The sequence below is a fragment of the Gavia stellata genome, chromosome 16 (assembly GCF_030936135.1).
Source record: "Gavia stellata isolate bGavSte3 chromosome 16, bGavSte3.hap2, whole genome shotgun sequence".
NCBI classification, from domain to species: Eukaryota; Metazoa; Chordata; class Aves; order Gaviiformes; family Gaviidae; genus Gavia; species Gavia stellata.
The window spans coordinates 8,088,404-8,156,706 of record NC_082609.1 but is presented as its reverse complement, the minus strand read 5'-3'; the positions used below and the strand labels follow the sequence as shown (position 1 = coordinate 8,156,706).

The 68,303-nt window shown below is 49.3% G+C and overlaps 2 protein-coding genes across 2 annotated transcripts; one reads left to right on the top strand and one right to left on the bottom strand.

The window, feature by feature from the left end:
- Positions 1-32,166: 32,166 nt before the first annotated feature.
- On the bottom strand, positions 32,167-38,140 carry MFAP3 (microfibril associated protein 3). The gene is made up of 2 exons (XM_009819558.2): positions 37,685-38,140; positions 32,167-36,285 (listed from the first exon to the last, which is right to left on the bottom strand). The coding sequence occupies exons 1-2, from the start codon at positions 37,962-37,964 to the stop codon at positions 35,543-35,545; spliced, it is 1,023 nt and encodes a 340-aa protein (XP_009817860.1). The 5' UTR covers positions 37,965-38,140; the 3' UTR covers positions 32,167-35,542.
- Positions 38,141-42,714: 4,574 nt separating this feature from the next.
- FAM114A2 (family with sequence similarity 114 member A2) lies at positions 42,715-53,824 on the top strand. Its single transcript, XM_059825266.1, has 14 exons — positions 42,715-42,740; positions 44,085-44,296; positions 44,514-44,613; positions 45,087-45,182; positions 45,469-45,581; positions 46,546-46,680; positions 46,846-47,004; positions 47,616-47,739; positions 48,715-48,791; positions 49,502-49,630; positions 49,850-49,989; positions 50,771-50,843; positions 51,427-51,480; positions 52,220-53,824. The coding sequence occupies exons 2-14, from the start codon at positions 44,087-44,089 to the stop codon at positions 52,319-52,321; spliced, it is 1,512 nt and encodes a 503-aa protein (XP_059681249.1). The 5' UTR covers positions 42,715-42,740; positions 44,085-44,086; the 3' UTR covers positions 52,322-53,824.
- The last annotated feature ends 14,479 nt before the right edge of the window (positions 53,825-68,303 follow it).

Below are 68,303 nucleotides of genomic sequence, written 5' to 3'. Positions count from 1 at the left end.
ATGGAGACATGGCAAAGGATTAAGTGGATTATCTTCAAAGTAATTTATTATCAAATATTTATCCTTCTGGGAAGGGAAATGCAGCTTGAGAGATTCTGTGTTATCCATTATGCTGGCCAAGGATGTGCTGTGTCCTTCATGCCTCCCTCTGCCCCTATTCCCCACCCAGCCCCTTGGTGCAGGCTTGAAATGCAGATCAGGGTCCCTTGTCCCCTGGGGCTGGTGGCTTTGAAGCTGTCACTCTATCAGGGCTTTGCCCCTGCAAGCCCATGACACTGCAGGAGGGGAGATACTGGTACCTTAGTGGTGGTCTCTGGTCTGCAAGGTGACACGGTGGGGGTAGCCAGCACCGCTCACCAGCTCCGGCAGTGGCATGGATGCTCCTGGCCCCGCTCCCTGCCAGCAGCCGGCTGCTGCCTGCATCCGCAGCACCAGGGAAGGGGCTGGGGGGCTGTGGCGGGCGGCAGCTCCATCACTGCCAGAGGAGCCAGAGAGATGCACAGTAAATCCGCTTCAGCCTGAGCTCTTTATCCGTTCGGCAGACTGTGGGTTTAGTGCTTGGATGCTTCATTAACTAATAATAATGAGTCATTGTATTTGCCTCCCGGGCATTGTAAATGATCCAGTGTCAGGAGACACCACGAGGACGTGGAATCGCAATGAGGCTGAAACAGGCTGAGCCTCGGAGTGTGGATAAAACCAACACAGATGTACCTCTGTGCTCCCCACCTGGGGACATGGCCCCCTGGGAGGGGACAGCCACACAGGGACGGGGTCTTGAGGGGGCTCGTGGCCTGCTGGGCTCACAGAACCAGGGTGCTCCCGCATGCCCTGGGACCTCCTCAGTGTTTCCACCTTCTCCTCTGCTCACGTGCCTTGAACAGAAGCTGTTCTCTCCATTCCCTTCCCATTGATAAAGGGACTTTTCTAGCCTGCACTGCCCTGCAACAGCTCTCGCAGTCCCCCCCGGTGCTGAACCTCAAGGTGATGCGCCAGCGGCATTGGGACCAGCAAGTGTACACATCTTTGTATTTTCCCGTAAGGATGATTCCTCCTCTGGAGTGAAAGCGGAGTGATGTGCAGCTTGCCAGAAATGTGCAGTCCCTGGTAAATCCCCTCCCCATGGAGGAGGTGTGTGAGCAATGCCTACCTGGTGCCCACCAGCACCCCGTGCACCTTCACACTGTGCTGGGGGTGAGGGAGCAGCCCAGCTACAGGATTAACTTTCAGGGCTGGTTACCAGATGTGCATGGCACTACTGGACGTGACACAGATGCCCGTCCCCTTTGCTGTGCCTCGTCTGCGGGTCTGTAATTTGGCTGTGTGTGTGCTGGCAGGGCAGGAAGAATGGAGGGACTGACCACTGCTTGTGGACAGACATCCTCTGCCACCAGTGCCACAGCCCTCATCCCTGCAGACAACCACCCATTTGCACCCCAGCTCTGCATGCAGAGAGGGAGCACTCCCCTCCAGCCCCCAAAATCCCCCTGCGCACCCCAGTGAGGGCGGGGAAGCATCCTTCTGGCCTCGATAAACACACAGCCCCTTCCCCTGGGACAGGCACCCGCGGTATTTAGTTCACCTCCAAAATCTGACCCCAAGAAGCTACCGGTTAATCCAAAGGGGAAAAAAGAAATCAAGGTGAAAGCAATAAGGGAATCATGAAAAAAAGAAAAAGGGGGAAAACAGCTGGTGGGGTGACAGTGCAAAGAGCAGGAGCCGAGCGGAGGTCATTTCGGCTCACACATCGTCAAGGGGGATGGCAAGTGTACCTCCTGCCAGGCGAGGCAGTTGCCAAGGGTCTTCTGCCTTAATTAGCATGCAAAACTCCAGCCCTTGAGGGCTTATGGGCTGGCAGAGCAGCTCTGGGCACCCAGCGGTCCCTGTGCGTGTCACCGGGTACATGCCACAGCCGCAGGTTGCCAGCGGGGCCAGGAGCCCGGGTGAGCCGGGGGTGTGCAGGGCGGGGGTCCCTGCGATGCTGTGAGCTGCTCGTAGCCCAGATTTCATCCCGGACACGTGCCCTTTGCTAACAGGCGTCGCACCAGTTTTGGGAGACTAGGGCATCCTCCAGTTCAGAGCCAGAGCCCCACAAAGCCTGTGCTGGTGCAGCGCATGGTCACCTCCACTAACCCAACTCGTCGCCCCATCACGGAACGAACCAGCTTTGTTTGACAAGATGTTGTTTTCCATAAACCTCATGGACTGGCATTAATTAGATTTCTATCCTTTAATTCTTTATTAATTGAATCTTACATCAGCTTCTCGTTTATTTTGCTTAGGATTAAAGCCAGGCTGAGCAGGCAGCGCCGATCTGGGTCATCCCACATCCCGTCTCCAGAAGCCGGCTCACCTTTACCCCTGCCTTTACATCCTGCAGCATCCCCGGCTCTGGGCTTCACTCCAGGACCTGTGTTCGTGGCTCAGGCAGGGCATGGAGCCGAGGCACCCCGGTCTACTGCTTTCCAGTGTTTATTCCTGGCAGATGATATTTCATAAGGCCACATCATTAATGAACTAGAAAGCGCTTCAGCAGCCTGACGTGAGACAAATATAGCTGCCTGCTCATTTCCAAATACCAAACAGAAATATTTGCTGCCTGTTTCTGCCTGTTATGTAGCATCATTAGCAATTTTGCCATCTCTATTAAGCATTTGTCTGTAATAACACAAATATAATTTTAAAAACTCCTTTCTTACTGTCCTTAGCCTTTCCAGGCATGGTTTTTCCCTGGCATTTTCATCTTGCTTTTTGCATTCTTAACATTTCACATCTTCCATACCGTAACGACCGTTATCTAGTTTTCCTTGGCTATATATACATTTTTCCATTGTAACTGCTGCTTTCATTTCACCATTGAACCACAAGAGCTTTTATCGTTTCCTTCTCTGACTCTGTAGCCAGGCTTTTTGGTCCCTTTATTTGACTCCAAAAGCTCCCTCCTAATTCCCAGCCATATATGAGTTTCTCCCCTTGCAGCCAGCCACAGAGTATGAGCCTTCCCAGGGATGCGATGGCTGTTTACACATTCTCCTCTCTCGCTCCAGGCAGGTTTATTCCCCGCCATGGCAACGAGGTCTGCTGCAGGGAGGCACCCCGCTGCGCCGGAGCCCCGGTTCGGAGGGGGCTCCTCTGGTCACGTAGCCCCAGTTGAGCCGGGCTTTCTCACTGGCCTCCCTTGTCCCCCTTCAGCAAAGTGGGAGGATGTACCCTGATCCCCCATGCCATGACTCAGTTTCCCTTCCCGAGGGCACCCGTTACACAACATCCCACCTTTGCTTGACTGTGGGAGGTGAAGCAGCAAGAAAACTCCCACTGTGCTGCTGAGGATGGAAAAAATAAGGAAGAGGGAGAATGTGTCAGCACGGTTTCTCCGAGCAGCAACATGAAGACACTCGTGTGACTCCGTCTGTATTTTCTCCCATGCGCAGATGCTCCACAGCCTACCTGTGACCCTGCGTGGGGTGGGATGCTGCCGGCACAGGTGGGCTGTGGGGTCCTGGTCCCTGTAAGGGGAGGCAGAAGCTGTTGCAAGGAGTCAAAAGCAGCAGAGACCTGGAGGAAACACCCGGTGGGACCTCATGTCTGCTGCGGATGCTGCCTGTGTTGCACCCAGGAGGTGTCAGGCTGGGAAAGGGGATAGTGCTGCTCTGCTGGGGCTGGGGCAGGTGTGTTGGGATGTGGGAGAGTGATAGACGTGGTGATGTCCCACAGGGTCCCCATGGTGGGAGCCCCGTATCAGCTCTCCTCCCACAGGGATGCCCCAGCACATGCTGGCTGCTCCATTGTGTTTCATCACCCAGAGCCATGCTGCGGACAGGAATCCCTTCCCTGGGAATGGCACATTGCAATGCGAATGCTCACCCATCCCTCTCGCTGCCACGATGCATCCACAGGCCAGCCCTGCAAAACTCCCCTCGGGGCTAGGGGGCTGCCGCCCTGCTTTAAAGCCCGTCCAGGGCTCCCCAAACCCATATGGATGTTGAGGCAAAAATACCAGCCAGGCAGGGTTGATGATAGGGAAATGGGGATGTTTGCACGCTGGCACACCTGGCTGGGTCCCTCGCAGAGCTGCAGCCAGCGAGGTGCTGGGATTAAACATTCTGAACACAGTCCTGTGGCAGGGTAGGTTTGCATCCCCAGTGTGCCATACTGTCGCATCACCCCCAAAAGCCCTACTGCAGCTGGCAGCGGTGGCCAGCACTCCTGCTGTTAAAGCAGAGAAAATTAATTGCAACAGGCAAAGCATTACACACACATCCCTCCCTGCCTGAGCTCATTACCTGGGCTGATCTCCCAACCCCACCTCCCGCTGCACTAATTAAACCATAGTGCCCCAAAACTTGGGTTTTGGGGGCTCAGAGGCATTGCCACGTGAACCTGAGGACCGCAGCTCGGTTCAGCCAGGTGATGGCAGTGCCGATGGCCCCGGGGGCTGCTACCGGTTGGGACCAATTTACCAATCAAGAAGAAAGTGAGTTTTGACGCCGTGGCAGTGTGGCGAGGGAGCAGGTCCCATGCGACCGACCCGGCGAGCCGGAGCTAATTGCTCATGAAGCCCTCGCGCCCCACTCCCGGCATTGCCCTGGAGCTGGTTTCAGGGCTTGCTGCTGGAGTCTCCGTTTTTGAAATGGCTGTTTCCACCCATCTGCTGAGTGGGGCTTACGTCCGCCTCCCCGCGATGATGAGAGGGGAACAGGCAGCGAGTGATTGCCACTTTGAACCTCCCTCTCTGACACGGTGGCTGCTTGCACAGCTCACCAGCCCTTTCGCTCTCCCTCCCCTTGCCCTTCATCACCGGCTTCGGCGCTGGGAAACAGCCTTTTCTCATCAGATGGGCTGCAGTCTGTGAGCCCTGCGCCAGATAATTGGCAGCAGTAGATGCCACACAAAGAGAATTGCAGGAATCAGCTTAGGAATAAAAATCGAGACAGAGGAAGTGATCCCAGCAGAAGCTGGTCCTGCCTCTGGGATGTTTCCTTGTGTATGGATTAAAAGAGAAACAAAGTGGATTAAGGTCCCTGTACCTCCAGCTGGAGACATCTGCACCCGTGCAGAGCACTTGTGCTGGTGCTCGAGGAGCCCTTTGGGGAGGCAGGAGAGGAAAGACTCGTGTGGGATGAAGTTTTTTGGGAACAGAGGAGCTGATGGGGCTGGACTTTCCAAAAGCAACATCCACAGTTGCCAGGGAGGAGATAGCCCAGCACTGCCCCAACGAAGCAAGGCAGAGCATCTTGTCTCCTCTCTCAGACCCAAACCAAACAGATCATGAGTTTCTATGTTTTAATCACATTTTCTGTGATCTCAGTATTTGCTTTCGGGTTTCTGAGCTTTTGGGCTTGTTTGCATCATGATTTCCAGGCCTTCTCCTCAAGTGTGAAACGTAGAAAGGTGCTCCCTTTCCGAAGGAAAGCCGTGAGCCGGGGATAACTAGCGCTGGAGGAAGGTGGCAAACACCGCAAGGCTGGTGGGAATTAGCAATTTCACAAAATATGACTTGTGAGCAAATTCACTGCTGGAAGGCAGCTGCAGCTCGCCCTGAGCCAGGCAAGCACACACACACACATACAAGCACACTTGGGTGAAGCAGGACTTGGATTTGAGTCCCGTTTGGGCACTGCAGGAGCTGGCTGCCGAAATGTTGCAAAGTCAGCCCAGCGAGGAGCCTCTCCCCAGCCAAACCCCAGCAGTGCCTGCCTTGATGCTGTGGGTGTTTCACCAGCAAAACCCCGTCATTAAGCTCCTGCCCCATGCAGGGTGTTGCAAGTTTGGGTTGACAATCCTGTGGCTATCAGGAGGAGCCCTGGAAGCACACAGCTGTCCGTCTGTCCCATGAGACTGTGTTAGTCTTGTTTACTTGCAGCCAAGTGAGTGGATCAACAGGAAAATATCAAGCTGCAATGATGGAGTGGCTGGGACTTGAATTTGAGTCAATGTGCCCCTTCCCAGTTTGCTGGACTTCCTAAACTGGGGAAGGGCCACAGCGGGATGGGGTGTCCCCAGGCAGGGGCACCCCCCCTTTGCCCCTGGGATGAAGGTGGGAAAGCCTGTCCCTGGGCACACAGACACTGTCACAGTAATGGGAACAGGGTCCACATCTCGGGGGGGGACAGACCATCCTTCCTTGGATGGCAAAATATCATCCAGGGACCAAAGCAGGCAGCCCCCAAGGCAGTCACAGGGTGGGCGGATGCACAGGGCTCAGGAGCTTGGGAGCAGGTGGGGAGAAAGGGGCAGAAGAGGGAATTGAGACCCTAAAATGAAGCAGAAATGCATAGGAAATTTTTTCTTCTGTCATTTAGATGGCAGAAGGTGACACTGGGCCTGTCACCCCCTTTCATTACGTCTCCAAGGCTTTTCATGCAAATTCAGACAAACAATTTCTTGGTTCCCTTTTAGCGCTCCGGGAGGGCCGATTTCATTTCAGGAGCAGTGGGGAACAATAATCATCTTGAAGTGTCTTCCATCCTGAGAGACACAGATAAGAGCCGCACAGTGGACTAACAGCACTAATTTGACGTTTTCAGCTGATAGCTTTGCAGATGACAAAAATCAGGCACCATAAAAGGCTGGTAAACTCCATAGCAGCAGGGTTACCCCCTCCCGTGCATCCCTCCCACTCCCCTCCTCTACCCCGAGAGAGGGATGAAACCCTGTCCCTGAGTGCACCGCTGCTCATTGCCATGGGGAGGTGGTTTCGGCGTGGATGGGGTGGGTTTAGCTGGTGACTGAGCCATGGGGGAAGGAGCAGGACGCAGCTGCGGGATGCAGGGAAATGCAGGTCAGTCTGGTAGATGCAGTCCTACCCATTGGTGCTGCTCCTCTTCTTGGGACAAAATGTCCCATGCGTCTTCTACTATCTTTTTGGAGAAGCCCTGATCATGTATCCAAAGGGAAAGTGATCACTTTAGTGCTTTAAGATACCAGTTGCAGATTCCTGATCCAGTCGATGGAGCCAAGCAAGAAAAACCTCACTTCAACAAACCCCTCCGAGGTATTTTCGAAGTCCCCTCTGCTGTCTGAGCCCATACAAAATTTTCAAGGAGATGTCCTTGTCCCCACCGGCTGCATCCAGCCACGTGCGCTGCCAGCCCCCCCTGCTCACAGCGGGATGCGCAGGTTTGCCTTGCAGCTCAGTAAATCTGGTTCCCTCCATGGGGTCCCACCTGGGTGCCCAAGCCTTCACCGGGTGCTGCTAGTGTTTGGGAAAAGCAGTGCTAAAGTGACAAAAAGTGGCTGTAAACTGATCCCCCCGGGGAGTCAGGCAGGGTCCGGCCCAGGGCTGGACCAGCCAAAAAGGGAGCAGCAGGAACCTCTGTAATGTGTCTAGGCCAGAGCCCTGCACCCAAGCAGGACCAGCTCTGCCTGCATCTCTCCAGAGAGACGCACATCTGGTCTGTTCTTCACCGTGGCAGCGCGTCTGTCTTCTCCCTGACCAACCCGTCCCACATTTCGTTGCTGTCCTTAGAGGGTTTCCCTGATGTCTAACCCCAATGTTCTTGCTGCTGTTTCAGTCCATCCCACCAGCAGACGATGAAGGACTGACACTTCCCTTCCTTGCCATTACTTTTCCCATTCTGACTTTGTTACAATCTGCTCTTTTTAAGCCTAAAGCCCAGTTTTCCCAGCCTATCTTTGTGTTTTCCACCCCTACATGGCCCTCCCGGAGCACCTCCCGGAGCACCCTGCACCCTCCTGCATCTGGTGAGGATGCTCTTCACCTCCACGAGTGCCCATGGTGGGTATTAATCCCACTCCCAAGCAGACACCAGCAGCCTGGAAAGCCATGCATCAAGGCTTGGTGGAGGATTCATTTCCCTTAGGTGCCTTTTTTCCTATTTTCCTCCTTAGATAAAAGACAAGATTGAGTGACTGAGGCAGGTATGAATCCACCTGGGGCCATTTTCTGAGTTTTAATTTCTGCCAGGCATGAAGTCTTGGGTAAAAAAGCGGGGAGAAAGGCACTGATTTCTCCCTGGTGCAAGCGGGAGTCCAGCTCGGCCAGCACAGCAGCATTTCTTCACGTGAGGTTAAGCTGAGCCGCAGGCACTGGGGATGGCAGCTAATTAAACTGGTGACACAGGGGCAGGCTGGGCAGGACATGCTGCAGAGAGCACAGGTTTTGCTGATGCAAGGTAGCTGCTGCCAGCTGGAAAATTAAATCCTATCCCATGCTTGAGAATGTGATTTTGAAGCCATTTTTTTACCTGAATTGGGGCAAAATGTAATATATTTTTTTTTTTTCACTGGAGGAGATATTCAGAGGGGGTGGAAAAAGCTTTAGGAGAGCTCAGTGGGGTTTCTCGGCTCAATGCGTGACTGCTCAACCAGTGCCCATTAATATTATTTTCTCCCTGAAGACAGAAATGGGACTAGGTGAATGTCTCCAGTTCTTCCACCCCTTCTCCCAGAGGAAACTCATAATTTTTCATCAATCTTGGAATTTTCCCAAAGGAAAAATTTCCGTTTTTATGAAAGTGGCATTATCAGCCAGCAAACTGGTCTCCTGGGAAATTCCTACCTGGTTTTAAATTCTCCTCACTCTCCTGGGCTTCGATTGCTTTCTGCCTCTTTTTGTTGTTATTATTTTGACCACAGGCTGCTGAGGACAGGCATTGTTCCTCCTGGAGCTACTATCAGTCTCCTGTGGGATGAAGGATAAAGATGCCCAGGTCAGCGTGAGTCCACCAGCAGTTTGGGAAAGATGAATGCTGAGCTGTGCCTCTGCCAAAGATTTCTTCTACCAGCGTCTGCAGCTCTGCTTTTATCCCACATCCTTTTTCTTTTGACTGCCCCCTTTTTTTTGACTTCTGAGAGCAAGCACCCCTTTGAGCATCTCATCTCTCTGCTAACTCCTCCCGTTGAGTACGCTATCTCTGCCAAAGCTGGAAATGTCATTTTCCTGATATCATTTCTCCCAGCTTAACAGATTGGGTCTAGGCTGCGTTGCACCAGCCCAGCCTGGCTCTGGTTCTGCAGCAGCTGTGTCCTGCAGACGCCTGGTGTGGGGAGGAGATGGCCTCGGCCGCGCTCCATCAGCATCCCTCGTCGCCGCCCCGCATCGCCCAGTGCCGGCAAAGCCTGGCCCCCTCCTCCTCTGACATTTATTGTGACTCTGCCAAAGAAACGAGTCCTATTTGCTTTGTCCCTTGCAGGGAAATCACACAAGATTTCTCGTCTCATTCCCAAATGTAATGGAATAATGTCTCCCTGGCCTGGTCGGTTGCAATGCTGGGGAGAGAGGCTTTGCTAATGCAGTGATAATGCCTTGTTGATGTAGGTTATGTGTCACTGGTGAATCTCGGATCAGTATCATTATTTTTATTTTCTGCAGGCAGATTTCATAGGAAGGCATCACTAGAGATCACCGCTCTCAGCTCTGGGGCAGGACCAGCTCTATCAATGCCATTTCTGATTGATATTTCTCTCCCCGGCTCTTAATCCCTTCCATCTACCCTGCCCTTGGAGCTGGGATACACATTCCAGCATCTCCCCTCAATCTCCTCTGCTCCTGCCTGAGCCCTTTTGTGTTTCCCTTGCCCAGGGGCTGTGGGCAAGTGTCTCCAGTCCTCTTGGGCCGTGTGTGTCCCCGCAGTGGTTTCTAACAGCCCTTGGCTGCTGGGAAGCCCTGGAGGTCAGCGCATGGGCGATGCTTTGCCCTGCTGCCAGCCCCGACAGCTTCCGATGACGAATGGCCACGAGCCTCCGTGGTGACCGTCCCCAGGGACCTGGGTCTATAATCTCCCCGAAGGTCCAGCTCTCTGGCGATGCAAAGATCAAGGGTCTGAACACACCGCCTTGGCCGTGCCTCCAGGGCTGGCTTCGGAGCAAAATGCCGCTCAGCCGGTCTCTTCACCCTGGCCTGTGTTCACTTCGGTTTGCTCCAGCTTGGCCCCAGCCCCGTGCGGAGCCGAGCGATTCACAGCTCGGCCGGGCTTTAGGAGCACATAAAGTGTGAAGAAACTCACCTTTTTTTTGACTTGTCCTTGAAGACTGGCAACAATTTGGCTGCATTGTTTTGCATCTGTTTTGCTTCTGCGCAAGACCCTGGGGAATTAGCGATGAGTCTGCGGGAGTGGACAGGGCACTTAAATGTGGGAGATAATGCTGCTGAAATATTTACACTGCCCAGTGAGCAATTTCTCATCCTGCCGGAGGACAGATTCAGCTCTCCCATGCCCTGGCTGCTGCGGGGAGGAGAGGAGGAGAGCTCCTGCTATAGGAAAGGCTTTCTTCGCCGAGGCAGTCAGATCCTCTAGGAAGTCCTCCTTCCTTTATTTTTTTTGAGTGGCAAGGAGGGGGGTGTTGGTGTGAGAGCAGAGCTCGGGGAAGCCCACGAGGAGGTTGGGCAAAGCTGCCCCATCCTATACAGGGTCATCCCTGCCCGCACGCTGCCTGCCAGGTGGCTGTGCCACTGGTGTAAAACCCCCAGTGATTCCTCCATAGTCTTTTCCAGGGAAGGACTTGCAAGATAATACTCTTGTAATTGCTAAGCTAAAACACTTAGATGCACCCTTGTAAGGGACACCTCCAGTCTCTGCACTTTAAGCACCATCGTGGACCACATTGCAACTGGGATTTTTCTCTTGAGGGAAAAATCCAGTATTTGGCCAAACGTGGAGGGCAATATTTGCAAAGCATCTGCAAAAGCATTGAAATGTCCTTGTCTTTGCAAACTGTCAGAGATAAGGGTGTGAAAAGGGAGCTGTCGGTCCCTATCCTTCCTTGAAAGATGCTGAAGGAGCAAGGCTGTGGTACCGGCATCCCTTCTCCCTTTGGTGCCCACTCTGTGGCTCCCGCTAAAGGAAATCATAAGACTCAAGTGTTAATGCCACAAAATCAAGGGCTAGAAGATTTTTGCTAGATCTCTATCCTCACACTCTTGCTGGGTGGGTGGGCTGGCGGGGCTTTTAATGAGTGAATCTCATTAGCCCATTTAAGGTACAATACAGTTGATTCTGTGTTTTGAGTGCCCTGCTTCTGAGATGGGGCTGGATCAGGAATCAGCCTGCAAAGGCTGCTGGCTGCCCGGCGGGGTGTTTTCCTAAATTCTCACCATGGTCTCAGCCAAAGGATGCTCTTTGCTCTCCCTTCATCACAAAACCACAGGAAGGTTCATCCCCACTGGCCTCTGGGGATTCCTCAGCCTTCATGGCCACTGGCCCTAAAATCACAGCCCCAAATTCATGGCCGGGCAGAGCCTTTATTCCTTGGCCATGGGGCAGCTCCTCCTGGAGCAGCTCGGGCACAAGCTGGGGCTGGCTCACACCTTCCCCACCTGGGTCCTGAGTTTGGCATCATTAAGAAATAACACCCCAGTTCTTTTTATCCCTTTGCCAGTTTATAGGTCCTGGCTTTGCTGCAGCTCTCAGCTGCTTTCTCAGTCCCCAGACAGTCGTTCAAGACTGCTGCATTAGTCCTTAGCCTTCCAGCTGAAGATGCTTTTTGCTGTTGTCCCCCATAAGCAGGGCTTTGCCCAAGCCAGTGTTAATGGATGACAGCAGAAATATCTCGGAAGACTTTTAAAACCCTGCTGTTCTTAAAACTTTTATTTAGCTACAGCAGCTCCTGTGTCATCACTGCTTGGGTTGCTCGAACAACAGCTGGAGACTAATGTGGGCTGCGTCTCTTGGGGACCACCAAAGCCAGAGAGAAAGGCCAGCAAGGGTAGTGACAAAAGTGATGATCTTGCTAAGAAAAGCTGTAACAGAAAACTCGGGGCTGCCCATAAATCCCATCATCTCGTTATGCCACTGGGCAAAACCCAAAACCAAGGTAAAAACCCATCACAAAAAATACCTGCTGTAAAGCCTGTATATTGTAAAACTTAGGGCATAAAAACAATAATAAAGCTGCAGGAAAATCTGGAGGTGCAAGCTCTGACCGAGCAATAACAGACCATCCAAGGCACGTTGTGGGCAGGAGAAGGCAGCCAGTGAGGTCTCACCACCAGGCTGCAGGGTCCGACCTGCAAAACTTGTTCTTCTGTATTTTCAGCTAATTAAAATTCCTTGGCCTAAGGAATAATCATGTGCATTATGAAACGTTTCCCCCCTGCTAATATTTTAATTGCCAGCCGCTCCCTGCTCAGGGTGGGGAAAGGGAATAGAAGTTGAGATGTCGAAGTGAATGATCCGAAGGAACAGATGGAGCAAGGAGGGGACCGGGAAGGGATTAGCACTCTGCACATGCCTCTGTGCACGCACGCACACACACCCGGGCACAGCAGGGCTTCTCTCTCGGCACGGTGAGAAGAAACCAGTTCAAACAACAGGTCTTGCATTAATATCTCATCCTCTATAAATAAATCAATAAAGGGAGTGCTGTTTGGCTGCTCCTCCTCTGAGTCACTTAGGAGCCCCACGATGCTTTAGGTCCTGCTTCATCCCTGCACTTCCCCTCCCCGGTTGGAGGACAGCAGGAAGGGGACATCACAGTCCCCCCCCCCTTGCATGGGCTGGCAGGGGCTGTGGGCACGACGCAGCACCCTCTGAGCCCCCCTGGAAGTCTGCGGGTGCCCCACAGTCTTTTGGGGGAGCATGATTGCAGCCCCGAGGAGCAGCCTGGCTTGGGAGGGGGTCATCCCCAAAGGAGGAGTTTCTGCCCAGAGGTTTGAGGCTGTTGCCATTTGTTTATTGCACTGGTGCTTTACGGTAACAGAGCCAAAAAGGAGAGGTTTAAGCCTGTTTCTAAGTTTCTTAGAAATAAATTACTTGGAAAAAATATTGGGGGGCTGGAGGGAAGTGCTGCTGTGTGTTTCCATAGAGGTCATAGGGGGAACTGGAACAGTCCTGTGGGAATAGGGCAGCATCATCTGGGATGCTGGGATCCTGCACCCAGGGTTGCCCCACCCCAACGTGCATGCTGCAAAACCAAAGAGGGTTTTTGGCAAATGGCAAAGGGGCTAATTAAGAGCCTCTAAAGATGAAAACATAGTTTGACAAACTGCAGCATGGGGCCAAGAGCAATTCCTGCTGCACAGCTGCAAAACAACTGGGCTTTGGATCGTTCTGCCACCAGTTGGTTTGCAAATTTAATAGGACACTCAAGAGAGCGTGGATGGGAAACCCAAAACTTGCTTTGCCTTTTCTCCATATGTGCTCACAGGCTCCCTGTCATTTTTGCGGCATTTGCTCTTTTTTCCCAATAGCTTATGTCTTATTGAGGAAACATGACCTAAAACACCGAGGCTTTGGCGGACTGGGGCTCCACACAGAGACGTGCTATGTAACGCCTCTCAGGGCAGATGCTGGCAGATAATATACCAGAACAAGAAGTTCAGACGCTTTGAGATCAATCGCATGTGCTGGGTTTTAATGGACATGTAGAGCTGCTCTCGTTTTTGACAAAGGCAAGAAACTAATGTTTCTGAGTCTGCAGCTCATAACAACAAAAATTACCTACAACAAAAATTATTAATATAACTTACAGGAAGCCGGTGCGTGCGGCTGTGCCATCAGCACGGTGTCCCACGCCGGGGGATTTCTGCTTTCTTGGAGGATAAGCTCAGGTCTCCAGAACTAAGGAGCTGCTCGAGGCAAGAGCAGTTTTGCCCAGTGATGGACCAGCCGCTGAGCTGGGTGTGAGCTTTGCCAGGAGGAGCAGTGTTAGAGGGGTGTGCTTGTCCCAGAGCGAGGAGAGCCAGCCCTCCTTGTCCTCTCCCTCATGTCTCAGCTTGCAGCAGGTCATGTGAAGGCATATCAGCTCCTGTAAAGAAACCCATCACCCCTCTCAAACCAATGGGTCTGTGCAGCAAACGTTGCAATTCCCAATACTTTCCAGGGATCTGTCCGCAAGCCCCTTGTCTCACTGGGTGTCCCTGTTCTGGCTATCCATGTTTGGCATCCTTTCGCTCCCTTGTGCACTCAAACATTGCTTGCCGTCCTTCTTCAAATCCAGATTTATCTTGCAATTAGCAGGGGGTGGCAGGGAGGTGGTGTCTTGACATGCCAGGAGGATCAATAACACAATATTTCAAGGCAAGGGCTTTGGGAAGAGCTCCCTGCTGTGTGCAGAAAGCCCTTCAGGGTAGGAAAAGGGGTAAGAGGAAAGGCAAAGCCAAATGAGAGGGAATTCAATGAGGGGAAATGCTGCTGCTTACAGCCTGCTTGAGCAATTCGATCTTGCCCTTGTCCTGAGCCCAACCTCAACTCCTCTCCTGCCTGTCCCAGGGGAGGCCACCAGCTCTCCCTCCCTCTCCCCGGCACGGGGACCCCGTTAGCGGGTTGAGGACACACCGGTGTGTTCTCCTCAGGGTGAGGAGCCATCGTGGTGCCATGGGACACAAGCAACAGCTCTGGGGCTCTCAGTGCACACTGCTCCCCGGCACACTTCAGACCCCCCGGGCATGAAGCTGTGAGTGTGCACCATCACTGGCATGACCCAGACTGAGTCCTCCCATCTCCCCTCTGCCACTGCCGTTAATGCTCTGTGGCCATGGTGGCCCCGCATCCTCCTCAGGGATGCTCTAATTGCTGCCACCGGTCACAAAAACAGTCAGCAGGGAAGAGATCAATGCTCTCTCCCTCCCAGCATCTCCAAAGCACCCAATGCCACAGCCACTCTGTTTGTTAATGTGCCTAATCACATGAAGCACTGCCGAGGGACATGGTTCCTGCTGCCACCCACCTCCTGCCCTGCAACACAAGGAGCAAACACCCTCTGATATTTCTCCTATCTCCAGTACCCACAGACGCTGCCCTGACGGTGCGTTCCCCGGCCACGGGCACCCACTCGCTTGCAGCACGCGCGTGGCTCTTGTACCTGAGTCCCGAGTGTGAGCTGAGCACTTGAGCATCTGATTTTTAATGAATCAAAGTACTGTTTGCTTTTGGGAGACCCTCCAGCACCGAGCCTCCCCTCACTCTCCTTGCTGCCCACGTGTTTCATTAGGCAGCGGGTGCGAAGGCTGCTGAATCTACCAGGGAGACACCATAGGGCATGGGGGGTGGGCAAGCAGGGCTGGAGGCAGCTGCCTGGGGGGCCTGGGGGTGCTTTCACCTGCCCTAAGCCCCCTCTTCACCCATTGGATAAATGAGCAGTGGGTTTTATCCAGATGTTCATTGTGACCACCCTGGCATTTGCTCATCAGCTTGTTACATCCCTGCCCTGTGGCTGTTGCTCCCAGCAAAAATCCTGTTTCTGCCTCTGCCTGGCTGGAGCCTTCTCCTGCCTTGGGGACTTTAGGACAATTTGCAGATGAAATAACTCAAATACGTCCTTGGGAGGAGGTCACAGCATCAAACTACAAGGTTTTCATGTGCTTTTTACTTGTCTTCTAGATAGAGCTCAGGGTCTCCCAGTAGGCACTCCCGTGGCCGGGGTGATGCTGGCGTGAGAGAGGTGCTGGGATGCAAATGTGGGCTGAGAAGTGGCTCTGGCACGTGGGTCTGGATCCCACTGGTGGGAAATCTGCCCTGGGCAAACTGAACACACTGCACTGATGCTCACCTCTAACTCAGGATAAATCCTGGCTACTGACCCTGAAGTCTTTAAAAACATAGACAACTGATATCCACTGGTCTTCCTCTCTTCTCTGGCTCCGGAATACCTCGGGAATGCAGGAGCAAAGGGCTGTACCTATAGCAGAATCTGCTATAGTGATTAGCTCTGTGATTAGCACACTACACTCTGTTAAAAGCAGGTACTTACTTTTAGTGGCCACAGTAGGGTAGGATTTGCAACCCCATGGCTGCTGCCCCGGGTGGCAGCACGCAGAGGGGGAGTGTAGGGAGCCCTCTCCTCTCCTCTCCTCTCCTCTCCTCTCCTCTCCTCTCCTCTCCTCTCCTCTCCTCTCCTCTCCTCTCCTCTCCTCTCCTCTCCTCTCCTCTCCTCTCCTCTCCTCTCCTCTCCTCTCCTCTCCTCTCCTCTCCTCTCCGCACCAGGACGGGAGGGTGGCTCTTAAGGGCACATCATTTACTGCAGCCAAATATTGATGGGCTCATAACTCATGGCTGGTGGAGAGCAGCACAGTCCTAGCATGTTACAAGGTGATCAATAATGAGTAGAAATTAATGCACTCGAAATGATAGATTCAGAGTCAGTTCGGAGCGTGGCTGCAGGCTCTCAGTGTTGCTTGGCCTCATGGGGACAGCAGGGCAGGTCACTGGTCACAGGTGGCTCTTGGGGCATTTCCCTGCACCTCCGTGGGTGCTGAGATGTGCACATCATCTTGGCTGAGCCTTCCCAGGAGCCTGGGGGCAACTGATAAAGGGGAAATGAATCCCCACCTTGAGGCACCTCGCTCCAGGCTCCCAGGAGGAAAAGCAAAGCTCCTTATGGATTGGAGGTAAAATTCAGACCCTCTTCATGCTTTGTTAGGAGCAACTGGCTGCAGCCCAGTGCAGGCAGAGCAGCCTTGCTCTGGCAGCAGGACCTTTGCTGACCTTTCCCTGGACCGGGGCACAGCCTCAGCCGCAATGGCTGCGCTCCTCCACGTTGCTGCAGCCCTTGGGCACGGCTGGACGAGTCCTGGCTCTCCGCTGCGCTAAGCAGGGGGAAAAGCAGCAACATTTCATCTCCTGCAGCCATGGGCACTAAATCCTGCCCTAATAATCAAATGGCTTTTCATCCCTGTGAACCATGTCCTGCTAGTGCTTCCTGCTGACACAAACCAGAAGCCATCCTCTCCTACCTCACCCGTTTTCTGCTTTCTCTGCCCCTTTATTGCCTGATAACAGGCATCTGATTAAATTCTGTCACCCGCCTGCAAATCTGCCATGGCTGCAGTGCTCCCCCAGAACAGGCACCGTCCCCGGCTTGCCTGGGCTCCTGCCCCCGAGTCCCACAGGAGCAGCGCTGCTGAGGGGGGACGGGGACGAGCAGAGGGGCTGGAGCCCCAGCAGAAAGCTCCCAAGTCCCTCCATCAAGGAGTCCGGAGAGCCCTTTGACGGCCAGGTCCTTGTGCCAGAGAGGGAGGAGAAGTTTTGGAGTGAGCCATGAAGAGGAGATGACCTTTCTCAGCACAAGATTACTTTATTGAGATAAATAAATATATATTGAGATAAATGAAGCCACTTTTTGGCCATGCAGCCAAAAGCAGTGAGCGATGGGTACCGAGGGGGACAGGGGCCATGGGCACTGTGCAGCAATTTGGGGGACCTCAGCTCTCGGGTGTGATTAGTGGCTTCAGAGCTCCAGGAAGGGGCCAGGGTGGCACCGCATGGGCTACGGTGTGGGCACACACCCAGGCATGGTCCCTGCCCCCAAGCTGCTGAGTGCCATGGGCACCGTCCTGCGAGGCATGGGAGAAGAAAGGCAGCACCCACAATACAAATGTCTGCACCTTTCCGTGGCCAGGGTTTGTCAGCGTTGCTGTCATCTAAATAACAGGTTTGGTCTCTCCGCCATCAAAGAGAGATCCCTGCGGCAACGTTTGCAGCGAGCAGAGCCAGAGGGTCATGTATTTTCGGCAGCTGCAGAGGAGTCTGCAGGATGCTCCCTCCATCGCCTGCCGTGGTGAACCTGCCAGCTCCAAATGTCACCCGTGAGCCAGAGAGCAGCGGCTCCTTTGGCAGGCTGAGCCCATCCTCCTGCCCTTAATTGTGGTGTTATAAACGCGAAATCTCATCAGGGCTGCCAAGGAAAAAGCTCCAAATCACAAATACCTGCCATTATAGTAAGGTGTCCAAGCAAACAGCTTCTTGCATCAGAGCTGCCTTTTAAATATTCTCAGCTGGGGGCTGATGCAGCTTCTTTGGGCTTGTTTTTCCAAGAGGGAAAAAAAATCCATTTTTATCTTAAACAGCAAAATCTTGGTCACTGACCAGCTTTACCGCTTGCTTGTCGACTCAAACACCTTTGGCATGATGAGTACTTTAGCTAGGGAGTGAGAAAAGTGCTTATTTTTTGTGGGAAGGGCGGGCAGGTGCCTGGTTCCCATCCCGACTCCCCACACAGCCCTTCCCAGCATGTGCTGGTGTGCACATTGCTCTCATCGGCTTGGCAGCGGCACAGTGGTGATGTTTCCCGAACACTTTAGTGCATAATCGGACTGGTGCAATAATCCCATTACAGTCTGTCTTCAGGATGCCAGGACTAATTGGCAGGCGCTGGGACCTTCATCCCCAGCTGGAATTTTATTGCTCATCACAATTAACCATGATGCTAAAGTCTCTCAGCCGCACATGTGCCATTAGCTCAGTCTGGAGTTGTGTCCTCACTGGGCACTTTCAGGGCCCCACTGCACCCTGTCCCCAGCCTCTGGCAGGGAAAGTACATGGTTATTGCTGCAGCTGATTTGCCTTTACTTCATGCCGTTCGCAGCTTAATAGGGTTTATTTTGCGCATGTCCAGTTGGAGCTGTTTGCTGCACAAAACGCTGGCTGGAAGCCGCTGTGCCAGCGGTGCTGGGGAAGCCGAGGACAGCCCCAGCCTGGTGCCTGGCCATGGCGGTGGCATGGGGACAAGTGGCCTGAGCTGGCACTGCTGGTCCAAGGGGCTGTCATTAGGCTGAGCCTTTGCTAGTTCGGTCACATCTCTCTGTCGCAGCTCTTGGCTCCACCAAACTGCTCCTTTCCAACAGAGCACTTGATATGTGCTTCACTTTGAATGCGAGCAGGGGCTTGGCTCACTCCAGTGCAATGGGCACGTTTGTTTAACTGTGGGTTTTGGGGTTTTTTTCCTGATCTAAAGCTGTTAAACAGCAATTGTGGCTTGTCCTGGCAGCTTGTTTTCAGCTGCTCTGGGTTGTGCCATTTCTAGGGCGCCGGAGCAAGCAGAGGGCTGAGGACAGACTCTGATAATGCAGCTGGTGACAGTTTTATTTCCTTTTAAGCAATTGAGACTTCAGAGACTCTGCTGCCACTGTGGCACTTTGTAGTGATGAGGAGTAAACTCTTTGCCTCTGCGTTCATGTTTCCCATCCTCATATGTGACTTAGATCCCAGCACCACAGACTGAGGCTGTGAAAGGATACAAACCTCCTCCCACAATACACCCTTCAGCCAGAGACTTATTAACAGAAGATATTGTGAATGCCAAATCTCTGCAAGGCTTCAGAAAGTGATTAGACAAATTCTAGGAAGAAAAGAATCCATTAAGAGCTAATAAGCACTGAGACAAGCTCTGGGACCCGGATGGGTGGATGCCAGGGAAGTATCCCTCAAGTCTGCCTGATCCCTCCTGCTCTCTCCATCACACCCACTCTTGGACAGGGCCAATGCTGGGATGCTGGGCTGAAGGGGGCCTTGGTCTGGCCCAGATGTGCTGATCTTGGGCTCCATCTCCTCTCCTCTCCTCTCCTCTCCTCTCCTCTCCTCTCCTCTCCTCTCCTCTCCTCTCCTCTCCTCTCCTCTCCTCTCCTCTCCTCTCCTCTCCTCTCCTCTCCTCTCCTCTCCTCTCCTCTTCCCTCCCCTCCCCTCCCCTCCTCTCCTCTCCTCTCCTCTCCTCTCCTCTCCTCTCCTCTCCTCTCCTCTCCTCTCCTCTCCTCTCCTCTCCTCTCCTCTCCTCTCCTCTCCTCTCCTCTCCTCTCCTCTCCTCTCCTCTCCTCTCCTCTCCTCTCCGCATTCTCCATGCTGTGCAGGGCTTTCTTTGCCATTAGCTTCTGGAGGTTTTCTTTAATCAAGAGATGATATCTATCAGCATGGGAGCAGGATGGCAGGACTATCTGGAGTGCTACAAAGAAGCCTTTGGGATGAGGATCCGTTGAGGAGCCAACCACGGGAAAGCAAAGGGTGTCTCTTCAGACAAAAACGTGTTGAAAAGAGGAGCAAAGGGAGGCTGGAAGAGATTTGTCTTGTTTTTCACAGCTGAGGCTGGTGTGCGAGAGTGACAAAGCCTGAAAGCCCACAGGATGCAGCCGGGGAGGGCTGTGCCGTTGGGCTTCACCAGCTGCACCAGCGGCTGGCTGGGGCTGGGCTTCAGCTGCCACCGGAGAAACCTCGCCACAGGAACGACAGCTTTTGTGCTAAATGTGGACTATAGGATCAGGCATCCACTGAGCAGCAACCTGAAGTACATTTCAGTCCTCTCTTGATTGCTTTTTAGGATGGATAAACCCCTGTTTTAGTCCATTTCTGCCAACTATAGCTGTTAGTCAAAATAAAACCCTCCCCTGAACTCATTCTTTCTGGTGCCAGGTCATGCTCTCTTGGTTTCAAGCCCATCATCCTGCCCCACCGGCACCTCACGGCGCAGCAAGATGCTGTGCCCAAACCCGCTCCTGGGAGCGTGCGGTGGCCCCGGTAGAGGCAGTGTGCCTGACCCCCCTTTGGCACCCGGCTCCTATAGCTCCCCCCTGCCTGCGCCCGCCCCAGGGCTCCCTGCCAGCACACACGCCTCTATTACTTTTTTCCAAATAACTGAGCCGCCCTCACTTTCCCACTCCTGTGTCCGTCATCTTTTGGAGGATGAGATCCCGGTTGTGCGGGTGCCTGTATGGTTCATCGCCTCCTCCCTGCCCAGCTGGGAGATGCTGCTGGCTTTGAGCTGCCTGCCCCTGCCCGCATCCTGGGAGGGGACCTGGGGATGGGGAGAGGCGAGCACTCTGCTCCTGCCTCCTCGGTTGGTTTGAGGCTTTGATTCCAGTGTAGAGCTGCGCCTTGGGGCAGTATTTCAAGCTTGCTGGTGTCGGCTGAGAAACCTTTGATTTTCACTTCTGGGAATAATAGCACGGTAATGAATTATATTCACAAGAATAACTGTAATAGTCATAAAACTGCAAATAGAAGAAAACTGTAAATCAGTCACCCCCTTGTAATGTGCTTACTTCATCTGAATCACCCTCCCTGGGCAGATTATCAATTTTATTTGGCTTTTCCATTCTGAACTTTTATTAAGTGGGGTGCCTCATGCGTAAAGATACCAAGCACAAGCCATATGTTCCAGGGATTTATCTGTTTATTTTGCCTGCCTTCCCTCCCTCTCCCCTTCTGCTCACCGCTCTCCGGACCTGCAGACGGCTGACGTCGGACCATAAAAGACACATGTCCCTGGTGTCACTTTACTTTTATTATGCAAAAAAAAAAGCTGCAGCGTGATGAACAGGCCTTCCTCTGTGCTGTGCAGAATTGCCCAAACCCCGCAGCACGTTTAGATTTCTGTGTAATTAAAATAGAAACCCATTAGCATAGCTCCAGGTTAAGTGGGGGGGGGGCACATCCTGGACCTCAGCATGTCCTGGGCTGCAGGATGAAGATGATGCTGCTCCCAGTCGATGGCACGATGCTCACCCTGAGCCCTGCAGGTAAACTGGGGCAGCCTCCGGGCACTGGAGGGGTGCAAGGGCAGCCAGGGCAGCATTAGGGAAACAACCGTGACAATTTACTGCTGTGCTGCTAAGACTGAGCACAGACGGAGAACTTGGTTTTGGAGGCAGAGCCGCGGCACCAAGTGCTGCTGGGTGTCTCTGCCGCAGCGCTCGCCGTGCCTTCGCCCGGCCACGGAGGCAGGCAGCAGCAGAGAAGATCATCTGGGCCCAAGCATCTTCCCTTTCGGGGTACAGCACGGTAACTTTTAGCAAAGTCCCTGTCTTTTCTCTTTTTATTGGAGAATCATATTAAAAGATTCCTTTTTGTTTCTCTCCCAGATGCCTCCCCATGCCCTTTTCCATGTTTCCTATCAGAAATCCACCGACTGCAGTTGTGTTACAGGGGTGCAAGGCTAGCATGAGAACAACGCTGAATCAACGCTGATGCAAAAGCTGTCAGAGCAGCCAAATGAGCTCGGGGAAAGGTGCGAATTACACTCAGTGAAATGCAGCTGTTGGGTTCAGTGACCTTTTCAAAGGCGAGCCTCAAGCTGGAGTGGAGCTTGCTTCAGCTGGACATGAACTTGTCAGGGCCCGCACGGTATTTCATGGCTTTTGGAAACACCGGCTGTAATTTTCCATCATAACGCAGCGGGGAAAAAGGGAAAAAACACAGACCGTGCAATTTACAAGATGCTTCTCTTGGATATTTTCGTCTGTGATCTAAAATTATCAAGTAATGTAGAAACCCCGAATTGTTGCTCCAGTTACTCCCATTGAGGGTGCTTTCACCACGATTTTTCACGCAAGTCCAGCTTCTCCTCCCCTGTGCCCAGCAGTCTCCAGCGCTAGATCCGGCCGCGGCTGTCTCTGGCCATGCCTCCTGCCCAGCAGCACGTTGGGTTTGTGGCTGACGATGGTCAGTGCATTTTGGCTACTTAATGACGGCTAATGGCGCTGAACCCATCTGCACCCATCAAGGACTCTTGGACAGTCTCTTTGCAGCTTAGCAGGACCTGAAACACATCTGTTGAGCGAAGGATGTGCTGGAGATGAACTTTTTCTGCTCTGGCAAGTAGCTCCTTGTGAGCCTCAGGCTGTTTTCTGGAGCAACAGGGTCTCGGCAAGCGCTTCACGGCTCTGTGTGTGTGCTAGCGCAGGCGCCTTCCCCGTGGGCTTCTCCTCCCTGTTGGCCTTCGGCTTACAAGTCCCCCCTGGCATTGCACACGTGGACATCGCCCGTGTTTTCATTAGCACAGGCTGGGGGGTGACCAGAGAGGGGTCAGGGGGTTTTGCCCAGCTCCCCCATTCCTCCTTGCATCGCTTCTGCCCATGGCCAGGGCCTGGGCCAGTCTTGTAATGGGATTTTCCCAGTCTAACTGGAGGAGATTGCAGTTTGAGCCTGGAGATGTCCCAGCTCACCAGCTCTGGCTGCCACTGGATTCAGCTGGGCTTTTCCAGAGCTCCCGTTTGGCCTCATCTATGGAAAACCAGAGGCTGCCAGGCATGTGCTGTCAGGAAGGCTCCAGCCCCGCTGTGCAGCTCAAACTGTTACTGGCTTGGGCAGAGCTGGAAAACAGACTGAAAAAACCCGAATTGCAGAGGTGACTGAGCTGGGGTGTGGGTGGGGGACAGGCAGAGAGCGCAGTTATTGCTGTGACTCATGCAGGTGCTTTACTCAGCACCCAACGCACAGCGTTATCCCACAACTATTTGATCAAAGAGGCTTGTTGGGGGGGAATAAACAGCCATGGGATGGTGCAGGAAGGGCTGGAGACACCACAACATCTGCTGGACGTTCAGCCCAAGGGATGGTCCCCAGGTGATGGGTTGGCATGGGCTCTCCAGTCCTCTATTTCCAGAGGTCCCAGAGGCTGGGGGAGCCCGGGGTGACCAGCCCAGGAGCAGAAAAGCCCTTGTGGGATCTTTGCGGGGTGTGTGACCTGCCCTCAATCTTCCGAGGAGGGCTGCGGGAGCAGGTTGCTGCTTGTGCTGCTTGGCAGCTCTGTGAGCCAGAGCAGAGCCGTGTTTGGAAGGAGGCGGGGGTGGGGGGGAACCTCGTAGGAATTGGATTTTAAAGGCAAGTCCGAAGTTCAAAAGTAGCTGCAATTTGAACAGAAATCTGCTCTTTGCAGCCAATTAGCAAGGCTGTGAAAGCAGCGGGAGCGTCTTGTGTTTTGACAGCGTTAAAAAGGCACGGAAACTAAACAGTGCGGATTGAACACGCCACCCATGCGAGCTGTCACTCCGGCATCAACTACCCAGCACTCAGCCGATCTGCCGGCAGCCCCAGCAGCGTGGCAGGTCCCAGGGATGGCGGGGTCCCAGCATGCCTGCCAGAGCCAGCATCCCTGCCCTGCCCTGCCCTGCCTGCTGGGGTGGTGCCGGCAGGAGAAAACCACACATTTTTGGTTAACTCCAACCAAAGCAATTTTGTATGCAAGGGTCTGTGTTTACACCACACGGTCCCTATTTTTCTCCTTGGGTTGAAGGTTTTCTTGGGTGGAAGGGTCTGGTTTGGGCTGTGTCTGCTGCAGAGGGGGCCAGCGTAACAGGGATGCTCTGGCTGCCTGGCTCTGCTCCCTTGAACAGATGCAGCTGTTTCACTCTCCCGGCAGAGTGAATCAATGGGTCTGGCTCCAAATTAATTTAACAGACTTGGTCTTTGGAGAGTCAAACAGACCTGGCACAGCATCCAGGGCACAGCCGAGGCAGGGCAGGTGAAGGGGACCCTTCCCAAGGGAGGGTGAACCCTCCCACCTGGGGAGGGGATTCCCTGCGTGCAGGGTGAGGGATGCTCTGTTGCCCTGAAGATGCAAGAAACAGGTCCTCAAGTGATTTGTCCAGGGCCTGTGAAACACTGAGGCTCCCAGAGAGATGGATTTTGCTTCTCTCTTGACTAATGAACAGTGAAAGACTCCATATCTGGTGTGTGGGGCTCACGGACACACACAGAGTCCCTCTGGGACCTGCTCGTATCAAGAGCCTCTTGGTGCAATTCCCTCGTGGTTTCCAAGTGAAAAGAGGCTGATCTGATACTACACCACAGGTGTGTCCATTGGTATGGGGTTCCAGGGGCCCCTTGTCCCAGGAAAGGCAAGAGGAGGGTCTCCAGACACTTGTCACATGTGGTATGGACAGAAGCAAGCAGGATCTGACCCCTCTTCATTTTGGCACCTGATGAGAGTGGAGACCCCCTCCCTGGATCACCTCCAGACCTTCCCGCCTCACTGATGAGACCTGTGTCCCCTTCCTGGGATACTTCCCAGACAGCAGCGAGTGACCGAGCCAGCGGCTTTGGGGACAACACTGAAAAGGCACCTCCAGTCCCAGACAGAGCCGGTGTGGAGCCCCGCAGCCTCCACATCAGCCCACGCGGGCCAACGCAGCCCTTGCTCCGGCCGCTGCAATCCCGTCTCCGCTCCCCGCTCCGCAATTAAATTAATGAGCAGCAGCAGCGCAGGCAGATCGTGAGCGAGCGGCGAGGGGGTGGCGGGGGAAGGCGGGCGGGGGGGGATGCTCTCGGTGACTCACTGCCCCGCTCCCCGCTCGGGGAGAGGGTTTTCTGTTTTGAAGGTGAACGCTGGAAAGCAGCTCCCTTCTTCCCTCCCTCCCTCCCTCTCTCTCCCCCCCAAGCCAAAAAAAAACCCAGTGACAGCTTGATTTAGGGATGGATAATGAGGCAATTGTGAGGAGGATGGGTACAGCGGGAGCCTGCGCTTGCCAAATCGTTCGGCTTAATTGATCAAATATTTTTATGCATCGTTTATTCCTTTAAGGCGACCGTAAGCCTCTTCTCCTGCTGCACTGAAATGAAAAGAGCAATGCTGGAAATCACCCAGGCTGAACCCCGGTGCGACAGAGAGTGGTGGGTGGCTGCCAAGGACCTCCTTGGCCACCAAGGACTTGCCTGGCTGCCTGCGTTGCCCGTGCTGCCTGCGCCAAGTGGAGGGTGGGCGAGTGGATCCGGCCTCTCCAGGGCTCCCCAAGGCACGCAGCAGGCAGGAGCACAACTGCAGGCAGCATCCACCCGGCGGGGCTTGTCCTGAAGGTCTGGCTGGAGCACGGGTGCAGCCATGTGTGCCACCCAGGCTGCCACTGCCCTTCCCTGGCGCCGGCTGTGTCCCCGAGCTCCGGGACAGCATGCCACACCAGGGCTGTCCCCACCATTCACAGTGCGAACGGAAACACCCAGCGAGCCAAGCTGGACACATAAGTAATTGCTAGGAAGTATTTCCCCCATGCAATTAAATCACTGTAATCACTAAATCCCTCAGTCAGAGCTGGATCTGTTAATCTACAAAGAAAGAAGGACAAACCAAATCCTTTCCTCATCGGCTTTTATCTCCCGCCCTCCTGCCGCAGGATGCCAGCGGCAGGGAATCGCTCGCTCTGGGGCGGGGGCCCGGGTGCAGGCAGGACAGGGGGGCACACAGCTCTCACTTCAGCCTCCTCCCTCGGACACTGCTGCTCCCAGGTGTTGGCTTCAGCCCCCTGAGCCTCCCATGTCCCCTACAACCCCTTCTTGCCTGGGTTCAGGCTGGCCGGCACGGTGCTGGGGGTCCCCTTGTCCACCCAGGCTTTAACACTGTATTTGCCACCATGGAGAAAAGCACTGATGGACGGACTGTCGGACCCCAGGTGGGCTGTGGCGAGGGGCTGCGGGTCATTGGTGGAGGAAGGCCATTGCTCAGGGCAGGCAGGAGCAGCCCCGTCCCTCCTGCCTGCAGCACGGTCCCTGGGCTGCAGCTCGGTGCCTGCGAGTGCCCGGCTGCTTCCTCCATGCTCAAAACAAGAGCTGCCTCTAGCGGCACCCGAAAGGCTTCTGGGGGGCTCCAGGCAAGGAGCTCCTTCCCGGCCCTGCCCTGGGGTCTGCTGGCTGGCTGAGGTGTGTCCCCACCACCCAACAACTGGCTGGGGCTGCACAAGCGGGACCCCGCGGCTTCCCATCCCATCCACCGCCAGCATCCCCCTTCTCCGGCGGCGTTGCCGTGGTCCCTGGCATGGTACTGCCCCTCCTGCCAGTGTCACTGTCAGTCCAAATCCCTGCCCTGAGCTCCCCTGCGTGTTCTTGCTGTTTGGATTCAGCTTGGCATGTAAAAACCTTGTCCTAGGCTCCCTTTCAGCTAAACAAACCGAAAGCCTTGGGCTGCCGAGATGAGAGCAGCAGCAAAGATACGCCCTGCACTTTGCTGCATCCTCTCAAGGACAGTTTGATGGGAAGCAGAGCACGGCTGCTCATGGGCAAGGAGAGATCAGCAGGGATGGCTGGCAAATGATAAGACCCATGAACCAGATGTGTGCTTCTGACCAGGGGTGGCTTCACTGGTGCACAGAGAAATGTCAGGGACTGAAGAGAATTGGTCTGTCCCGTTGGCCCCATGTATGGTACATCCGCGGGGTCATGCTCAGCCCTCAGCACTGTCCCCCTCACACCCTGACTGCGTCCTGTCCTGCCTCTAAGGTCACCTTTCCAGGCCAGGGGATGCTGGAACATGCTTTGGCTGAGAGCTGGGAGATGGGGCAGCTGATGGGTACAACATATCCCAAGATGCTATTTTGGACTCTCCTGACGATCAGATTCTGTTTTCTCTTATTCAAGCCCCCTCCATGACAAACCTTCACCAACTGTCCTCTTACTTCTCCTAGAGAATTAGCATACAGAAAACTTCATGATCCTTTTGGAGGTCCCCCCTAGTTGGCCAAGGCCAGGTGAGATCCACCAGCACCCATGGAAGCAGAGGTCTCTCCTCTCCCAGACACAGCTGATCCTCTGCACTTCCCCTTTGTTCAGAGCAAGTCAAGTGTCATAAGATTTCCTTGATCACACACCCGGGGATGCTCCTCTATACTCCTGTGCTCCAGGGATGAGCAACTAGACCATGAAGCTTCAGAAGAAGGCTGGAAAACCTGGAGACATCTGAAATGAAATGCAGGGAAGAACACAATCAGATGGAGGTGAACTGATAGCCGGGGCTGAGACTCCCAGCCCCTCTCAGGGGGGGACGGCTGGCCTGTGCTCCTTGCTGCCAGTTGAGGAGGATGCTCTGGTTGAGGCATGTCAGGAAGAATTGCCGTTCTTTATGACCACTAATGGTATTTGCAGCTCTGCATTTAAAGATGATGATAAAGGTAATGAAACTGTCAGGAACAAAGACAGATGGGGAGCTCGCTGGAGCCAGCGAGGGATTCCCTGCTTTCAGTTAACAGCTGTGATTTGTATTTCATTCACACCTACGGACTTGGAGCAAGGAGCAGGGCAGCAGTGCTTTACAAAAACACTATAGGGAGGAGTACAACAGACACTGAATTTATCTGTGCTTGAGCTTCTAGACCTGTTTATGCCTTCTTTAGACATTACTATGAAATATTGCTGGGGTTATAAACTTTTCCCAGAAAATATTTTGATGAGCAGAATTCCCTGATGAGATAACAACCAGTAGCTTAACTCCCTGCAGCCGGATGCGTCCTGACAACCAGCAACCCCCCCTTTCCCTTCCTCCTCCTCCCACACAAGGTCTTGACGAAGTCCTAACAGCAGGCACTGCAGTCCTTATGATCTATCCGAGCTATGAAGTACACAGTTCTTTCAGAAGTACAGGCTGCAACAGCAGCGGTGGGGATGAAGGAAGGGGAGCGAGGTGCAAGGACCCCCCAGCTGCATAGCCACTGACCTTGACCTGCCAGCACGGTCCATAGCTCAGATCTCTGGTGGCTGTAGATCCCCAGCTGTATGTCGGAGACCTCTCTTGCTATTCTCTGAAGTCTCGCTTTGTCATGATTCTGGCATCCCTCCTTTCTTCTGTCTTCAGACGTTGTCTCTTTTCTCATCTTACCTTTGTATAGTGTCACGTCGACAGCAGGGACAGCCGGCAGCCTTACTTTCTTTGTAACACAAAGTCGTTCACAACGGTGCTGTGTCTGCGCTGATACCGTATCCATGCAACCTGTGTTTCAAGGATCATGTTTGCTTTATTTCTGTGGATTAAAAAAAAAAACCCAACAGTAAGAAAACAGCCTTACTAAGAAGAGTTCTAGTAGTTAATTAGTTTCAACATTGAAAGGGCCACTGCCCAGCAGCTAAAAATCATCATGTTTGAATGGTGAATTAAGTCAGGCAAGCAATAAATCGGAGCAACAAAACAGTCCTTTTAGCTCAGAAGAGTTCTATTTCCTCAAAACACTGATAAATGGCTTTTTCTGAAAGCCCACGGGGTCATCAAATTAATAAAGCATTTCAAGTAATGTATGGAAGTGAAGTGACACCCTGCTGCAAGAGATTTGCTGTTAAAGCCAACTCTCTACAACAGAGCGTGATGCATGTAAGATTTCCAAAGCAAACCCGTCCTCTGATTTAGGACAGTTGTCCAAACTCCTTCATGTCTGGTCTGGTCCATTATCTTCCTCCCTAGTCATTATTTAGGAGAGTTAAGCTTGAAAAAACACTCACAGAAGAAAAAAAAAGAAAGAAAAATGAAAACTTGGGATTCTCCCATTGACCAGGCAAGATACGCAGAATATTTACCATGAAGGAAAGGGAAGAGAAGGCACCGAAGAGGGAAAGTAAGTGAAATGCTGAAAAGCTCTCTACATAATCGTGGGACATGCTCGTGCTCTTTGCTGTGGCTGCTTTCCATCCACTACCACATATATATTTGAAGCTATCACAAGAATGCTGCACCCAAAGTACTGGATTTACTCATCGGACGTGAATAGGGGCAGGGACTGTTAGCTGCCAGCACTAATGTCAGGGACATTTGCATGACCAAGCACAGTTAGACAGCAGGAAAGTCCAAAGCCTGAGAAGGAACACTCAGACATCCAGGCATTAAACAAACAAAAGGAGTTCCACTTTCAGTTAAATTCTGCAGGTTTAGCCTGAACACAGAATGACCTCATCAGACCCAGCAGGCACATAAAGCCAAGTGTGGCCCTGCTTTATGTCACCACTCAATTCCTTTCCTGCGTGTTCGGGGTGGCCCTGATTTGGGCTGCAGCCGTAGCAGCAGTAGGCATGGGTAGGATGAGATGGGTGGTGAATGTAAAGATGCTTGGCGGCAGATATTAGGGAAATCATTCCAGTCGTCAGGATAGTTTAGCAGGGAAACAGATTGCCTGGGAGATGTGACATCTCTGCCAGTGGCTGTTTCTAAGACGGGGTGGACATCTGTGGCTGACAGCAAGTCCCGGGTGGCCTCTTGTACTCCCTTCTAACCCAGGGCTGTTCCCAGGCAGCCTTATACTCAGGTCTTATACCAGAGGTGGAGAGAAGGAAAGGCAAGGGGAACTCCAGTTAGCTATCTCCAACTACTTTACTGGAAGTTTGTGTGACGGCAGCCTCTCCCTTAAACTTAAGGCCAAACACATCCCCTGACTTTCCACTGAAATGGCTTTCTGCGAGCTTCTATTACACTTGCAACGATTTAATATGAAATATATATTTAATAATATGGTAGCACCAAGAGGCACTGAATAGGACAAACATAAAAAAACAGAGCTAGCAATAGCCTCTGCAATATTGTATCCGCTGGGTACCCTTCTTCATGAAATCCTAGCCCAGATTTCATTTGCCTTTGATTTACTTAAAGTATAAACCTCTTGAGACAGTCTTCAGTACATTTATCCACCCCGGTGCTCTGCCCTCTGAGTGCTATCACAACACAGCGCTCATAATTATAGCGATGCTGCCTTCGGCGCACGTCTGTGCCATGGACAGCTCATCTCCGAGGGGATGTGTTCATCACTCTTCCAGCGTCTGAGATCAAACCCGGCAGCCCATACGCGACGACGACTCCAGCCTCTTTGCAGACTCATTGACATGCAGCAGAAACTCCAGATACCATATGGAGCATGGAGGCAGATGGATGGACATATGTATAATCTGTGTGCATCTCTGCTGATGTAAACGTCCCAGCGCAGGCATTAACACTGAAGTATATGGTTTGCATTTGGGGCGCAAGAGAATTTTTCTCCCATAAAATAAATAAAATACGTTCTGAGCATCTTGGGATGAAGCCATTCTAATCCTTTTATTCTTTCCAAAGGAAAATGATTCCATATTCAGGGCACTGTGCAAACAATTAATTAGCCTAATGAAAATGAAAGGCCTAATTGCTCAGTAATACTATGATCATTGGCAGCCAGGCGTGACCAAAGAATAGGCACTGTCTTACTAGGGATAAAGTGCAACTTTCCAGCTCCCTGGGCTTTTTTAATATTTGAACATCTAGCAAAACATTTTTTTTTTCAGAGTGATGGTGTAATTCTCCCTTCCACATGCAAAAAACCTGGCAGTATTTGGAGACATCCGAATGAGCTGCTAAGCAATAAAAAAAATGAAGGGGAGAGAGGCCCAGCTGGTGTGAAATGACCTGGCTGAATGGCAGTCGATAAAGCTGTAACTTGCCTAAGTTGAATGACACGGTGGTGTCTCCACTGCGCATCTCCAGCGGGAGACTTGATTCACAAGACGAGAGTGCTGCGACATTAAAAAAAATTGTATTTTTTAAGGAGCACACCTAAGATTACAGTACAATCATCCTTAATGCAGCTCCCTTTTCAATGGTCTGTTGTTACCCAAATGGAAAAGTGCTTTAAATTCATGCAGATGTATCTGTTCACTGTGGATAGCATCATGAAGAGTCAGGTTACAGGAGCTTTAAGAAACTGAACCATTATAATTCATGCATATCTCGTAACATGGAGATAGAAAGCAGATGCTGACTGAACATCGACCTAGCCTGAGGAGCATGGGTCCAATAATTCTTCATTTAAGCAGCCGATTCTCATGGGAAAATCCCCAAGATTCAGCTTTAATTCCCTTATCTGCCTTGTGCAGAGACTGGCAACTAGAGACTATTCTTTAAAAACAATGTGGGTGAAGTCTGTTCTCATTCATGCTTGCACAACCCCACTGACTATATTATAGAGGGTTTCTCAGCAAGCTGGACTTTTGGTGTTTGGAGTGGGGGGATTGCAGTTTAAACTTAACTAGGGGCACTTCTACTCATGCTCCAGGCTGGCACCCAGAGCTGCATGACATGCCCATACAGAAGACATCCATTATCATGCAATATCAGATGCTCACGTGGGAAATGCGGCTTCCTGGTGTAACCAGTGGTGATGGCAAGCACCTTGCTTAGGGGCTTGGGATCATCCCCTGGCAGAGTTTAATTGTCTGAATAAATTGCAAAGGGATCAGGAACCCAAGCCTGGTCACCAAAATGAGGTGTGATGCCCCTCTCCTTCCCACTCTCAGTATGCTTAGCACAGCACTCCAGGGGATGTTATTCCCTCCCTGTGTAATTTAATAAACTGCTGGCTAGCAAAGAGCAAGGGTAAAGTCAGACCTACATTCCCTCCAGCTCTAGGGATGCAGAGAGTAGCCCCCAACCTTCCCTTGGCACAGGAGCGGAAATTTCTTTATGCCGTCTCAGCAACTCACTGGAAAAACAGCGACACAGACTTGGTCACTTGAAGGCTTTAGATACTCCACATTTGTGCTGTGTTGCCTTTTAGGAGATAAGCTGTGTCCAAATATACTGGGTTTTGAGAAGGATTAAAAAAAAGAGGTGATTACAATATAGAATAGTACAACAGTGAAATAGTACAATCCTGTGAAAAAGGTAAGAACAGAAAATACATGTTTGTGGCAGAAGGTCACTGCACTTCACAATTGCCCTTTTAGTTTGCAAAAGTGAGATCAAGGATTTCCTGAAACCATTTCAGGTCTGTAACCATTTGTTTATGCAGCTAGTAACAATTATTACAGATGCTGCTGAGGACTTTGAGACATAAAAAAATGACAGACCCAAAGACGTCATAGCAGGAACGGTCTCTCAGATGACTGAATATCCCAGGAACCTTTGTCAGGCTGGCTAACAACATTCTGCTTAGTTGAATACAGCTGCTATTTAACCTTGGATAGACAGCTACTCATCACCCCTTACTGACAAAAAATAAAACTCTAACAAAACAAGGCTTTTGTTTTTACTTTATTTTGCAAATCTATCAATTCATTTTATGAAAGTATGAAATCCTATGTGGTTACATTAAACAGTTACATTACAATCCAGGTAATACAAATAACCACTACAAAGTTAGTTTTAGGTACTCTTGGATAACAAGTAGATTTAATGTTATTTAAAATAAAAGTAAGTCACAAAGAAGAGAAAAATAGCCTTGTGATTGTCAAAGAATTTAGTTTAAAGCAAGGAAACCACTGTAGACTCTTCTTGTCCTACAAAAAGTTAAGAGAGAAACACTGACGTTTACATCATCTTTCAATGTTAATGTTCAATTAGACGCATCAAAAAAATTTAAGTGCACACATTTACTGAGGATAACAAGAACAGTTCACAAGTTGTTTGGAAACCAGTGTCAGGTTTCAATGTCTGGAAATTACACTTACAGTATAATATCACCATCATCCTTGCTTTCAGATGCATAAAAATCCTGTAATACCATTTGTAAAATACACTAGGGCTTCCAATCTGCTCTAATTGAATTCAGTGGGAGTAGGATCAGTTCCTACATTTAATAAGTACTCCTGATTTACTGAAATCCTTACAAAACAGCCTCCTTCCCAGGAATGAAATTAATTTAGCTAACAAAACACTGTAATAATTCAGCAAAACTCTTAGCTTTACTATACAGCAATTGACACTGCAACTGCATTTCTGAGGACCTTTACACACGATCACTCTTTCCTCTCCACCAGCAACAGGACACACAAAGACACCAAGTAACTGTGCTTAGTAAGAACTCGGAGCTATGTAAATAAAGTATAAAAATCAAAGAACAGATTGAATTGAGAAACTGCTCTCCTGACACCCATCTGATACACCTCTAGTGTCATTCTGCTGCCTGTAAGCTGCCACTTCTGATGAGACATCTGTCAATCACGATTGCGTAACTGCTTCTCAGGAAGCAATTAAATGGAGCTTTGATTTTGTAGTTGCATCTCTACATTGCGTATGTAGTTCGGGGCAAAATGTCCAAGATGCTACCGCTGCATATAATGCAACAGTTTTACAGAAGCAAGGAGAGCTGTTTATGGGGAAAAAAGGCAGGTGCAGGTACAATCCCGATGGCCTGTAGCACAAAGGAGATTAAAACACATCATCCTCTCTTGTGGCCTTCTCTTCTTTCAACTAGGACATTCAAAATGGTGCAAACCCCCAGATCTCCACTCGTGCCCACACAACAAACCTGCAGAGCTCAATGTAGTACAAAAGTGAAGCCACCAGCATCTTAGCAGGGCTTCTAAGAGAACCAGGCATTTATCCACAAGAGTATCTTTTAACACTGATCACTCCAAAAAGAAACCAGACAGGTTACACAAAACTATACAGATTTTTCACCTGGACATAAAGTGCCATCAAACTACAGAAGCTAAAAAGAAGTTACTGTTGAGGGCAGTAGCTATTGTAAGTGTCTACAGCAGGCTTTATTCCCCTGAAGCACATAACGTTTGCTACAGTCTTGGAAATGGTACCAAGCTGGTGAGAACGCTACTTTAACCAAGGCTAGCAATTTTCTTCCTTCCTGACGAACACCGCTCTAATCCGACAGGCCAAAGCCAACTAGGCTGCATTTACTGGTGGCTGACTGCAGAACTTTCCCCAGAAGGGAGTTTAAAATGGTAATAGATGCTTCAGTTTCCCATTCGCTGATATATGATAAATATAATTTGTTCAGACCCTCTGTTACAAGCATGCACTACAACAGACGGCCCCTCCCTGTTATTAACACCGTGCCTGCTTGTGTTCCATCTCTACTCATGTAAATGTAATGCCAAATCTTCTTAAGAATCCTGAGCAGCCATCCAGAATCACTTGTTCAACTGACATTTCTGTAATAATAAGGAAAGAAAAAAGAGTTGTGGGAAATTAAATGGTGCTCCTGTTGCCAAGTTGTTAAAATTATATGGCAATATGCTTCCAGTAGTTGTAAGAAATTAATTTGTGGAGTGCTTACAAGCCTTACATCTACTAAATCTCAACAGGATATAAAATGCTATTTAAGTCATACAACTTATAAATGTTAAGGAGAAAAAAATCAGCACCAAAGAGTGAAAGAAGAAACTAGATTCTTGTCTGCACTCTGATTCCTCGAGGCTGGATCTCTACAGCTGAGGAAGCCACGTGGGAGATCCTTGGTGAAGTACTTATGTGTGTATGTATGTCAGCACCTGCACCTCTCCCTTCTGCCACCCCTCTTCAGGGGATGAGACAGGGCACGTTCAGTGAGTTACTCCACTCCTGTAAAACAGTGGCTGGCAAAGAGTTCAGCCAGCCCCTCCACTAACCGCTCTCTCTTCCACTGCTTTCTGAAAGTACTAGCCAGAGCAAAGTCAGTAAGTGTCACTACTTTTCATCTCCTTTATTATAACGTTGTTCAGAAAGAAGTGCCTGAGACACCTGATCTGTAGACGAATTAATTTTTAAATTATGCCACTACGCGATTACTGTCATTCTTTTCTCACAACAATGTCAAATACAATGTAAAACTTTGGATTTTCTATAGTGAGTGAAATCAGCAAAGTCAAAAGAAAGACAGTGCCGGCAGTGCTGTTACTGCTCCATTCTGTAAGACAGAACCAGGGTAAGGCGCTTTGGCAATCAGCACCAGGTTTAAGCGACAAGCTTTGTAACAACAATTTGCTCTCCAAACGCTAGAGTATGCACAAGTTTTCTGCAGATGCATGCAAAACTGAGACCCCCTGGTTGTTCTCTAACCTGCTTTGAAACTACAACAATTCGTTTAATCCAGCAGCAGATCCTGGTACTATTCTTTTCCTAAGTACAGTACATTTTGATAGCAACATAGAAGCACACGACACAAAACAGATTTGTTCAAGCTCACCATGGTTCTGATGGGCTACACGCACCAAGAGGCAATTCAAAAAGAGCACACAACTCAATTCATCAGGACAACAACACTGACTCCAAGGAATTCCAGCTCACTTTGTGAAGGAAGAAAGAGTTCACAAAGGAAAAGATCTTATTGCAAGTCATACTGCTCAGCTTGGCCGCTTCTAATACAGATCAGAAGTATCAGAAGCTACCAAAGAGCCAAGGACAAAGAATTCCTGTTTTGTAAATATTTTAAGTATAACAAGCTTGTTTTAAAAAGAGAAGAAAGCCACTGCACAATATTCCAAATGGCCTTCTCTAACAGATTGACATCGTTAGATCAACACTGACAAAAAATACAGATTTCAGTAGCAGTTCTGGCACTTTGCAATTTGGAAAACTCTTGTGCATATGGGACTGAGGCAGCTTGTTTGCAGACCCCTTTCTCGCAGTACCCTAGGGTCACCTGTGCTTCTTTCACAACAGCGTATCGCTGGCCTCAGCAGGTGCCTTCCTCAGAAGGCGCAAACTGGCAGCTGTCGTGAGAAACAGTGTCAATGCTCTGCACTTCTGACTGCGGGTGAATGGACACCTGAACGGCTATCTCTTGACCTTGCTCATTCATTGACCCATCATCTGAATCCCCAGCTGGTGAATCACTGCGCTTGATCTCTGGGTTGATGGGGTATATCGCAGCTTGGGTACCGCAGGCTTGGGTCTGTTTCTCCTCCTCACCTTCATCGGGATCATCAACTCGCACAGCCTCAAAGATCTCCTCCATGAACGCCCTGCAGTTAAGGATCAGAGGTGGAAGGGGAATGCTTCTGGCAAGCTCTTCAATGTACCGAGCAAACTCCATGGTCTTAAACTGAGTGACTTTGGCCAACTCTAGCGTTTTGGCAGATGTAATGATAGGGATACGCTTGGCTATCTCAAAAGCCTTCTGAAGCTTCTCAGCCCCTTCCGTCCTGAAGAACTCATTGATAGCCTTCTCCGTTTTGCGGAGGTGACTGCTCATCATGCACAGACGGGTTATATTTAAAATGAGGGTGATAGCAAAGGCAACGAGGCACACAATCATGTAGTAGATACTCATGTCTCCTGAGGTGAAGATAACCCTCAGGGTGACTGTGTAAAACAAGGTGTCATTGCGATTAACAGCTGCACACGTGTATCGACCCCGGTCAGCGAAGTTGACCTTTGTGATGTTAAGGGAATTACCAGCAATCCTCCACCGTCCACCTGGAGATTCAAAAGAAATATTAACTGAGCTAATGAAACAAAAATCACTTGGTAAACTAGACACATGCTGTTTGCTCCATCAACAGGAGACTGAGCTTGGAAGTAAGCAGTCCATTTCTAGCATAATAACACAAACACTACACCAAGGATGGAAATTTCCTTTTCATGCTTCTGGTACAGAAAGCCATAAACCAGGTACCAATCTTACTGCTTAATGGCAAATTATTTTGCGCATTTGCTGCTCTGGTTCTACTGCTTTCTCTTATCTGCAGTTTCTTGTGTGCTTTTGGACTGCTAGCTCTTTCTGACAGAGAACCTAATTCTTAACTAGTGATTCTCACCCACTGCGTAACACTATGTTGAAAGACGGTCCCCTGTAAAGTCTTAATTTTCCATATGTTAGGAGTCAAAAGTCAAGTGACCCATGAAAAACATCAGAGTCTGTAAATGGTTCCGCTGGCAAAAGAACCCAGGATTTTCTTGAGACACAGTTTTCTGCTGAGCATGCAGTGCTCATATAGAAAACCCATGTAAAAAGAAATCAATAAAAGAAGTTAGCTTTATGCAGTATTTCCTGTGCATTTATAACTTAGGGGCAAAACTGTTTTCATAATTCATTCTTCTAATTACTCTACTTTGAACTAATCTCCAGATGGCATTATAACTACAAAGAGGTTACTGAATACTTAAGGCAGAAAGATGGCCTCCGAGAAGATCCTATCAATTAGCTCGATGACCTTCATTAATACTAATAGAGTAGAGAACACCACATGCATCTCTAAAAGACATTATTTTTTTGAAAATTAACAGCTACAGGGACAGAACAATAACAGCCAATGGCTAGGAAAATATATTCTCTCTCTGTACAAAAGGCTTAAATAGCATGTTATTTCATTGTTGGCCATTACAAATTGTGTTAGTTTCCATGTTCTATCTGGTGCATAAACCAGAAAATAAATGCAGTAAGTCACCCCATGCTTTAAAAAATCCTGTAACAAAATTAAAGCATCGATTGCCAGCTGGAAAAGGTCAAAAGTTGTGGAGAATTGTGTTTAATTCATGTGTTTGGAAAAATATAATACAAACCAAAGCACTAATAAATAAAAACATCAGTTAGTATCTGGTAGGATGCAGATTCGTTTCTTCTGTATTGAATACTGCAACGCCTCTTGAACAAAATGATTCTGTGGGGCACCATAGCTGGATAGATGGGCTAGGACAGAAGAACTCAGGTATAATTCACATGCCACAGAGCAAAGGGCTTTGTCTTGCTCTCTCCTTATCTCCCAACTATAAAAATGGGAGGATAGGAAAAGAAAATGATAATAAAGTCCCAGAGGTTTTCGGATACTGTACAAAAGGGGAATACTGAAGGATAGAAACCAGCAGGAAAGCTCACCTTCATCTTTCTGTTCAAGCAGGTGTCCTCTGGAGTTATACCAAAGAATATATTCATATTGGCTGATGTTCAGTTTACATTCAATTAAAATACTGGTCCCCTCTTTGGCTATGATGTCATGGTGTGCTGGAGAACTTATTAGAGCTTGAGACACTGTATGGAGTGATGTATTCAAAGACCCAAAAGCAACTGTCCCATTAAAAGCTACATTTTCCAGTGTAAATCCAATTGAAAGATCAGCACTAACAGTCAAAATTAACAGGCAATAGCTGAGCTTCATGGAAAGCTGGAGAAAATTCTTTTTTCATTTAATTTGGAGAAATGAGGTCATATGATACTAAGCTGTTTGTATTGCTCTGAGATTGCAGAGGAGGCTCTTGGTTTTTTCAGTGACAGAAATGCCTTGGATCCAAATGTACATTCAAGACCATCAATATTAGAAGTGGAAACTGGAAATCCAACTGAAAAAAAAAAAGAATTAAGTTTATTAATGATAGCAAGCTTACGGCATATTCAAATTTCATTTCCAGTAAACAGATTTCGATTAGCATAATATAAACTGTCAGCTGAGAGGTTCCAAATCAGAGCTTTGCTCAGAACACAGTAATGAAAGAAGGGTAAGAAGGCATTAACACAACCTTCAGACCTCTAGATGTTCATCTTCCCATCCAAATAAATAATCTCAGGAACAATAATCATTAAGGCTAAAAAGGTTTTAAAAAAAGAACAAATTGTTCAGACTACTCGAAATGCATAACTATCTTTAGGGTCAGAAAGTGGATTCTGCATTTGTTAACTGAGAAAAAGTGCTTTCTTAATAGAGGAAGAAAAGCAAGAAAGAGGATATAATTTCTGCCTCCCTCCCCACCGATTTCAAAGTGCTTTTAAGCCCTAGTTTTCTAAAGCCAGTCTTTCATTTAGCATCTAGAGAAAAATCAAAGCACACACACATCTGGGTTTTAGCATTTATACATTTACTTACTTGATTTTAGAGGCACAATCGGTGTTAGATATCTAAATACTATGCTTATAGTTTCTTGCGTTGGGAAAATTCTCTTGGTGGTTTTCTACAGCGACAGAGAGGAAGTCCCTTTCTGAATACCAGGACACTGATGTCTAAACATACTTCCTTTTTTGCAATCGCTCTTGCTGCTGCTGCTGTATTTTCTAACTCTGCCTCTTTTTTCCTTGTTTGTTGTACAATAAGCTCCTGTTGAAAATGCTGCTACATCTCAGCAGTCGTATCTTATTTATCATCTTCTCTACCCAAATGCTGTCTCATATTTCACAGCAATTTGAAAAACTGTTTTGTCTAGGGACAGAATTCACACTCTTCAAACTAATGTGCACAAAAGATATTTTAAGATATTAGGATACAGCCTTTAATTTTATGTTCTTTGCACACAAACATTTTCCTTTTTTAAAAGCCAGAATAAAACCAACTTGTAACAAAATTAGATTAAACTGGTAAGAGAAAATCTGTAATCAATTTTCCTGGAAGCCTGATTCAAGAAAATTTCTAATCCAATATGCATTCCCTGAAGTTATGATTCCATCTAGACTGCTCCAGAGCCCTAAAAAACAATTTACAAAGTACAGAAGCCACAAGCCAAAATGTTATTTTAAAGAATATCTCACTCCATTCCATTGACAGTGACTTCAAATTTATCATCTTGCCTTCTACCAATAACAAATGCTAGTACAGTTGAATTTCATAAATACCACGATAGAATGGAATACATTTTCTTAATAAATAATGCAGACACTTCTCATCCTTCCAGAATTACTAGTTAACACTGCCTAAAGCAGTCAGAAATCTTATCACTTATGAAAAATAATTTACTATAAATAAATACTGGTGATGTGTACTAATTTTCTTTTCAGCACAGAAAAATTAAGCGTATTCTGGAACAGGGAAGGTTGCTGATAACGCACTACCCAGACTAGGCATTTTTTCAGTTAAAGATAATTTGTCAGAGGTCAAACCAAATTCCAGACTTGACATCTGACGAAAAACGTGTATCTGACCTGTTTCTGTTGCAGCTATTGCCAAAACCAGTTTAACAAAGAAGGCAAAAAAGACAGCTGTGTCCAACTCTCCTTCAAGCTTGACTAACCAACTCACCCACTGAATCCTGCAACAGAAACCGGAACACAGGCCCTCCACTTGTTTCTCTGTAAACAGCAATCCCTTCATCTGCCCTCTGTTTTTTATTGGCCCCACGCTGTTTTCTATCATGCCTCTTGTCCGTTCATTTGAGACTATCGCTCACCGTTGTGCGGAAGAAGCTACTTTCCCAAAGCTAAACGGTTAAAAACAGTACCAAGGCCTCTTTTGTTCCTGTTTTCCACCAGTTAGACTTTAGGGAAAGTGTTACTGAGCCCCGCTGCCTCTGGAGAAGAGCATCGCAGCCCCATCAACTGCACAGGTCTGGAAAAACCCCAATACTAAGGCTGTTGCTGATCAACAACTATTCTTCTGTTTGAAGGAGTGGTTTTAACCTTCCTTTTTTAGACCCCTAGTATTTTTGGAGTGCTTCAGAGCCTTCAGGAGGCTGCTGACAACTGACCTGCTTATTTTGGTAACCTTGTGCAGATTTCTTAAAGGCAGGCTGTGGACTGTTAGTAGTTTGCAGACCACTGACATTTGGATTGCCGGAGTTGCCATTTGAGAATCTGTCACAGCTTGCGCTAGCAAGTGAGGCGCAGATCTTCAACATACATCACTACACGACCCAGCTGCCTTCAGTTAAAAATGCCACTGCACTTAATGGCTTGTGCATGCATCGGGACTTGACTTCACAGCATTTGATGCAGTTACAACTGAGGACAGCTCTGCAGTGAAGACAAACCCCCCTCTTCGTTATTGGATCAAATGCATAGAGTAACTTCCAGTCTTCCAAAACAATAACCTCCCAACTAATAACGTTTTCGATTTATTAGAGAATAATCCCATTACCTCCTGTACTTTGCCTGTGTTATTGTCATTTTAAATTATTAAATTTGTTAGATTTCCAAGTGTCTGTGACACTCCTCCTAAAATGACATTAGGAACCTCAGTCAATTATTTAACACAACAAACACTCAGCAACATTTCCCCTCATAAGAATAAGATAATTATCTGCAGTAATTGCATATGCTCTCCACTATATTTGCACTGAGCTTGCATAATGTATAAAACATTGGTGATGGGTCATTGAATTTTACTATTAAAGTCTTCGAGGCTTGATTTATTAGAAATTGTTTGTCACATTTCGCTTTCGGAAAAGCCATTATTGCTAAGCAGACAATGATCTCTCACGGCCGAGTACTGGGAAAATTAAAATGATTTGCGAAATCCGTATTATTCAACCATCACACTTATGCAAAACAGCTGCTGGAGCTGATAAAGGATCCAAAAAGGATAAAGCGTGAGCAGTGCCAACATCACAATTCTTCAAGAAAGCATGAAGCCCAAGCAAGATGAAATGTGCAGAATAGAAACTGGCTATTTTACAACTGAACCTGAAGTTGAGCTCAACATATTTAACCTTTATTAAACCATAAGTTGTAACAACAAATAGCGGTAGAAAGATAAAAATCCGTGATGCATATGCTCATATGAGTCATCTTTGGCTCTTATCCTGAAAAAATGTGTGTTTAACCTAGAGCACTGTAAGTAGTCCCACTGAGGTCAATGTAAATAGTGATAGTACTTAAAAATACACATATTTATAAGGCACTGCAAAATTGGGGCTCAAGAGGTTGCAAGTTATATGGCTTTACATTCACTGCTCATAACAGCATTTCATACCTGGAGAAAAGCGAAGCAATAAACCGAGACACACCTGACAGACCACAGACTGCTCTGACTGACTGCCACTTCTGGCACACGATGTGGGAACGTATTTTGGCATTTACAACAAGCTAATTGGTAATAACACGCACTAAATAGAGATAAATGGATCGCTTTTGCACAGCGCACACCTTCCTACTCCCAGTGTGATGCCTTCCAGAAATAAGGCTGCTGTGACCATGCCGTGAGGCCCCTCTGGCCCTCTTTCACATCTGGGAGCCGCATTTGGCAGAGCCCTGAAGACGTTAACTCCTGGGAAGTTTGTGAAAATAGATGGCGTGGCCTTGACCGGAGACATTACTGGTGTTCCCAGCATGGGAGAGGCCGCGGGGAGGGTTCACCCTCTGCCAGCACCAGCGAAGGCTCCGCAGGGGAGCGGCTGCACCCACAGCCCAAAAACCAACGTATGGGGCAAATCCACAGGAGACCAGAGCAGATCCCGCCCGCGCGTGGCTGCCTTGTACATGGTCCCTTGGCTGCCCGACACATGGCACGGGGTAACTCACGAAGGGCACGGCGCTGGCTGCAGGTGAAAACAAGCTTTTTTCTTCTGTCAGCCAAAAATGACCAGGCACAAAACTCCACAAAAGGGCAGCCCTGGCCCCCGCAGCCCCGGCCCCACACGCACCCACGCGTGGGAAAACCCCGCTCAAGCTGGGCCGCTCGAGGCAGCGGGAGACACGACGTACATCCACATTCCCCACACTGCTGCCGAGGGCACCCAGGCCACGCCGGCCTGACGTCACGCGGCCTGACGTCACAGGGCCCTGACGTCACGCCAGAAGACCTCCCCCCGGCAGCACTTCCACGCCAAAACAGCGAGGTAAGACACGGGCCCCCGGCTTCTCCCGTAGCAGCGGGGTGGGCGCGGAGGGCCCGCGCGCCGCTGCGCCCTTTCCCCCGACTCCGATGTCTCCAGGTAAAACCCGGCGTCACCGTAACGCGGTGAGGTAGCGCTACGCCGCTCTCACCGGGAGGAGGGTGGTCGCTGCGCGCCCGCCCCGCCCCACGCCGCTCCGCCCCACCGGCCCCGCGCCCCGGCCCGCCGCGCACCTCCGCCGCCGCCGGCCCCGCCGCCCGGACGTGCTTCCCCGCGCGCCCTTCCGGCCTGGGCCGTACTTCCGGGGTCAGCCGGCGGGTGCCGCTCTGCGCCGCACCTCGATGGTTGCGGGCCGCCCGGAGGGGGAAGCGCGGAGCTGGCGGGGCGGCCCGCTCTGGCGGGTGAGGCGGGACCGGGACCGGGCGGCGCAGCGGGCCTTCGGCGGGCCGGGGGCACGAGGGGCTTGAAGGGGCCTTCTGTGGGACGGGGAGTCCCAAGGGGAGGGGGGCTTTGGGGCACTTGGGGGTCCCCTGTGGGGCAGGCGGTACTATGGCGGGGGTTGTGGGCACCTGGGGGTCCCCTTATGGGGCAGGAGTCCCATGGGGCGGCTTTAGGGAACCTGGGGGTCCCCTGTGGGGCAGGCAGCCCCGTATGGGGGTTATGGGCCCCTGGGGGTCTCCCGGAGAAGCGGAGGCACAGGGAGGCCTCCCGGGGCTGGGGAGGCCGGGGGGGTGTCCCGGGTGGGGACGGGCCCGGTGGGAGGACCCGGGTGCCGGTGGGAGCCGAGCGCGGCCGGCCAGGCCGGGGGGTGGTGGGGCTGCTGCGGGATCCCGCTAGCCGCTGTGGGGGGTCACGGGGAAATGGGGTGGGGGTCCCCAGCCCGTCACCCGGAGCTGCCCTTTCCCTAGGCGCTGCTGTCCTCCTCCTTCGCTTAAAGCCAGCGAAATCCCGTGGCTGGGGGTAGCTGCTCTGATTGCATCAGTGGCCACCTCTCCAGGGACAGGGCTTCACGTCGGTGGTGATGCCAGGGGGCTGTGGGGTGCTCGGCGTGGCCCTGCCCGTCCGTGCCTGCTGCTGCCGCCTGCAAGTTACTGCCCTGGAGCTGGTGAAGTGCTGCCGCGAAGCCAGGAGGAGAGAAAAACCTCTGCCCCTGCGAGCAGGCCGCAGCATGGCAGCCCTGTTCGTGGGCATCGTCATCCCTGATGTGTGACATCGGGGCCAGAGCATGTCTCAGATTAACGCCTTGGCGAAGCACAGCCCTAAATACAGAAGCGAGCCAGTCGCTGCGTCCCTGCCTGCCTGGCTTTCTGACAGCTATCCCCATTCGTATATGAACCCTTCAAAGCAACCATCCCAAGCAATTTAGGGGTTGTGGTTTTTTTTTTTTTTTGGTGAAGCAAGTCATGGATTTATTATCTGAGGACCTTTTGTACCTTTCATTTGCTTTTCAGAGTTAGCAACCTGTTTCTTTCCCGCAGAGAGGGTGTGTCAGTTAGATAAAGGCACGTGTTTCTGTGCGACTTTAAACTTCCAAGTGTGACATTTCTTCCAGTCAGACGTAACTTGGTGTACGCACTTGCTTAAAAACATCACCTGTTCATCCGGGTATGTGTGGCAACATGAAGGGATTTCTGTCTTAGTTGTGTTTAATTATTTAAAACACAAATGTGATGCTTTTGAACTAATGTCAAAGCGTACAAGGGAGTGATTATTTTACCTGCTTTGCTTTCTACGGCTGTTCGTAGTCATGTCTGAGAGAGACAGTGGTGAAAATCTGAAAGAAGAAACCTCTTACAAAGATGAAAATGAACAGAAGGCAGAGGAACTTGGCTGCACTGAGAGCAATGAAGAGAGAGAGCAACAGCTTGAGCCTGTGCCTATGACTCGGAAAAGACCTGAACCCAAACCCCCAAGCCAGCCTGCTGCCACAGAAAAGCCCACAGCTGAAACCCTCACGGTATGTTCCTGTGCTAGCTCTGAATAATGTGACTTCACGTTTCATGGCTTTGAGCACAGAATGCTTCTGAGCATAAGGCCCACTTCTTTTCTGAAAATTCACATCACTGTTTATCTGAAAAGAAAAAGCTGCACAAAAGTTACACGTCATAGACTGCTTGTGTTCCTCTCCTCACCATAATACCTGCATCACTCTCTTTTGCTTTTCTTCATTAAAGGTCTCAGATTCTCCTGCTGCAGTTCAGACAGGATGGGGGTACTGGGGAAGCTGGGGGAAATCTCTTCTGTCAACTGCGTCTGCTACTGTAGCAACTGTAGGTAAGGCTCTTTCTGGTAGTTGATAAATATTTTAACTATGCTTCATGTCTCAAGCTAGTGCTTTTGAGCTTGTTTCTAGAGAAGGGGATTTCAGTTATAGCAGCAATTATTGGAAAAATGTCAAGAGAATTGTTCAAGTAATGGGGAAAACTTTTACCAGAAGGTACAGTGAGATTAAGGAGATATATGCACAGCCAAAATTACTTTCAAGTTTTTAAGGTGTTTGCATAATTTTCAGCTGGTATTTTAAACTGGTATTCAGCTGGTATTTACAACTTGATTTAAAAGCTGAGATGAAACCTGAGTTCTTTACATTGGTAAGCAAGCTGGATAGTAGTAGGTTGTAGTGCTGGGTAAGCTGTCTTGAACAGGAGGAGTCCAGAATAATAAAAACCAACATGCAGCCCAAATCATGTTTCTGTTCTGATTTCTGTTGTATCTCATGGTTAAAGTAATACTGCTGTCTTCTCTAGGTCAAGGTATTTCAAATGTCATAGAAAAAGCAGAAACAACCCTTGGGATCCCCAGTCCTAGTGAAATCTCTTCAGAGACTAGAGATGCTACAACAGGTCAGTTTTTACTGCGTAAGAACAACACCGAAATGTTTCTCATAATGTAATCAGCCCCAAAATAGCATCACCTTACCCTGCATCTTGCATATTGAGGTAGATACCTGTGTGTTAAAATGATACTCTATTGCTTACTTCTGTTAGCTCTGAAGAGTAGGTAGGAAAAGAATCCCAGTTCTGGCCCTGCTCCCGACTGACACTTGGTGTTTCTTAATTTTCTCCGCTCTGCAGCTGACAGGATCTTTTTCTGGGGGTGAGGAAGTTAATTTTCTGCCTTCTAATGCAGGAAGCGAGAATCCTGGTGCTAACAGCACAGATGCAGTTGATGATGGCAGTTCCTTTCCTATTGCTGGGGCTCTTGGAGTTTTATCAACCATCTCTACTGCTGTTCAAAGCACAGTGAGTGAGTTAGGAATGCAGGAGAAAATGCGTTTAAGACAGTGTTGGGTTTTTTGCCTTTCACCTGAAACATCGTAAGAGGAAACTTTTTCATTTTGACTTTTGTGGGATGAATGGTGAGAAACTGTTTCAACCTTCAGACAGTCTTTATCTTGTGCCATGCTTCTAACTGGCACTTAGTGTGTAAGTTGTCTTGAATTTTGATAGTTTTATATTAAATGTTGATATATAACAAAAAAACCTACCAGTGGACTGTGTGGTGTGTGCATTCCCATGCATGTTACCTCTGTCCTCGGTTGTCTCTGCTTCTTTCTTTTAGAGTATTCAGGTAAATGCAGGGTCAGACTCATTCCTGGAATATTTCCACTGATTTTCACAGAACTGTCTAGAGATGAAATCCATTCTCCTCTTCAAAAACTTCTGTGAAACTAGCTCAAATTGCTTGGAAATCAGCTTGCTCCTGTGACCATGAGAAATGCACTTCAAAGGAACCCATTACCCTTAGAAATTGTGCTTTTGTGATCTGCTGTCTTGTCAATTTGCCCGTGAATCTGAAAGAGCTGCAGATGGAAAGCTTGCTTCTGCTTTTAAGGCTTGAACAAGAGTTAGCAACCAAAACCCACAGGTCTAGTGTTTTCTGACTGGAAGGATGAGCACTAAATACTTTAATAATTTAATGTGCTGAGAACCAGCCTGTTCACAAAATAAAAATCTATGTCCCATCAGATTGCTGCAGCTGTCTGAGTGCTATATTAAACTGTTGGATGATAATGTATTGTGCTCTTTCCGTGTCCTTCTGCTCTTTTTGTGGTGATTAGGGTTGAATTTTAGGGTGACAACCAATTTGGCTTTTATGTGAGCGTCCGGCATAACATTGCTGATATAAATCCCCCAATTCAGTTTCTTCAATTGTATAGTCTTCTGTGAGTTTTATGCACTCTCTATATCCAAATCTGATTCCTAGGGAAAAAGTGTTATTAGTGGAGGTCTGGATGCCTTGGAATTCATCGGGAAAAAGACAATGGATGTAATAGCTGAGGGAGACCCTGGATTCAAAAAAACAAAGGGCCTAATGAATAGAAGCTCTACATTATCTCAGGTATGGCAGTTCTGTATCAGCTCCTCATTGGTTTCTCTCATTTCTTCTCCCTTCTTTTGCAGTCCTTGCATTAAGCAATCATTTTTACTACTGAACCAAAAGCCTTCTCCTCCCGTATTCTGTATCTTCTTGCACTGACCCGAGTCCTCTGCTTTTCTTTTTCAGGTCTTACGAGAGGCAAAGGAGAAAGAAGAGCAGCAGACAGCTACTGAGGTTACCATGGCTACGGAGAAGAAAGCCCATTATGGGTTACTGTTTGATGAGTTTCAGGGTCTTTCGCATCTGGAGGCCTTAGAGATGCTTTCCAGAGAGAGTGAATCAAAGGTAATGGCCTTGAGCAATTTGCCTTCTATTTTGAGCAGGAAAAAAAAAGATTAGAAATAGATGTATATACATGTAAAATGAAGAGCTCAGAACGTGCTATAAAACGATTGATTACACAACTTCACTTTGATCCCTGCATTATGATCTGGTGTTTACCTTGGAAGCATTATGTCCTGTCCTCAGCTCCTAAAGCCATTCTCTTTGCCCAACTAGCCTCAGTTCCTGCATGTCTTCAACAACTTTTTACAAGTTACTCTCTCCTCATACCCACTTGTTTGCTGTGTTGGTCTGGAGAAGAGAGTATTGTAAGCATAGCAGAGATTGTCCTCTCTGTCTTGGGGCAGGGAGGAGGGCAGATCAGCATGCAATTTCAGAAGTCTTTCACTTTTATTATGAAAGAAATTTGAGTAACTCCTTAAGAATCCATTATTACCTAACGGGGCTTCACAAATAGGTCTTTTTCCCTTTCCTCCTTCCTGTAGGAAAATACCACTTGCTCATTAACATGTGATGTTTTTATGTGCAATGTAAACCAGTGCTGCGTCTTCCATCCTGTTTCTTTTTCTTGTTGGATTTATGATTCTCTCTTTGGCTGTGCTGCCCCTAACTAGGTGAAATCGGTTCTAAATGCTCTCTCTGGAGAAGAGTTGGACACACTGAAGGAGGAAATGGAACAACTCAAAGAAGCATTTTCTTTACCAGAATTCTTTGAGGAAGAAGAAGAAGAAAAGAAGGGTAAGAGAACCCCAGGTTCTGGGAAGGAGAAGCTGGTTCTCAATGAAATTATCAGTGTAGAACCAATCAGCCCTGATCACTAGCAGTGGGCATGATGCCAAAGTTAAGTTATTCTTTAGCTGGATGCTTAATCCTAAAGCTGTCTGTGGCCAGGAACATGACAGGTAGCAATATCCTTTATCTCTGGGAAGCTGCTGTGCATTAATTCTGTAGCAGGAACAATTTCTTGCCAGAGCAGGATTAGAGTTGCTTGAATCCTGGGCAGTTCATACAACTGACCTTGAGCCAAGATGCAAATTCAAAGAGATGCTGCGTTTCCGTGACCACGAGGGAAAGACTGTGAATAGAGTTGTCCAACCTGTGGGAAAGCAAAAAGCCTTTTTATTTATTTTTTATATGAGAGTTAGCCACACAGACCAAAAGACTCAGAGGTGCCCCCATACACAAGAGCCGTCTGATTCTGGAGGATTATGCAGATTTAAATGTAAATTTCTTGCATTACTTTTACCTACATGGCTCATCAGGGAGGGCTTACACACCTGCACTGCTATCATTTAACATTTAGTGTATCTTTTATATTTGCACGTGATGGATCTCACAGCCTTCCCCCCACTGTTAACATATGCCCTGCTGCATATAATAGGAGAACCATAGGCTTTAAGTGATGTTTCAGGCTCTCCAAGGTGATGTGCAAGTTAGTGCATTACAAAAAGCTGCCTGTTTTTAAAAAAAAAAGTAATGTCCCCCCCTCCTTTAGCTACAAAACCAGAATTGAGAAAGCAAAAGCTAACCTTCTGGCACTGGTGTCTCCACATTTTTAGAACCGGGTCTAACGCATTCTTGCCTGTGGTGATCATTCAAAGAGAAATAAATGAAACAGTTGACAGACTTGTGCAGAAGTAGTTGTGCATCAAAGTGTTGCTTATTCCTGTATCTGTCCTTTGTGTGAATTCTTTAACCTTTCCTGTCCTTTAGGAGATGAGTTCACAAAAGAAGTAACAGAGTTGTTTTCAGAATTGCGTATCTCCTCAAAGCCGGACAAACTGATCATGGTGAGATATTTCCCATCTTCTAAAAGCCGGAGGGGTTCCTCACAGGAACTGCTTCTCAGTCCTGCTTTGCTTGCGAAAATACCAATTGCATGAAAATAAGCCATGTTTAGATCCTTTGACAACGGTAGGCAAAAGAGATGGGCCTTTTCCTTTGACTTTATGGGGCAAAATCATGTTCTGTAGTGTCTTTGGCTCTGAATCAGTAGACACCAGCGTGTCTCTGCCCTGTCACTGGGCAGTAGTAAGTGGTGGCAAAGATAACTGGGAGCAGTAAGCCTTCAGCCACCACAGTGAAATCAGCCTACACTCATGAATTGAAGCCCTCCTCTTGATACAAAGCAGCTGGCTGTACTACATTTGGAAGTTGGTACAAAGTAGAATTGCCTTTCTTGCCTTCATTTCACTACCCTTCAGATCCACCAAGTGGCAGCAGCATTCTGCATACATGTTTTTAAAGCACCTCTGTTAGTCGTGGTCTTGCTGTTAAACTCCAGCACCTGGTACTAGAGAAATGACCGCCCTCAGCTACATCAGTGCAGCCAACCTTCTACAAAGTCCTGAAGGCATTAGGATCATTTGTCCTGGTTCTTCTCACTAGCTCAGGAGTCGTAGCTGTTTCCTTCCTCTAGAGAGATCCAATACTCAATGTTTTGTGGTGTGCAGGGGGGCTTCATTCCAGTCATTAAATACTATGGCACATCTTCATACAGGTAAGGACGTCTGCTCATGAATGGATAGCACAATTCAACAGCAGTCTTCCTAAAGAAGAAAAAGAGAGTGAAGAAAACCAAGAAGTAGAATCCAGACATGGTGACCATGATGCTAAAAAATCAGTAGAGGTAACTGAGTAATGAAGAAGGAGAGTATCTGACCACAGAGTGTTTATCTGGCTGCTAAGTTACAGTTGTGATTCCCAGAGTTTATGGGTTTCTCTTTCTGTGCAGATTCTGAGGTCTGAAAGGGCAGCGTAGTGATAGTACGATGTGTGAGTCACTTGTTTTAAATAATAAAAGCTGCTAGTTCTTGTATGGTATGGGGAATTTTTTTAACTCTTGCAGGATATTCATGCATTTGCCATAAGAAGTCTGGCTGAACTGACAGCATGCTCCATTGAAATGTTTCACAAAACTGCAGCTTTGTTTCTACGTGGTCAGAAAGAAGAGGTGACAGCCACAGACAGAGCCAAGTTGCTTTCACAGTAAGTTCATCTCTTAAAGTGTAGTATATAATTACTTACGTACTGATTAAACTGTCTAATAACTTTTTGCAAATCCATGGGATATAGGGCTCTTGAATTCTGCATATGTGTTCAAAGTTGCAGTGGGTGGCATCACCATCTTCCAGCAGAATTCATCTGTCTGTTTTTCCAGCTTGAAGACATTTCTTGATAAGAGAGCAAACCTTACTTGAAAGCTTTTATATAGCCAAGAAGAATGTTTGCCCTAAGCTTGTGCTAGTTAGTAGATAGACATTTAAAATATGACAAAGCACTTGTATGAAAGTGATTCTTAATTACCTCTTTGTTAATCATTTAGTATGTTAGGTACGTGATACTGTAAAATTACTGCAACTAATTATTAGATTGGTCTTACTAATAATAGATAACACAAGATTTTTCTTTTATGTCGGGAGATACTTGGCAAGTGTATGAAATATGCAGTACTTTCGAAGTCAGAAAATGACACTTGTCAGTAAAAAAAAAAAGCAAGTTAGTACTGTTCGTTCTTGAATGGATGTGTCTGTCCTCTGGATGCTGTTTTGGATCTTCAGCTGTAATTCTTTATTTTACCATCTTTCCCCTCCCTAATTTATTTGGGGAACTTCTGGATCTTCATACACTGTTTACCTGCTCTATATCAATTTTGTTTTAGTTTAGCTTTATATGTATGGAAAAAAGGTATTTGTTGTTTAGATGAATGCTAAAAGAAGGTTATTCTTGTAGACTGTATTTACTACATGGTTTTCCCATTCTTCTACAGAATGACGATTGTGCTGTGTAAAGAACTGTCAACTTTCTCTAAAGAGTTTACTATGTGCTTAACGACTGCAGGGGTAAGAGTTACACCGTATGTCTTTGGAATGAGATGTGCTTAGTTGATTACAGCCTTGGGGTCTTCACTATGAAGCGCTTCTTGTTTGCACAGTTATATATGCAGTTTTTTGCCCTGTGAACTGATCTTCTAGGTCAGCGTTCCCCAGATTGTGGCAGCTGAAAAAGCTGAGCTGAGCTTTTGAATGCCTCCTGCTGCATTCAGCCTGGCACAGAGTGGGGGAGGGAATTGGTGCTGACAGTACTAAGGAGACAAAAGAAAATAAGGTTTGTGATCCTGTTGTGGATTTTCCAAAACATTCAGGTGTTATTGAAGACGATATCATTATCTCTAAATTCTCTAATTGTCCACAGTTCATTTGAAGATCTAACATGTGTATTCATATATGACTTGTGTTGAGCATATGTGGGTTACTTCGTTCCTACTTGCATGCTACAAGGCAGGTCTTCTGTAGCTTGTGACTTAGCTTTCCTATAGTCAAGGGAGCAATGGTGATTTTAAACTTACTGAGGATTTAGCTTTATCTTGCTTGAAGAAATGCGGTCAAATTTTCAATCAGGATAATATATGTCTGATCTCTGCAGGTTAAAGAGAAAGCAGATGTGCTTAATCCCTTAATCACTGGAGTGTTTTTGGAGGTCAGTTATGCTGAAGTTAAAACTTTTAAGCTAATACCTAAAAAAATAGATATGCTGTTTTTTTCCACTTCAGTATCCTTATGCATGTTAAGTTCTTTAACCCATGGTCTAAGATTCTGCTTACCTAGCTAATAATTTAAAAGTTTTAATAAATGTACGTAGATTTGCACAAGATATGAGTTACTTAGTGAAGAGTGAGCCTTATGTGGTGTCAGCTGACAGTTATGATGGGTCAGAAGACACACGTTGAATTCAGCAGTCTGGATTTCTAGAATTTAAATGTCCAAAGGCAAACATTAGACAAGCTTAGAAATTAGCATGCAAGAGTCCCAACACTTCCTAGCTGTTAAGTGGGTTCTCAATGCTTGTAAACTTCTGAGGTGTGGTAGGAAACAGGTGTTTCCTGTTGGTGTGTTCTTCCTTCCTGCCACAGCATGCTTATGCTTCACTTTGAAATAAATTCTTCTCATCTGTTATTGAAAACACTATCCTGCATTTGGATTACACCTGATGTTGTTTGGCAGTTTTAAAGCCAGTTGCTTTTTTGTCTAGTGGCATAAAGCCCCTCAAAAACTTAGTACTAAATTGATTTCTAGAATGAAGCCTTAAAAATCCGACAAGCACTAGGCTTCTGTTTCTTATGTGCATTAATCAATGCTGTTTGAAATGAGTATGTGGTTAGTAAAGCTGATTGGTAGCATAATTGTTCATGTGTGTATTTTGATTTTTGTTTTCATAGGCTTCAAACAGTGCTTCATATATCCAAGATGCCTTCCAGCTCTTGCTGCCTGTATTGCAGATCTCCGTTATTGAGGCTAGAACGGAACTATCACAGCAATAAAAATCCTTCTAATTAAGAACTTTTTGACCTTCCCACTTCGTAGTTTCCATGCTGGAGAATGATGTAATGGCTCTTATTAAAGGGAAAAAGATTAACTCTGATCGCTGCTGCTGCAAGAACGGTGATTAAATGCAGTCTGGCAATGACAGCTCTTACAGCACATTGAGAGATGTGATTAGCATAGTCCAGGCTGGTGGACAACGTGACAGACTTAAAGTGCAGATTGCTTCTCTGTTTTCATGGTCTGTCTATATCTTTTCACTGAAATCCCTCTGCTGTATGTGTTAACAAGCTCTTTGGAGAAGCTCTCTGGACTGTGAAGACAATTCTGGAGAAAAGAGTAGCAGCTGGCTAGTTAAAGAGTTAGCTAAAATCATGGTGTGATTTTTTTTATTTTTTTTTAAAGTCAGAGACATAAATTAGGTTCCTGATAGCTCTGCGTTGGTGTTGAATATTGGATAGGAGGTGCAAGAACGGGCAAATATTTATGAACCTTGCAGTTCCTAGGCTGAAAAGAATAGAGCAGAGAGGATTCCTTATCAAGCCATTGCTGCTGAAGAGAAGCCACGGCTTCCTGAAGAAGTCTGTTAATGACTCAGGGATATGGGACAGAGACTCTCACTAGGGTGCTGTTTCTCATTCTCTTGCAGAGTGCTTGCTTCAGCACAAGCTGGGAAAATGCTGACCTGGCCCTAAGAATGGGGGTACTTTGCTTTATAGCAACAAATGAGAACTGGCTGAAACGGATTGATTTGTGTTTGGGCAATTTAATGAGAGAATTTAGCAGGAGGATTCCCCTTCTTCAGTGCAGCGTGACGTGTCGGCCACAGACTGTTCACAAACTCAGATACTGCTTTTCTCCTGTTTCTCTGTAAAAACACTATAATGCAATGCTCCTTCTTCTTGGAAGGTATATTAAAGTAGGGGGAGAGGAAGCAATTTGGTTCTGTTAGCGGGAGTCCTAATTTGTCTTAGAAGCTGCTCCACATATGGTATCTGTTTCTTTGTGCTGTGAAAGTTCCCTGCTTTGTTCCTTTTTTGCAATTTCTATCTTTTGAGCCTGCCCATTGGGAGGGAGCAGCCTCTGTTGGAATCACAGGAGCAGAAATGCACAGCTAAAATGGAACTTCAAGAAGTCCAGAATAGCTAACCAGAGGTGACCAAGTGTCACACCTGCCTCTGTACTTGCTCATTGGTAACAATGATGCTCAAATCCCATTTTGAAAATCCTCTGGGTTTTAGCAGTTCTTGCACATTTCTGCTGTATTGAAGGCTTAACATTCCTCTGCTCTATTTGTGCAGTAGAGAAGTGTTTTTGTTATTAGAACACCTTTTGGCTAATGCTCCTCTGATTTTATATATATGGAAAAAGCCTTGCCTTAGTCGTGGTTAGACTGATCAGATCTTTAAAGGGAGAGCTTTTTTTTTTGCAACTTAAAGAAAACTAGACTTGAAAGGAGTGTGTCTGGGGTAAAAAAATCCGCACTACAATAAACTCTGTATTTTTTCTTCTTTTGGTTGATAGCATTATTAAAGAAAGGATTTGTTTTGACAACCGTTTCAGTTAAAAGCTATCACGATAGCAGTGGGCACGAACAAAATGAGAAGAAAGAACTGTTCTTTTTTCTTCTCAGCCCTGACTGTGGTTTGCGGGGCAGGGCTGGGTGCTGCTCTGAGGTCGGGACAGCTGGGGCTTTTCTCATGGCAGGGTACTGTCTCATAGAAAGAGGGCTCCAGACCCTGGCTGGGGAGTGAGAGCTCCCACAGCCAAGCTCCCAATTCCTGCATCAGTGTAAAGTGGAAGCTTTGCTCCTGCCACAAAGCCAAAATTTACAGAAATGTCAGAAGAGAAGAAATAAAGATAATGGGGTTTTATGAAGCAGCAGCTGCTTTTCTTGCAGATGAAGTCTACTGACCTGCAGTACTTTAGTGCAGAGTAGTTTAATTATTAAAGGAAATGAGGTGATTTTTTTTGAAGATGTAGACAGTAATTATTTCAGTCATGTGCCCACCTGCATTTTCTTATAGCAGCCAATAATCAAATGTGCACCAGCTTCACTTGTGTGCCAGTGCAAGGACTGCAATAGATCGCCAACAAAAACAGTTTTACAGTTGCTGAAATCTTCCTACCCAAAGGATTCATCAGAATTCAACATCCAACTGCCTGGAGGTCTTACTGCTCTGCCTTGCCTTGCCTTGCGCATGAACCTAATGAGAGCTGGCAGTAATTTGAGCACTTCTGGTAGTGTTTGCGGGGGTGAGAGGTGGCTGAGAATAGATAAGAGTCAGCTAAGATGCTGGCAGTGACTTGGAGGGGGAAAAGCCTTCCACAATTATTTTCTTTCCTTGGGAGAGATTCTGTTGCTTGCAGCTGTAAAAGCTGCTTCCTGGCAGGTGCTGTGGAAAGGTTTAAAACATAAAAAAGGCTCAGCCTTCCCGATGGGCTTTGGGACTTGCTCCCAGCCAGCTTCCCAGGGACTCATTTTTCATTATTAAAACACGCACGTTCAGCAGCAGCAAAACCTTTGACACAGGCGGGATGAGCAGTTGTCCTCATTTGGAAGAAGCAGCAGCTATGTTGCCACTGATGGCCCCGAGCACGGGGACAGCTGTCCCAGGTCACCCGCAGAACAAATTAAATGGCCTGACTCAGAGGCAGGACGGGGAGAAATGGCAGGAGGAGGAGAGCTCCGGCATTACCTTCCCAGGTGTGCACACTGGATCCTAAATAAACAGCGGTCTATGATGATGTGATTTAAGCAGAGAGATTGATCTTCTGTAGCCAAAGGCTCCTTAGCATAGAAATGGAGGGCCTGAGTGCCCAGTACTGTGTTAATTAATGTTTTGTGGGAGTTTCGCTAGCCCCTCGCAGCTCCCCACTTTGACAGCCGTGCGGAGGTGGCCATGCGCTGGTGTTTCGGGTGCTGCCTGGCAGATTGCTTTCCTTCCTTCAGGGGCAGCTTTGTGCCTGCTGCAGGCTGAGAGCAGAGCCTGTGCGGTTTGTGGGCTGGGACCTAGAAGTGGTTGTGCCTGCCACCCTCCGCTGTCCTGCTGGGTGGTGGCAGCCACCCCCATGCTGTAAGATGCTGGTGGCTGCAGCCTGGCCCAATGGTCGGGGTGGCTCCAGAGAGCTGGTTCCCTTCAGTGATGCTTAGTGTCCCTGTGTCCGGGGAGTGATGGCAGGGCTGTCCCCTGGGCTGCTCTGACTGGAGAATGCTGCAGGCTTAGGTCCTTCACATCAGAGAGCCGGGCTGGGGCTGGCAGGGAGCGAGCAATGAAGCCGCCAGTTAAAAATAAGGTTGAGTGTGGTGTTTGTGCGGGAGGATCCTCCTAAGGTGTTAGGAGCTGCTCAGAGGAGTGGGGTTGGATGCCAGATAGTCCTGACACCGAACAGCTTCCCTGGATCTGTTCCAGTGTCCTGTGCTATGCTCCCTGTGCTCGTGTCCACCGAGCTTCCGCACTGTACCCCAAGTTCCCCTCCTGCGACGACCTGGCAGCTGCATCGTGCCAGGACAGGCGGGATTGCTGCCATCATTTACCCGAAGACTGAGCCCTGGTCACTGGGAGTTCCCCAAATGATTTCTGCATGAGCTGAAGCATCTCTGCTAGAAAGCACCACAGCTATTGATTGTAAAATTGGCAGCAACTCTGCCACCAGCTTTGCTGAGCTGCTCCAGGGTTTATCCTCCCTTGCCTTTAAATCCCATCCCTTATGTCTGATCTAAACCTGCCGAGGGGATTCTTGCCGTGCATTTGGGACCGGTGCAAGCTCCAGGAGGAGGCCTGGGGCAGACATGGCCAGGTTTTTGGGACGAGTGACTTCCGTACAGCTGCCTGCTCCCTCCATGAGTTACCAGGGTTAGTCTTGCTTGGTGGGAGGGGGCTCCATGCATGCTGGAATTACTGTAAATTAAAGTAAAATGACTGCAGGAGCAATTTTGTTGAGGAGTTGAAGGCTTTAAATGGGGCAAATCTTGTGGGAGAGGTAACACCTTTTATTAGGTGGAGAAAACAAATTAGCTTTCAGGTACACGAGTCCTTCTTGGCATTATTGTTACTGTTATTATCCCATATTGGTGCTGTTAGAAATGAGGGCATTGCATTAGAGGGGAAGCACATTATGCAAGTGTTTAGACCTGCTGGTAACTGCTCTCTGCTGACAGGTATTTGCTTAATGATATGTTGGAGTGAAAGCCGGCAGCAAGGACAAGCATCAGAGGGAGCTGGGAGTGCTGAGCTCTGCCTGGCCTGGCCTTGCCTGGACCTCCTGGAGCAGCCTGACACATCCCACCAAGAGGGGAGCAAGGACCTGCTGGAAGTTCCTCCCACCGTGGTTCCAAGGACACCCCCAAATCCCCTCTTCTGTACTTCAAACAGGGTCATGACCATAGCACATCCCAGGGGCTGGTCCCCACGGATGTCTCCAGCCTCCAGATCTGCCCTGGCTTGCTCGCAAAGGGTCAGGAGCTCTTTCTGCTCCTGCCCACGCTGGAGGCAATGTCTGTGAGGCTCTTGTGGGTATGAATGGGACTGGTCATGTTCCTGGTGTCATGTGCCGCCCGTGGCAGGCAGCAGAGCCAGTTTTTCTGCTCTGAAAGTGGGACTGGGGAGGTGACCGCAACACTCAAATACCCAGATCCCTGGTAGCTGCCAGCCAGATGTTGAGGAGGCCACTTGCCTTTTTCAGCTCCAGGTAAGGTATTTTTCTGTCTGCCTCGTGTTATCGAGGGGGTTTACAGAGTTGCTTATCAATTTTACGGGCTGAAGAAGCAGAGCAGGAGGGCAGGGTGAAGCAGAGGGAGCAGCAGGAGCATCCCTGGGACGGCTCACATTCCATGCGGTCTTGGGGATGGGAATCAGGCATCGTTCCTGAGCCTCGTGGGAAGGACTTCAGTCCTCTGGGTGAGACGGGAGCAGGCACAAACACTGTGACCTGTAAGTCTGTTGTGCCTGGGGAGGTAAGGCCATCCAGCCTATTGCACCTGGTGGGGTATGAATACGCAGGTTTGCTTTGTTAGCTGGAGGTCTGATCCACGTGCACCTCCACCTCGCGCTTTGCTCAGCCATGGAGAAAAATTGCAGCTTGTCAATGGGGACCATGGAGCTGGTAAATGGGTTTTGCTGGTTTGCCTGCCTGGGCTTTAGGCAACCAGCTCATCTGGGGCAGGGAGACCTGCCTGCCCAAAACATGGGGTGGCCAAGGCTTCAAAAGAACAGGCAGAACTGGATCTGCTGGTCTGGGATGGGATGGGAAAAAGAGCTGAGCGTTGGCAGCTGTCATCTGAGCCTCCACCCACGGTGGGGGCTGCACCGGGTGCTGGGTGGCACGGCCCCAGAGAGGACCGTGGCGGAGCCCACCCCATCTCTTGGAAATCGGCTGGATTGGTCCCCAGGGACAGGGTTAGCGGGGCAGTGGGGAATTAAAGGGTTGTAACCCCCCCATGGTGGCATTTCTTAGCATGTGTTGGGGCAGCACTACCCCTTCCCAGCCGTGGCTGCTGGGCTTTGGTCTGGTTGCCCATCTCCTAGTGCAAAGCTTGAGGTCCACCTCTGTGTACTTCTGTGTACCTTGTGCCTTTCCTATCTGCTCACCTCCCAGGCACAAGGCAGGGGCATCCCCTGTGAATGTGGGGCTGGGCACATGCCACGGGAGCTGCAGAGCAGTTTTGGTGCATAGGACCTGTGGTCAGGACATCAGCTACACCTTCTCTTGCACCTTCCCAGGCGCTGCCTTTTCTTTTGTTAACATTTGATTATTTTTAATGATTTTAGATTAAAATGTGATTATTTTCAATTAGTAGTTGCACTTCTTAATTATGGAGATGAATTAGATTACTGTTCATTATTAATTAGATTTCAACTTTGCACTGATTACGCCTTTTATCAGCCACTTCTGTCACTCCTGCCCTCCCTGTCCAACCTGCCTCTCCTTTGATGCCACCCCACACCCCACTGCTTCCCTCTGTCCTGCAGCATCCCGAGGGTTTTAAAACGTGCCTAGAAAATACAAATCAATGTTATTGGCTCAGAGGCTGCCACTGGATCTTTTAAAAGCCCAAATACCAACCAGATGATGTCATTTTGTGGCTAAAAAAATTTGAAAGAAAGCACTAATACCCTGCTTCCCTACTCCATCAGTAGCTGGAAGAGAAACTGTTTTCTAATTACCTGCTGTGGCAGGGGAACAACCTGCTCTTCCCTGCCAGCAGAAGGGACCCGATCCCTCTCTCCTGCTGCCTCCCCTCTGCCCCTATTTCATGGCTATTTCATGGACTTTGTTTGGTCCTGCTATTTTTAAAGCAAGCTGTCTTCTTTCTTTTCTTTTCATCTGTTACCTTTCAGGCACCAAATCAATGCTTGGAGTTTTCTTGCTGTTGCTCTCGGCTTCTCTTCTGCTTGCTGCTGTCTCCATCTCCCTCCCTGCCATTGTCCTGTCCCCAGGGGAGGTCTCCTTTCCACCAGGACTTCCTGGGAGCCCCAACGCCTGCTCTCTATTGATTCATCCTCATATAATTGGAAATATTTCTGTAATTTGCACTTGCTCATAGGGGGTTTAAAGCACGTCCCTGCACATTTGCCCTGAGGTTTCTCTGTCTGCCTCTGTCACTCTCCCCTTGCTGCTTCCCTGCGCAGAGGGCAGTGGGTGCTGCCTGGGTGGGCACAAGGTCGTGTCCTGTTATTTTTTTGTGGAGGCCAGAGACTGCTGGACCCCTTTCCCTGCTGTTTTGGGGGGTAAGAAGTGCACAAGGCCTCTTCTCCCATGGAGAAGAGAAAACTGAATGGTGGTGTCCAGGGAGGCATTTTCATCCCTGAAAAGCTCACCTTACTCCGCTCTCCAGTTGCTCCTTCAGGTCCTCTCTGCACCATAGGCGTGACGGTCTCGTGCCCCAGAGCCCTTTGGCTGCGGCAAAATGTCAACAATCCTGAAATGTGAGTGTTTGGTGTGAACCCAGGGGGACCTGCCAGGTTTTGTATGTGCTGGACGCTGGCAATGAACCTCCCTCTGTGCCCTGTTGTAGGGTTTGGACGGGAAGATAAGGAGAGAGAGGAGAAAGAAAAGGACAAGGAAGAAGAGAAGGAAGAAGAGGAGAAGGAAAAGACCGAGGGGGAAAAAGAGAAGGACAAGAAGAAGAGGAAGAAGGAGGAAGAGGAAAAGGTAGGGGAATGATGGTTTTCTGCAGATCAGCTGCTGAACCATTTGCCAGAGAGTTTCCAGCCCCAAAGTCCCCCGTGTGGTGCTCAGGGTGAGCCCAGCACTTCCCAAACCATCTGATGCCAGGGGCTGTGCTGGGACCCCCTGGACCAACTGTGCCACTGGCTGTGTGGTGTCTGTGGGGCACCCAGCACCCAGCGGGATGGGGCCAGCTCCTGCAAGGAGGATCGGTGTCCCACGGGGAGGCAGGCAGCTGCGGAGTAGGGCCACCTCCCCAGGTGAGCGTGGTGCAGCAGGGATGTGAAGGATGCAGACCTCCCAGGTTGCCACCAAGCCCCGTGGAGAAGGATGCTTGGCACAGGCAGGCACGGGCAGCAGCCAGGGTTTGTAGGGTGTTAGAAAGCACTGGCCCCAACTGATTTACATCCTGCCTGGGAAGGGAAGCGGTATCTGACCCATGGCAACCCCACACCTCTGGTGGATGGAGCTATGCCATCCACAGCCTAGAAATCACACTGCGTGCATGGCTTTTCTGTTGAGAGACAGCTCTCTCTTTGCTCCCAATATTCCTGGTTAGTTCCTCCTCCTTTTGCTCCTATTTCAACACAAATGAGATGCTGCTGTGCACAGCGATGCTCTCTGCACTGCATGCACCACGGAATCCTTGCTCTTGGCTCTGCAGGTCTCTGTGGGGCCGTGGGCACACATGGTTCCACAGCAGCACCATTGTTGCAAAGCCTGGCTCTAGATACCCCCAAGACCAGACATCTCTCTGACTCGAGGCTTAGCTCGAATAGCAGACGGGGTGCCAGGGTCCCCGGTGATGCTTGTCCTCTCTTGGCCCTGCAGGGAGACGGGGAAGAGGACAGGCGGAGCAGCAGCAGCTCTGACAGCAGCTTGGAGGAGGTAACCACACCACCAGCGCCGTGCTGGGGCCTGGCTGCCCCACTGCACACCACCCCTGTGGGGTTTGCACCTACAGACCCTGCGTGGGTGCTGGCTATGGGTGCTATCAAATACCTAGAGGTACCAGGGGACGGGACATGAAACACCCAGCACTCCCCTTATATGCTGTCCCTTTTTCTTTTCTGTTCCTGCCCCAGGACCATGGCAGTGACAAGGATGATGAGAAGGAAGACGAAGATTAGCCTTTCCGTGCCAGAGCAGCAGCATGCACCCTGGGCACACCGAGGAGGTGGGGATGCAAATGGCAGCATGCGATGGAGGGGGCCTGGGCTGCTTTTAGCCAAATAAAGGTGTTTGTGGGCTCCAAAGAGAAATGCTATTTATTCATCCAGTCATGCTGCCTACACCGTGCTACCTCTCCCTCCCCAGAAGGAAACAGCCCAGGAAAGGTGGGGAGCGGGGGTCTGGGTGAGCACAGGCACGTTTTATTCAAGACCATGAAAGAGTCTAAATAGAAATCCAGGGCCTCTGGCTGCCTGGCTCTGCATCGTCCCCCCAAATGAGGTAGTACTAATGTCCTCCCTGTCCCCTCCACGCCACTTGCGATGGGATGGAGCAGCCTGAGCAGGGACAGACGGACTGCACAAAAGGCGGCTCCAGATGACTGGGGCTGTGCTGAGCTGTTACAACTGCCCGTGATTTAAAATTTATCAAAAACATATGAAAAGCAGTTACGGGGGGGGACACACACACCAACCCACCCCCTCCCCTTCTGCACTGCTGTCCCCAGCGCAGCGGGCTGAGCGTGTGCGCAGCCCCCAGCAAGCCCGCCTGGGACCCGGGCGCAGCGCCGGGGAAAATGGGGACAAAAACTTGGGAAAAATGAGCTGGCACCGCCATCTACCGGGGACGGGACGTGCGGCAGCGGCTCCCCGGCTTTCATAACCGCTCGCCTGTTTTATAAGGCGCCCGCAGCGCGGCCGGGAGCGGTGCGGGGGGCGGTGGGGGGAGCGGTGCGGGGCCCGGGGTTGCCCGCGGGCTCCAACCCTGCAGCGAAAAGGGACCTCGGAGGGGGGGATTGTGCCCTTAAGAGCAGTGCCGGCACCCCGACCCACCGCTGCTGCTCGCCGTCTTAGGCCAAGCCCAGAAGTCTCACCATCAATTAAAACCCCAATGCAAACTTGAGCACGCACTCTCCCCGCTGCATGGCTGCCTTGATTTGTTTTCCTTAAGGAGTTTATTTTTAAGGGTATTTTCCTGAGTAATGCAAATTTCAGGCAAACTCGAGTGTAAGAGTCAACACTGTGGAAGATTTTACTTGAAACCACAGAATGTGGCTTTAGATGTTGTTTTCATGGAACAAATGCAGCCGGCTCTTGTATAATCACAACAAACAGCAGGAAAGATGCTGAGGAATGTTGTCTTAAGTATCCAGCACAAAGATTAAAGGGAAAACTCGAAGACGGGAAAAACAAACAACCCCAAAAGCTAAACTGGGTTTCAATGTACTGTTTTGGCTTCAGCAGGGAAAGGCTGAGTCTAAGTGCCTTGTTGCTGCTTGAACAAGGGCACCTTAATGTGAAATAACCCCACACAGGGTAATTTCACATATTTTACTTTCCCCTCTGTGCAAGTACACACGACTCTTGCACAAGACACAACCTACTTCTAAATAGTATATGGAGTTGTGGCATTTTACAGTCCCCTCAGGCCATACTCCTGCAGGATGGGAGTCTCTTGGAATAAATACTCTGTGTCTGGACACAAAGAAGGAAAGCCCTGTCTTTGCATTTTAAGTTAAAGGTTGGAAACTTTTCAAGCACGCTGTGCCAGCCTCTATTTTCTGAGGTCAAGCATGCCTGTAGGTGGTCAGAGGGAGCTGAGAGGTGTTGCATCTCACTGGAGTGAGATTCTGCTTTTCAGCTGATGGTAGATGTCTTACCTAACAAGCTAAAAGCCCTAAAACTGTCCTCTGCACCTTGTGCCCTAGCTCCCAAAGTGGGTGAAGCTCACAAGTGGCTGTCTGCAGCTGACTCCACCAACATGTCCTTACAGTGCCCAAATCCCAGCACCTTCATGTCCTTGGAGCCAGTGTGGCTACACCCTGTGCTGCTGGGTGATGGCGAGCGCCGAGCCAGGCAAAGTTTTACTATTTGCTGTTCGTGTTTTATGGTCCCTGCTTAAGGCCACTGCACTAAGCTCTGTGCAAATAGAACATGTGCAGCCAGATACCTGTGGCACAAGCGTAAAAAGCAAAAAACACCCAGGGACCAGCTGTGTGAGCGTCCAGGTGTCTCCTCCAGCAGCCAAGAGGTTCTCCGTCCTGCCTTCGGCACCTCACCCTGCACGTAGCTCGCTCCCCTCTGCACCCGTGTGCTGCCTTGATTTGAACCCATCAAGTTTCCCCAGAAAGCTGCGGGGGTGAAAACCATTTCAAATTATCTGGCGTCCCTAAGTCCTCATTGCATCTCAGCCCTGGCTTGAAGCCAGGCGACGTGAATGGGCGTATAGCACAAGTATTCATGCCAGCCGTGTGGATTAGGACTCAAAAAACACCTAGCGGAGGAGGCAAAAAGCAGGTGGAAGATTTGCCTTTTGGGGATGCTGGGGACCCTGAGCCACAGGGGGACAGTGGCTGTCCTGTGGGATACGGCCGCGGAGAGCTGGGCATCTCCCAGCACAGCCTCGGTGCACTGGGATGGGTGCTTGCCCACAGACGTGACAGCCAGCAGCTTCCCAAACGCTGCTGGGGATGAGGTCTGAATTCATCGGGGTGTTTAAACACCTCATTTGCTTGAATTATCTGCAAGGTTCAACCAGGGGCTCCTTGGAGCTGATGTGCCTTCGGCCGTCTGGGAGAGGAGTGCGGACAGAGCTGTGCCGAACGCCCATCACGTCAGGCTCTGGAGGGGTGGAGTAGGAAAAGAAGACCAGCAAGAGAAACTGGCAGCTGTGGAGTTACTTAAGCAAGTCTTGTTTACACACATTTACTCCTCTTTATATAATAACCTTGGCTGGTTCTCGGGGAGCAGAAGGGTTTGTGCTGCCCCTGCTCACAGCATCTGGGGGTACCTGCAGGGACCCCACATGGCACGCGGCCATCCCGGGCCTCGTAGCAGCAGAGATGCCAAGAGAGCTTAGGTGTGGAGAAATAATTGATTTCCATATGACTTCATGCAGAGATGCCCCCAAATGAAGGCATTTTTCTATAAATGCCAATAATTTCAGAACAGAAAGGTCGGACCTTTATTTTACGATGAAATTTTTCATCTTGCATCTAGGGACTTTATTATATAAACTGTCCTATTAGGGAAACAAGCCTCTCCAAGGTAGAGATCAAAAAGAAATCTTTCCTCTGTTCCCAAGTGACCTTCTTCATGGAAAAATTCAAGCCGCTTTTTCATTCCACTAAAAAATGGAAACAGTTAGAAATCCCGACTTTCCCAGAAAAGCTGATTCCTGCAGCCCTGCTTATGATCTGCTAAACTCTGCAGAGCACCAGGCAGAGGTTTCCTACGAAACGACTCTTCTATTTTTGCGCTGAATAATAAGAAAAGCAAAACCCAAACAGAACTTGAGTCTTGCAAGTGAAGGGTGTTTTGGAAGGTCCAATACCTGCTTCTGCTCCTGCTCCCTGCAGAGCACTCACACTCACTCCTCTCTGGGCTGCGTCCTTCTGCAACTTGTCCCCTCATTCTGAAAATCTGTAAATTAAGACTTTTTGCTATGTTAATTAGCAGCTAAAAGTTATAGCAGAGCTTTATTCACTGAAGTGCTTGGGATTCGTTTTCATAAAAATGACGCTGAGGATACACAACTTTCACAGCACCCTTCTCTCGCCTGCAAACCCTTCTAGGACTCCTGCATTTGCTCTTTCAGGAGAGCAGAGCAGGCTCTTTACTCCCCGAACCTCACTGCAATACATTCCTAAAATCCACACAGAAATGGTGCCAGGCTTCTTGTGAAGGAAACCCTGCAATTTACTCTGGCAGATCCACCAGGACAGGTTTCTCGGTGACAGATCTTCCACCGAGTACTAACAACTTGACCTCTTTAAAAGCTGTGACGTCCCATGTTATGAAAGGGTGCGCTGGCGGCGGGGCAATGACTCACTTACCCGAACACGATTGATTCACCTGCCGTCCAAAGTGCAGCCAGAGGTGGAGGCGAAACAGCCCGTGAAAAAAAAGGCACAGCCAGAAATACTCGTCTGCTCCCCGAGCAGAAAGCTCTGCCCAGGCCACCACTGCTGCAGCCAGCCAGGGAGCCCACGAGCAGCTATTTATAATTGTGGTAGAGGCACAGCCTTGCTCATCCTGCTCAAAATCCAGCCCAGTGCCTGTGTTTAGGGCTTCACACTGGCTGGCTGTGGGGAAGGGGGGCTGCAGGAAGACCCTGAGCAGCCCCTTGCGTTGCTCCCCAATTGTTCCGTTCTCCTCCATGGTCAGACACAGGTCTTAGCTGGAATTTGAGCCACTGGCTTCGCAAGAGCTCTTTTATCCTCATGAAGAAGGACACTGAATTATCAGGCTGCTGGTGGTGGAGATGCTGGAGCTGAAGGAATTAACAACCAGGGCAGAGGATGAGGAAGCTACACGCAAAAGCTCATCTGGAAAAACGTCTGTACAGGAGCCAACACCAAGAGCACAGAGAGGGGGAAAGATCTGCAGCTCCCTGGGCAGTGCAGCCAGGGTGAGCACTCACCCAGCAGCTCTTGGCCGCTGGGGAAGGGAGTATTACATGGAGGGGATGCTCAGCTGCAGGACCTCACCGCTTGCCTGTGCTTGCCCTGCACCCAAACAACCCTGCTGGCACCAGCAGATTTGCTCCCAGTCGGTGCCCTGCGAGGGGGAGCTGGGCTCCTCTGCCAGTTAGCACCCTCCTGTGACCCATTAAGGCGTGGGATGAGTGGGACAAGCTGGACCCTGGACCTGACCTGGCCATGGCAGGATAGAGGCATCACTGCAGACCAGGCTCTGCCACCTGCAAAGCCCACCCGCTGCCACTTGCAGCCTCCTTTGGCAAAGTGAAAAGGCAGCGCTGGGTCCCCGCCAGCCCTGCTGGCATCTTTGTCAGGTGGGTGGGAGCTGAACAGGAAAAGTAAAAAAAGGAAGAAATGAGGGAGGTGGCACGTACGCGCTTCTTGCTGGGGCAAGGAGCCAAGGCCACACGGGCTGGTGAATGAGCGGGGCAGGGCAGCCTGGCGAGTCCCCGAGCTGCAGTGATGGGCCACCACGGTGTCACCGCTGGCCACACATCCCAGGTCAGGCACATGGACACACAGCAGCTTGTGAAGCCAGTAAGTTTTGTCTGACCCTGTGGTAATGACTGATTATAAATCAGCTCTCCCATCCAGAGGACAAAGTGGGTGATGTGACCTCTGTGCCTGGCCTGCTAGGATGCAGCTCCCTGTGGACACCAACCCCTTTGGAAGTGGTGGAGCTTTCTGTAACATAAAGGTGGAGTCACATCCTCGGAAAGTAGGCTCCTTATGGCTTTTCCTCCTCTAATCACTTGGTTATGTTATCCATGCCCTTATGTACCCTAGGATTAGATGGTGCTAAATGAGCCACGCTGACTTTGGGCCCCTCCATGGGATCTCCTACTGATGAAGGATCTTCAGCTGCCCTTGAAGCACCAATGAAAGAATTGCAATGCATCAAGGCAGGTTTATAGCACCTTGCACCACAGACCATGGCCTTGTCACCCATCCTAGGGCTTCCCCCCGGGTAACAGGGACAATTCTGACCTTGGCTTTAGCTGTACTCCCTTCTCAGGAGTATGTGGCTTGTACATGACTGCCCGTGGAAAAGGACATCTCCACGCATTTTATGTGGGACTTGCTTCCAAGACGGAGTAATAATGTTCTGCCAACCTCTTTGCCAAGATGTTTGGCCCAAGGGAGTAAAATGAGCCAGATACAGATCTGGGCTGTCCCCCTGTGACACTCCAGTTTCCAGGAGTTCAGGCATAAGCCCAGTTACATGAGCAATGAGATAACGTTACATCGCAGCTCTGTGTCCTGCCAATCCATGTGATAGCCAACTCATTTCTCTAGGAATGATGATGCCTTAGGCAAAGCCTGTATGACTCAGAAGGGAAAGTATTAAAGTTTTCTTTAAAGGAAAATATTAAAGTTTTCTTTAATTCCCCAACCCGGTGTACATCTGATCCTCCTTTCTGAGAGAGTCAGGGCCTCTCTGAGCTCTCAAGCAGCAGACTTTCGGGACCCGGGAACAATACCATGTAATTTAGATGATTGCTCCCTGCTCAATGCCTAGTCAGCACAGGCAGACCTCGAATATCAAACAACAAGGAGCAGTGTGGCAATCTGCTTGCCTCTGCCCGAGAGAAAACCAGGCATGGAGCAGCTCGCCTTATTGCATAGAGAGACCTGAAAGAAAAGGTGCTTGTTACAAAAGATGGGCTGTGACTGCAGACGAGGAGTCTCCCACACCACCTGCTTCAACTTCCTTTTGCTTCGCTTCCCAGGATCAGCTTTGAACCGCGTGTGGCAAAAGGAGAAACCTGGTGGTTGAATAACATCCTGGATCTAGAAATATTGTGGTGCAAAGAAAGCAAAAATTCCAGGAAACTGATGTGTTTGGTGACAGGCTGGGAGGGGTATGATGCAAATAACTCCCCGCATGTTATTTGCACGTGCTGAGGTGTAAAAATAATTCCTTAGACCAACTATTAAGGCTTGCAGACAAGCTGGGATCCAGGCACAGCGCTGCTGAAAGGGTGCTGTAAACCATGGGGCGGGAGTGGGTCTGCACAGATGCTGAGGCTGGATTTGGCCCTGGCTCTTTGCCTGATAACCTAAGTAGAAAAAACCCCAACAACTTGGGCCTGATCCTGCGCAGGCTGCACTGGCTCTTACACATCTGTGCCACATCAGTCCCGCATGGCCCTTGCTGACGGCAGCACTCCTCCTCCTCAGCTGGGGTGCCGACAGTTTCCTCCTGCTGCTGCTGCTTTTGAAACAGGGAAACTAGTTTTACCTCTGTGCAACAGGACTTTCAGGTCTGATGGCGACAGCCTCATCCGCGCAGGAGGAGGTTGGTGGGCAGAGCGGGGATAGCTGTGTGTAAAAGGGGTCATGACATTCCCGGTGCATATTCCTGTTTAGCAAGTGCTTGTGGTGCCTTTGAAGACACCCTAAGAAGCACACAGGTCTCCTCTCAAAAAAGGAACCACTGGGTAGGTGCTGCCACCTCTGAGCCACTCCTTAATCCCTAATGTGTCAAAATCAAATGTCAATGCTTGCAACAAATATTTATGCACTAAAACCAAGCAAACATCACTGCTGTGAAATCCCTGATCCCCATGTTGCCCTGTCAACAGGCTGGACCACATTAATGAGGCTGTACTCCAGCCAAAGCGCAAGCGGCGTGTGTGGCTGGGAGCCAGAGGAGGAGCTGGTTTCCCCTGCAGCAACACCTGGAACTCCTCACCCTGCACTGACCCTGGGCTGTTTCCCACCTTTGAAGTGGAAAAAAAAATAGAAAAGAAATCCTATTGTGCTTTGCAAATAGTTCCTAAACACAGTGTGATCTGTTCTGTGTTATGCAAAATGTGAAGTCCTCATCTGGCCAGCAGAATGGTTAGCATTAAGCATTTAGAGCTTTTTTAAATTTTTTTTTTTTTCCAGTTATGTACTGAGTCAGCACAAACACACCAGTGACAAGCGAAAGCATTTGGAGTTCAGAACCAGCTCAGCTCTGGATGGAATGAAGAAAACAAATTGTTCTTGCGCTGGCGCTAATGAAGCCTGGTTTCCAATGGACTCGTGTGTTGTGGTTGATTGATTTTTAACTGCATTATGCAAAGGCAGCGGCACGTCCTCACTGCTTACAAGGTGCTGGAGAGCCCACACATGTGAGAATGGTTGGGGAGTGAATCAGGAGGTGAGGAAAAGAA

Excerpts from the sequence above, each read along its gene's own strand:
- FAM114A2 (XM_059825266.1), top strand. The coding sequence starts at position 44,087 with ATGTCTGAGAGAGACAGTGGTGAAAATCTGAAAGAAGAAACCTCTTAC. Across the intron at positions 44,614-45,086 it reads TGCTACTGTAGCAACTGTAG|GTCAAGGTATTTCAAATGTC; the intron begins GTAAGGCTCTTT and ends TGTCTTCTCTAG. Across the intron at positions 45,183-45,468 it reads GACTAGAGATGCTACAACAG|GAAGCGAGAATCCTGGTGCT; the intron begins GTCAGTTTTTAC and ends CTTCTAATGCAG.
- MFAP3 (XM_009819558.2), bottom strand. The coding sequence starts at position 37,964 with ATGAAGCTCAGCTATTGCCTGTTAATTTTGACTGTTAGTGCTGATCTT. Across the intron at positions 36,286-37,684 it reads GCTTGAACAGAAAGATGAAG|GTGGACGGTGGAGGATTGCT; the intron begins GTGAGCTTTCCT and ends TTGAATCTCCAG.